The 72,089-nt window shown below is 38.4% G+C and overlaps 2 long non-coding RNA genes across 2 annotated transcripts; both read right to left on the reverse strand.

The window, feature by feature from the left end:
• Nucleotides 1-15,091: 15,091 nt before the first annotated feature.
• LOC120756720 (uncharacterized) lies at nt 15,092-19,903 on the reverse strand. The gene is made up of 3 exons (XR_005702218.2): nt 19,800-19,903; nt 16,422-16,477; nt 15,092-15,251 (listed from the first exon to the last, which is right to left on the reverse strand). It is a non-coding gene; the product is annotated as an uncharacterized LOC120756720 (long non-coding RNA).
• A 23,503-nt stretch (nt 19,904-43,406) lies between these two features.
• On the reverse strand, nt 43,407-51,717 carry LOC120756721 (uncharacterized). The gene is made up of 4 exons (XR_005702219.2): nt 51,597-51,717; nt 51,208-51,341; nt 48,885-49,057; nt 43,407-43,513 (listed from the first exon to the last, which is right to left on the reverse strand). It is a non-coding gene; the product is annotated as an uncharacterized LOC120756721 (long non-coding RNA).
• Between the last annotated feature and the right edge of the window lie 20,372 nt (nt 51,718-72,089).

Here is a 72,089-nt window from a genome sequence, read left to right on the forward strand (position 1 = left end):
TAAACAATTACAAAAGATCCTTGATGAAATTGCATTATATTGTGTTATCCTTTGTGCTATATACATGACACAAGACATTTATCTCCAAAAAGTCAAATCAATTAAAATATGAGATGCTTGGAGGATAATAAGGCCTAGTCATACAATTATTTGAATTGCAAACTGCTGGACCTGATTTTCAAGGTAATATGAAATGTAGTAGAATGTTTCTTTTATTTTTATTTTTTAGTTCACAACCTTAGAAAATCAATTACAAAAAAATATGGCAGTAAAGTTAATTACATTCACCTAAAGCCAGTTTAAAGCCAGCCAACTCACACATCAGCTGTACAAGAATTTTCTCTGGTTTCCTTGAAGTTACTTCCGAAATACATTCAATACATATTTATATATATTTATATGTATAAAAATATATTGCTATATAAATATATATATATATATATATTCAAAAGGTTTTTTCATTGTTATATTAACCATTGCTGCTAGCATGATGTACCATGCTGAATTTTGAACTTGACAGTGTAAAACCAAAGCAGGGAGAAAGGAGGTCAAAAATGATTCACATAAGTAAGTAACAACATTACTGGGATTAACATGCCATGCCACCAAGGATACCAGCATTTTCCTCAAAAATGTACATAACTTTCCACATTAGCCCAGTCATTTGAAAACTACAAATTCTACAGAGTCTACAGTTCTAGAATTAAAGTAAGATAAGCATCAAATAACTCTAAGGAATATTTGACTATTTTGGAGATATTTTCACAAGTCTGCTGGGACTGATGCATTTCTGCATTTCTGTGATACCTTCCTGCCTTAGCAAGAGAGAAATCAGACACTGGCCCATTTGCTCCTTTTTTTTTTTTTTTTTTTTTTTTTTGGTAGATGACTCCCTGCGACTTCCCCTCCCCCAATGGCTGTTTTCCAGAAATTTCATAGGCTTTTACACAACAAAATACATAAAATACCTTTGCAATAGGCAAGAAACCCCTGAATATTTATTCACAAGTATTTAAGGTTCTGCTCATTTATTCCCATAAGGCTCTCAAATATTACTCATAGCATTCTCCCAAAGCAAACCCTTTCCTCACTGTCATTCTGTTGAGAGCCCTATCTTGTAAATTATGTCTCAAGAGTCTCAACAGTCGTTTGCCTTCTAAAATTTTTTGTGCAATTCTCTTTTTCATTCTTAAAACTGCAAGATGTTCCTTCATTAGCTCCTCATGTAGGCAGAGTAACTTCAGAATTCAAACGCCTGTAGTGAACTTTCACTGCTTCAGAGGACTGGAAAGCAATGACTACTTTGTTCTAGTTTTTAAAAACTGTGCAAATAATCAAAAAAAATATGGAATTAAACATGACATATAACACATGTCAATAATGACATATGAGAGGGAGTTTCATGTGTGAGCGTAGTGAACACTTACAAGGCTGATTAGGAGAAATAAAGTGTCATGGCATCTCATTATCACTTAAGTAAGACACAACCAGTAAAATAGTTTCTGTAACTTTATATTTCTCAGGGCATGAAACACAGCATGAAACAAAACCTCGTGATCTTCCTGACTGAAGCTTCCAAGAAACCTGTGAAAGGATCATTTGTTTCATGAGAAAGGTAGTTTTCATTAACCAAGAAAAAAGAAACTTCCTTACAAAACTACCAAGAGCATCACAAGAAGTAATTTAAACTTCCTGAAAATAGTTTTGGACTTCAGACCCAATGACAACAGCCAATGACAAGATGTCCATTTGGCACATCCTCCCACCAGCAGAAGATGTGTATAGCAGTGATGCTGATGACCTGCTTTTCTCAAAGGACCAATTGTTTATCACTTTGAGGTGGCTGATTTCTTTTACTTCAAGGTAGCTTTTAGAAACCTGTGAGCAATTTATTGTGGAGATGGCTGAGAAAGGACGAATGAGTTCCCGGTGTTGGAGTATTGCTTGCTGGACATGCTGTAAGGTGAAGTGTCCATGGGCACGGTGTCAGCTGCTCTCCTGTATGGCAGCGTAAGGTGCAGGTCCCTGAGGGAGCTGTCAGCTCACCCTGCAGCTGGGACAAACTGGGCAGCCTGGGGGTGTGCAGCTTGCAACACTGAATCTCACAAAGGAAAGGTTCATAGGATCAAAACAGCCTGAAAATCTGGAAAGAGCTGCGTAGAAACTCATTAACCTGGCAATCTTGCTGCTGAAAAGGCTGGCTCTGCAATCTGGCCAGCTCTTCTGCCGGACCTGATTTCTACTAAATGTTTTAATGGAATCTCTGTAATCTTGAGAAATGTTTTGATATCATAGAACCTTCATTTTCCAGGAAAAGACCACACAATGGAAATGGAAATAAAAGCTGCAAGTCCAGAAATGAAGATGGGGAGAAAAATTTAAACCTATGTTACACCAATTAGAATTCTCTTATTATAAAAGCACCACAAGAAAGGGATGGAACTATCACTGTGGACAGTTCAGAAAGTTTCTCTTGACAAGTAAAGAAATCATAGAAGAAATGTTATGTTGTCCCAAGAGTAGGACAGAATGTATCTGACATGAGTATCTTTTCATACATCACTGATTTTGTTTCTTCAAACACCATTCCAGTAATTTCATCTAAGAAAGGTTATCAAAAGACTGGAAGAGCTCCAAAAATAATTAAAGGTATGAAAAGACATTCACATAGAAAGACATTAAGTATTTGAAATTATTTCCTATAAAAGGCAAAGGAGGCAGAGGGAGCAGTAGTGCACGAGTTTCTTAAAGAAACTTAGATAATTTCTGTCTTCCAGGCCTCACCAAAACCACTCATTAAATAAAATTGAACAGTGCAAATTCTGGTAAAAGCTGGTAAGTGGCAGATGACAGAAAAGCAGCCTAAGCAGATACCACTAGAAGTTTGTTCTTATTATACTTCACCCTCTTCAGACTGAATGTTTTGGGGCTGCTATGGGAGGAATCATTTGGATCTGGGCCTCAAATCTAAAATTAAATCTAATCTTAAATAAACAAATGAACCAGCAAGCAAATATCACCACCAACAACCACCAGATTTAGGAGTTAAAATTGTTTTGTAAAATCTCCCATGCTGCTATTTATTTGAATTATGCCATCCTTTTGTCATTACATGAGCTGTTATTTCCTAAAGTCTAATTCAATGAACAATCCCTAAAAACTGGACAAGTAACAAAAATTGCATGGCTTCTTGAATGCAAGGTAAAATGGAAAAATTCACATGTAATCTTAGATATACATCCAAATCCAATAAGTTATAAAAATAGAAAAGCTGATAAGAAACTAAACAATTATTGGCCAGCTGGAGGAAGCCAAGATTGAATACTGACAGTTACTACTGCTGAAAATGATAGTAAAAGCAGTCTTTTCAAACTTTCAGTCTAGAAGTTTCCTATTTCACCACCTATAGATTATAGAGCCTGTTCCAAAGACTATTTAAACTGTAGTTTCAGAAGCATTTAGCATGTATGAAAGCAGTGAAATAAGTAGCAAAATATGTAAAATGTCTCTGTTGCAGGGGACAAAGAACATCTTGAAATCTCACCTTCCATTTATTTACTGGAATTATGGGACATTGCTTCTGAATTTTTTTTACTGTTTACTTGGTTGAACATTTAAATCTTTGAATTGGAGACAGTTTGTCCTTTCTCAGATTTTTACTTATGTTAACATCAGTGCCAGATCTTCTAACATGACTGCAGTCTGTACATCCAATGTTCTCTTTCGTTAAAAATATTAATGTTTACTGTGACCTCTCTTCCTGTTGTGCTTACACACCATAAAACTGACAGTAGTTCAAAGGGGCATAGAGACAGAACCGTGACCCCTGGCAGGCTGGGTAGGGACAGTCTGCTCCCTGGCTGGCATTCACAGGGGGTTGTGGGCTGCTGCCCATGCCCTGCTCCCTGTATTCCAGCCTGCTGTTGGGACCTTACCTCACAGCCAAACCTGCTTCTGTGACAAAGAGGATCAGATTTTTCCCTTGTGGGTACGGGCATACATCTGAGATGAAGGGGCTGAGCACCCAGGTATCGAGTGTGGCAGCAGCCATTCCAGACCTGACAGGATGTTCTTCACCTTACCAGGCACTTCCAGAATGTCCAGCTCATTGAAATTTCCTGTAGAAGACCAACTGTTTTCACCAGAGATGAAATACCTGTAAAGTGAGAAATATTGAATTATATCTAAAATGCACTAATTTGTGGTATGTGTGAGAGGGTGGAATTTACTTTTGAACCTTGTAGTATGTGTGTTTCTTACTTTTCTTAGACAACTCTCCTCTAAGAAGCACTAACTATGGAAAATAGTCCTCAGCTAGCATACTCAATCTACGAGAGAAAACAGAGATATAAATCCCAAACTGTCCGATTGAACAAGGCAGTGACACTTCTCAACACTTTTTCTTTCTTTTTTCTAGTGGTTGGTGTGGGGGACAGGGTGGCAAAGAGTAGGTTTTTTAACCCCATAGCCAACACTGGAAATAAATCCCATCTATAAGACAACCACTGAAGAAGGCCGAATTTTCAAGCAATAAAGCAGCTGCCTGTTCTATTTGTTACCTCTTTATGGTGACACACAGATCCTGGTGAAGATTTGATAAAATGGAACATTGAATACCACCACTGGTAGGATTGAGGCAGCTACAATACGTAGGATGGTCTGTTGGCCTTCTCTAGCTGCCACATGGCCACCCAGTCTCTCTATCACTCCCCCTTCTCAGTAGGACAGGGAGAAAAAGAGACAAAAAATCTTGTGGGTCAGGATAAAGACAGGGAGATCCCTTGTCAATTACTGTCATGGGAAAAACAGACTTACTTCAGGAAAAATATTTTAATTAAACAATTAAAATAGATTTGGCAGGTGAGAATCAAAGACTAGAGTTAAAACAGTAGGACTGGCCTGTCTGCTGTAATGCCACAGACAGTTCAGGAATGCTGCCACAGGGTTAAGTGAAGCTCTTTACACGTAAAAGCTCCTTACCTCATCCACCCACACACATTAAACTGTTTGCTCTTGAACTGCTTGGCAGCTCCTGCCTTTAAAACGAAGAATCTCTGATTTGGTTTCTAAGTAATGAAGTAGTGACTGCTGCCATCATCCTGTCAGTCTCTTTCCAGGGCCAGGACTGCCCTTGCTGACACCGTTCAATTAACTCATCATCAGAGGGTGCCATCAGAGCTGCCACGCAGCCACACACTTTATAAATGGCTCTCATGGATGCTCACTGCACTCTGCAGAGGTAAGAGGCAGCCCTCACGTACAGAGGACTCACTAAGTTTTGTTCTTTTCTCTGTGCTTGTAACGTTCCCTGTAATAGCATTCATTTTGTCCTCTCAGCTCTAGCAATTCCTCTTCAATCAAAACAAGTGACCATAAGAAAGCATATTAGAGCTTTGCACAATGGGCAGCAGGCACACTCATTGCTACTGCTTTGAGGAAAACCCTGAAAATGGTCCTGATAATACATGAATACAAATTATCTGTGCCTCTCTTTTACCATAAAAGAATGATTGCTAGCCACTTTGTTTATATAACATGATACAGCTTACACATAGATTTCTGAATTATGCCTTGGGAAGACTGACTTGAAACAGAGAGTAGATACAGTTAAGAGAATAAAGTAGGTATTTATTATAGGCTTTAAAGGATATACTTTGGGCAGTATAAGAGCCTGGCCAGGGCTGCACCCAAGATGGACCCAAAATGGTTACGAAAATATACAATTGGTTACAAGGACTCACACTTTTATAAGTTTTTGTCTACCCACTCAGTGAAGAGAGCTTACTAACACTTAATATGAGGCTCAGAACTATATACCTAGGCAGCACAGAATCTGAAAACATGAAAGCCAAAACTTTAGGTATCATTTATAGTGATGAAATTTGAATTACCCCACTGTGAGGGTACAATTTAAGGTAATAAAACATTTGATCTTACTAATGCATTCACTATTTTTCTTACTTGCAACTGTGGAAGGTAAAACTCAGTTCAGATTAGATTTTAGGACTATCAACCCTACCAAAGTTATTATTAGCAGCAGCAATCAAAATTATCTACCAGCTAAAGATGGTTCAAATACCATAAGGCCACAGTCATGGCTGGCTCCAGAGACGTTTGTGGGTCTATCTTCCTTGCTCCACCAAAGTGATATGAGAGATGATACCACTCAAGCACAATGCCCTGTGGAGATCCGTAGCTAAAAAAAATCATTCACTAAGAGAGCATTTTAAATCTAATTGCAGAAAGCATTTACATCCTGAATTTGGATAAACATGAATCTGCTTATCCTGTTGAAAAGACAAGAGCTTTTCTTTCTCCCAAGGACAATACTCATCCCCGTGTGACAGGAAATATGCTAATATTTAGAAAGCTCCACCGATATCTAAGCAACATAGAAAACAAGGAATTAAATTATTGAGATTTCTTGAATACATTATGAATATTTTCTCACATAATTGGCTAAGAAAACAATCCCTACCATGGGCCTCCTCTTTTTTTTTTTTTTTTTTTTTATGGTACACACTCAAAAACACTAAAGTTCACCATCCCTTCCCTTTAGAAATATTCAGGCAGAACAATAGAGAGGACCACAAAAATTGATCATGAATTCCAAGTGCACTAATCTTAAATGCCATCACAGTTTCCTAATTTGATGATGCTGATCCTTGACTCTGTTCACTGGTTTCCTCTAATGATACCTTTACATTTACTTAAATACCAGCACGTAACAGCTGCTTGTCCTTTATTAGAGCATTACAAATCTTAATTTAAGGAGCGAGATTTATCTTTCCTTACTCATCTTATATGAAACAACTGTCTGTTCCTATTGGGATTTTATAGGAAAGGAAGTAAGGCAGAGAAGAAGAGAAAGGAGGCTCATGCAGTAGGATTGCACAGCTCATGGGAACCAGACCTAGCAACTCATCTCTCAAACGATAAAGCATATTTACACAATTGCCCTTGAAGCTGATACTCTGTGATTGGGGTCCAAATATTCCTGAAATGTTCACAGAAGGTTTGATGGTCACAGAAGAAAGATCTGAAGTCACTGTCTCTCCTTAAGTTTGTCCTCTTTGTTTCTCAAGACGAGACATAAACAATGCTGAAAACTACATTCCCAAAAGGCATCATCAGTTTTGTAAAAGCCTGTAGCTTGCTGAAATGATTTGGCCATAAAACTCCCACAAAAATATTCCCTAAGCCTTTTCCCAAAGGAATCATGCCCTACAAGAAAGTTAAAATCTACAGTCTCCTATGCACTCAACTGAGACTAACTAACCAGTGCCAGTCTTCTGGAGACCTGGAGGAGCCATGGCAAATGGGTGGGAATGTAGAGAAGGGTTTCAGTAACTCACCCCAGAAATGTCTCCCTTTGTATCCCTTTTTCACACTGAAATGCAAAGTTATCATAGACAGAAATTCGAAAGTTACCCAGCACCCCCCACCTTTGAGTAGCTTGGGAAATTAAATTGTTATAGTGAAACAATAAATCAAGATCCCTTCCCCTCTTTATTTTTATGTGGATTGCATCACTTAATCAGTGATAACTTCTGATACAATCACTGTGCATACACATAGGGCCCAAAAAAGTGGTATAATATTGATATATTTTACACCTACCTATTATATTAAAAAAAGGTTGCATTATTAAAACAGTACATCGTGACTTTTTAATTTAAAATGCTAGACTTTTAACTTTTTAAAAAAGTTAAAAATCCAGGATTCTAAAAACTATCATTTCTAGTTCTTCATAATTTATGGCTACATGGAGCCCACTGTGATTTCAACCAGTAGCATCTATAGACTACAAATGGTGATGCAGTCCTGTTTCTTCTCTCTGAGAGTCAACAGATAATAATAATTAATTGTTCCTTGCTCCTAAAGGTAGACATAAGTGTAAGAAATACTCCACCACAGTACTTTGTTTTCTGTTCTGAGTTTGGGCAATGTGGATTTCCTCTGTCACATATGAACATAAAACATTCAGAGATAGAAGCAGAAAGAATATAGTAGGCTAATACTCAAGCATTTTCAAGGATATAAAGCACCTAAATTGAGCAAGAGAGTTCATTTGTTAATGAATGGGAAAAAAACTCCTCTCCCTCGATTTGTTTTTTTTTCCTCCATTCACCGTATGAAAAGAGTCACCGGCAATAAAAGCAAAGTTACTCAAGAGCGAAGAGAATTTTTGGACTAAAGAGCCTCACAACTCTATATCTATAAGATGTCTGTGATTACCAAGAAAGTTGTGAGCTTTAGCTTTGTCTAGGGCTACCAAGAGACATGTTTTTATTATTAATAATCCCCTGCAATGATCAGAACTAACTTAATACTCTGATATTTTTATTTTCCTTTTAAATAGGAAAATAAAAACATCAGAGTATTAAACAGGTGAAATTCTATCTAACCTGTAGCACACTTAAAAAAATTATCATTTTCCTTGAAATATTTCAATTCTGTCTACACAACACTTTCTGGCAGAGAATATTTCCATCTAAATAGAATAATTATTCACATAAGAATTATTCTGTTATTCTTTTCCAGTATTTTACAGGAGAAAGAAGAAAACAAACCATGACAAGACAAAAGGCTTGTATTCCATGAAACAAAACCAGCAAGAATGCCCAAACTAATTTGAGACCTTTAATCTACTACTTGAGGATGACTGAAAACAGTAAGTCTTAGGTAAGTGATAGATTTCAGGTGAAACTAACTCTGCATTTGATCCACAACTTTCCTGAATGGAATTTGTCCCATAAAAAAAGACTCAATAAAATGTGTAACAGAAATACAAAATTACACTTCAGATGCAGAACAATGCAAACTTGTCCTCTCTACCTTGAAATCCATGAAAACTCCACTTGTTCCTTGCAGAAAATGACTAACATGAAGGAACAAGGCAGAGAAATTAATGCCAATTAACACTGTCTAAAGTACAGAAGGATTATTATATTCAGATGGCACCAACAGAAATTCACATGTTCAGTGAAAGGGGTAAAAGTCTCCAGGCATAACAGGGAACCCACAGGCATTGCTCGGTTTTTAACATCAAGCATTTTAATTAGAAAGCAGTGTCTTTACCATAAATATATCTAAGCATTGAACCAGTAACAATTTCCTCCTTAAAAATAAGCACATTTTAGTTATTAACACACATCCTTTAAATTTAACTGCCTTAATTTGAATTTCATTTCTCTAATCCAAGCATTTTTACTTTGCATCCAAATTATCAAATATAGATATAAAAGATAGCGTTACAGATTAAATTATAATTTTAAGTCCAGTTCCATGCTGTTCCTTGTAAAATCTTCCACCATCTTGCATTTAAGAATTGCATTTGGCTCTTCAGCTTCATATACTAAAATACATTAAAAGCAGCACAGATCTTTTTTGTCTTTTCTATAGCCCAAATGGATGTAGATATATTAAAATATTAACAAATCATTTTAAGAAGAGAGAAAGTTGTTTTTAACAGCTTCAAAGTAAAAAATGCGCTTATAGCCCATTACACACAAAAGATTAAAAAAAGAAATCTATATATACATAACAACCAATATCACAAGTTCAAATTCAGTCTATAAATCACATTTTTACCTTCGCATGGTATTTGATTTTCTATTCTTTAAATATTTTCTCAGCAACTGCAGATCATTGGAAAAATGAACATCAATTCACAGCCTCCAGGCTCCAAATGAAAGATCTCCTGCTATTTGCCTAGATGGTTAATAAATTGTCCTATAGGTCTGCCAAGGTGTAGGGAGATACATTAACGTGTATTGTTACAAATCCATAGCTATGTAAAACTTATCCAACACAACTGAGATGCAGAATTGGTCTGCTCTGAAATTTAAGATGGAGATTCTTCTTCTATGAAAATTACTGAAGGATAATGGTTGTCAGAAAGTTTTAAACCACTAAACCTGAGACATCAGAAAAAAATTAAGGTAAGACCTTAGTACAGCAAACAGCAACTTGTAGAAAGACTGAACTGACAGGCACTGCTAAACATTCTTTGAAGGATCAGCAGCAATAGTGTGGCCACAAGAACACTTCTGGAAAACCACAACCTTGGATCTCCTCTGTGCTGCACTTTTAATGCCCAGCATCAGCAGGGATTGTGACCCACTTATGGCATAATCCTCTTCCCCATATACACACACTAAATACCTGGCAAGGGTATCTAATCCTCCAATGAATAAAAAAGAAAAGCCTCTGAGATCACAATTGATTTTATATCAGACCAACAATTTGATGAAAATATGGATGCGTGTCACTCTCTGAAATCTGTTCTAAAGTAACAACCCTGCAAATGGAACACAATACTGTAGGTGATATGAAGGTGAGCAGACGTGAACATGCCATTCCTTTGGGTTTTCTAGGCTCCAAAATTTTAGATCTACAGAGGTAGAATTGTCCTATCTTAACTTTTGTGTTGTACAACCTCTCTTTAAAATCTTTAGTATTCCCAGGAAAGACTTTATCGAAGCATATTGTCTAACACCATCTTCAGATCAATTCTAAAATTTTAAGATTTGGAATACCCTCATATCTGTCCTTTGAAATGGGTTCACTGCTCTGGCAGATTTTATTTCAAAACAACAAGTTCTAAAAATGCCTAAAAATATTTAGTAAGATGCCGTTTAAGACTGAGTTAAAACTGAATCCACATGGAAACTGCCAAGTTCTAATGGTTGAAATATGCCTGTACGTTAAACAGTTTGCAGGGAAAACGTACTATATTTTCATTAAATATATACTTCTATTAAATATATATTTCTATTTTGTTAGAAAAGCAGCCTAATAAAAAAATTCAAAAGTTTTTCTAAAGGATGTATTCTATAAACTATATAAGAAATACAACATTTGTAATAGGGCAGAGACTGTAATATATATGTAAATAACCCACCCCAATACAGTCTTAATTTGAAATAAAGAAAAGGAAAAAGATATGGCAGTGCTCCCTCTACTAACAACGCATTAGGTCCCAAGAAATTATTTCTCCTGCTAGTGGCTGGGAAACCAAGCCTGCCTGAGGGCAGCAGGCTGTACTCTCTCCTTTCCTTGCTCCATGGCCCAAGCGCTTGTGCACACATCCCATGGCCTCCAGAAACGTGCTCCATTCTGATGTAACCCATGGCAGCACCGCTTTCTGCTCCACATCACCACAGGGACTGGGAGCACCATGTAGGGATCTCCCTGTCCTGAGGAGAGCTAAGAGGATCATTGCTGCCACGTCAAAGCACATTATAAAAGAGGACATGGAAAGAGGCTGCAATAACAGCCCTGGCTGCTATCAGGACTCCAAGGAGTGTTGTGACAACAGCATTTTGATTGAGGCTCTAGGCACGTTCCTGCAGGGGTACAACAGACTCTGCAGCAGCAGCCTGGCAACTGCAACAGGCAATTTCCTGTGTACAACTTCACCATGGGGATTATTAGCCAGCTAATGCAGCTTTGTAATTAAAAAATACCTGTTTTCTGGGGAACAGATATAATTATTTTTGGCCATTTCCCTGAGTTTTGCTGCAGTTTATGGGTTAGTAGAAGGGAAGCTCTTTGTATTTTTTCTTTTGTTGTTGTCATTCTTTTTTTTTTTCCCAACATTTTAAAAGTCATATCTCTGAATGCCATTTGCTATCTAAGGACATTTTGCAGTGCTACCTGCACATATCCTTCTGTCTCATATATAATATAGTCATGCATTCACTACATTGAGCTACATTTCTTTTTGGGACTCACAGACTAATGTTGGGGTACATCAGTGGGACCTGCAAGAGCACCTGAGGATAAAAAACTGTAGTGAAAGTATAATGACCATTATGTACATTAAAATAATTGTTCACAGTCCAAATCTTGGCCTTTTGTGCTGCATAGTTTTATGATTTACAGATTAAATCTGTAAAGTTACATATTTACAAGTTACTGAGTTTTCCTACACCCCCTATATAAAAATTCCTTGTGCTATAGCACAACTTATTGCAACTGTGTTTGGGGTGAAGAGGGGACCGTGCCCTTCTCCCCCATTCAACAGGACTGACACATGTTGGCATGACTGACACATTTCCTCTACAGGGAAATGTAGAGGTCACGGGGATGCTTTACTGCCGCACAGCTGATATATCCGTGTTAGGTCAGCTGAACTATGGGCGCAAATCAGAAACTCCAGCAAGGCTGGAGACTGACTGGAGAATCAGGGAAACAAAACCAGCTCCCTAACTGGCCCCCTCCTGCATCAGAGAAGAGTACATATCTGTTAAAAAAAGATAATTGGTAATCAAGTTACCAAAGTGGCATATAAAGTTTTCAGCCCAGAGTGCCATGATGCAGAAGGAATCCAACTCAGTAGGAGAAGCATACGGTGATACAGTGTATTACTTTAAAATCTCTACTACACTCCTGCTAATCATACCAGACCACTGCTTATAATTTAAATTATTCATTGGGGAAGAATAAAAGTTTAATCAATAAAACCAGGGTCAAGTCACCCATACTAGAGGTTCAGGAAAAGAAGATGCCTTGAAACTCAGCTGTAAAATACTGTATATTTTGAAGAAAACCTTAATATCTCCCCTTGCTCCTATATTCATTAATACTAATAAACCACCACCTCACCTGACCTTTGCCTTCCCAGGTTTGAAAGACAGTTTATGAAAATCTTAAGCATTACTGCATTTCTTTACCACTACTTCAGTACTTACAGTACCTTCAAGAATCCTTAATGTTGCAAAGACAGCTCTTGATCTTCCTCCAGAACTATGTGTAAAACATCAGTTATAAGGAAAAAAGCTTCCAAGAAGAAAGATATTCATCAAGACGGTCACCACTGTTTACTTTTTGTCTTCTGTTTGATGCTTAAGTGGTACAGCACCAGATTGCAATGTGCATTGATACTCCATCTTTTCATAATTGACAGGGCCATAGGCAAGTGTTAAAATATTCTGTGTAGCTGTGATTGTAGTGCTGATCGATCACTCTCCAAGGCTGCAGGAAAAGCTGGCAGTTAAAGTCACTGCATAGAGCAATCATAGCAGCACTGACAGGCTGCTGTCAAGCAGGCAGGGGCATTCTGGAGACAGATAGCAGAAATGCCAAATCTGAGACAAATGCTCTTGGAATATGTAATAAATCATATTAGCTGTCTGATGCTTCTCCCTGGTGTATTGATCGTGATTAAAATAAACTAATTAGAATCGTAATCATGGTACAGTGATACAGGAAACAAAGAGGTGAGCTAGGCAATGTAATCATGAAGTGTTTTGTAGCCGTCAAGCCAGACCACTTTCTATCTTCTCCACTTATCAGCCAATTACAGCAACCAGTGCATTTTGCATCAGGCTATAGAAATGTCAAACAGAGGCCTGGATATGTGGCCCTCCCCTCTTAACAACTGCACATAGGTGCTATATTAAGATCTCAATTTATGCTGCACTTCCAGGGAAGCTACAAGAGCCATTTGAAGGTGAAGTGTAGAAAGTGGATTCCATGTGTAGCCTTCCTGCAGGGCTACAGGAGACACAAACACAGCCACAGCCTCCCTGTAACCCTCAGGCCAGGAGCCAGAGGTGAGGACAATCTCTAGCCAGGCACAGGTGCATAGGAGGTACAGGGGACTCCTCTGCAGCAGGAGGGGCCTGCAGGAAGGGAGGGCCTTGCAATGGGGGTTTTACTTCTGTGACTTGACCAGATAGATATCTACAGCCAGCATCAAACAGCACTGAAGATAAAGCTGGATATGCAGGAGTCTGTGCTTTCTTGCATTAAAATTCTAATAATTCATGTTATACTATATTGAAATGCATTTGCCAATTTTGTGACTTTCTATATCCATCCAGCACAACCTGAAATATTTAACGCTTTTCCAAGCCATGTCACGCAGAAGACAATAGAGCATAGTCATATTAAGTTACCAAGCATAGTTGACTAAGGAAATATCCTTATCCATACTAGGAACACCATGATAAGTTTAAACAATCATTAGAACTTCTGGGATAACTCCCAAAACCAGCTCTTTTGAATTTCTAGCACTTAAATATTTTCAGTTCCCTGACATGGATATTCAAGATACACAAAATACAAGCATGTGCCAATAGTTGGTTTAAAAAGGATCAGAGGAACAACTTGCATCTGGAAGAAGATGCCATGCATCAGTCGTGAAAATTTTTACATTTAATGGGGTCTGCATTTTGTTCTGAACCAATGACTCAGTATTATATCTTCATCCTCTTTTCATGCCAATTTTACACTGACTTAACTCTATTAACATATCCCTTACCTTTAAATGGCTGATTTCAGATTCACATTAAAGCAGATGAGACAGAAGTCAGTGCTTCCTGGGGTTGGCTTCTAATACATTGTTGATGCTGTCATCAACAGCTCCGAATCAATATTTTATTGCTTTATTTAACATATTCTTCATTTTATCTACTAAAGGTATAATATTAAAAAATTCAGATTAACATGTAGATTTATAAAAACATTTCAGAAGATCTACAGTAAATTTAATCTGTGCTAAATGTATGTGCAGGGCAACGGTAGTATCGATGTTAAATCATTCATACAACTTCAGTTATGCAATTCTACACAGATTTCATGTATGCTAATTTCTCAGCAACTGCAATTGCCTGTTTTTAAAAGGTCACAGAATTTCATCTCCCATCTCACTTAACATAGCAACCAATGAAGACAGTGTAACACTAGGATTTTTTCTGCTTGGCCAAAAAATTCTAATTCATCTGCCTTCAAGAAGATTCTATCTCCCATCCGTACTCAGCCATTCTGAAAAGGCACTGATTATTTAAGTGATAAATGTTAATAGTCACTTCTCTAGGTAGCTAAATTGGATCTAAGTGACTAAGTGAAGGCACTGCTATTTGAACTGATTGGGCCCAAATCTAACTACAAAGTAATTGACAACAGAGTGGAAGGTAGCTGCAACTAAAAGACTGGTCTGCAGCAAAATTAAAATAGTGCTAGCAATTCAGGTAAGTTGTCTTCACAATATACATGCAGATAAACTTGAACCTTAAGGGTTCAATTATGAGTCCTGAGACCACACAGCAGTAAGCAGGAGTGGGAGTAATCCTACCTGATCTGAAGCACAGAAAGAGCCTGCCAGCCCTAAAGGAAGGATGCCCCTCCTTTCTCTCCACAACTGATCACAGCCTCCCTGGAATAAAGCCAGTCAGGCTCACAGCTCCTCCTCATCCTCGTCTCTCTCCTCAGGCCCTTGCGATGCAGCAAGGCTGCATGTCCTCGTGTGTGGGAAAAGAAAGGGAAAACAAAGGAGTTTCCTATGTAAATATAATTTAACCCCAAGAAAAGTGGCACTGTTTCCAATCTTCCCATTTGTGGTGGTTTGTGATCAACTGATACATGTAACTATGTGACAAGGCTAATGAGATTGATTAAGTCAGGCAAAAATGAGGCTTTATGAGATACACATGCCTTTATTTATATTGCATTTTTCCATTTAGTTACTAATCAAAAAATGAGCTGTTTTTCACATCATAGCAGCAGCACCACAGAAATACTCTCCATGATTTTTATCATGGCATAACTAGACTTATATCACAAAAATCAGATTAACGTAGATAAACTATTAAGATCAATTAATTTAATTGAGGTAAAAACCCACACTTTGGCTTTCATCAGTTGCGCCACAAGGAAAGAAAAGTTAAAAAAATTTAGAAAATTAAATTGAATGTATATCTGCATATTTGGAATGTAAAAGGCATAGCTTTTACTGGCATGCTTTCCTGCTGCAATTCCAAATTTTATAGTTTGTAACAGATTCATAGATGGCAAAGTTGAGGTCAGTGAAGCTCTACTGGTGTTTATCTACCAAACTGGTCAGGGTGACAACAAATGCAGAACCACAAAAATTATTAAAATGGAAGTTAAACCTAGAACCTTCAAGGTCTGGGGTTTTGGTTCGTTTGTTGTGTCCTGCTCTCCCAAACCTACAAAAGGCCATCATCCATCTACTTGACTTCAATGAACAGATCAATCTTCCAAAATACAATAATAAACTCCCTCACAAGACCAAAAATCTTCCAATCTGTTTTGGAACTAGACAAACCAAAATTCAAAAGGGATTTCCATTTATATAATGAATATTAGTTTTGTTTTTCTTCAAGTCACATTATTACATAGAAATGGAAAGCCGGGGAACTTGTTAATCTTCTTTCCTTCCTTCTCTTTGCTTCATATCAGCATAACCTTTCCTGGCAGTAGTGGGAATGCCAAAGTTATGTGTTTCTAATAAAAGAAAGAACCTTTTTCAGATCATACACCAGCTGCTAAGCATTTCTACAAAGTTTCATTTGAGAATTAATGTGCTTTCTTAAACATTTTCTGCAGCATTTTTTTTTTCTGCGTAAGAGTTCTTTTAGCACAACAAAATGACAGTTTCAAAGAGTTACCTGGAAGATCTCTACACACTCTGCTAAGGCTTCTCCAATTTCACGTTGGACTAGAGCTGCTCTTGTGGTGAGGAGGAAAAACATTCCTGTCAGCAAAGCTCAGCAATTTTGTATGCAGACTGAAACATTGGTCACTACAAGAAGCAGAATTATTATGCAAAAACAACAACAACAACCACCACCAAAAAAACACCTCTCAAAATGTGTCCCTATCAATAGCTTAAAAACACAAGTCCCATACAAGTTAAACAGCTTTAAAAACAGGTCTTGGCAGATGGCTTCTTTGGAAATGCACAGGCCAACATCAGGTGTCAGAAGTCAGCTGGAAAGAGATACCTATGTACAGCCAATATATTGTTTTAATTTCTGACTTCTTTATGGCCTTTATTTCCATTTCTGCAACTGTAAACCCAGTTTTTCATTTTCTGTTTTGTCTTTTTGGAGTGTGTGACGCGCTGATATTATAAGGCAGTGAGTGATTAAATTTTCTTTCAAGTAGTTATTTTACTTGTTCCTTTTTTTTTTTTCACTTTTAATCCCTCCCTTAGCCTTCCCTTCCCTAACATTTAATATTCCAATAATATGACATTTCAAAGAAAGCAGTGATGTTTACCCTTACCAGCTCTTTCTTCTTGCTCTTATAATTTAGAAAAGAGCGGTGTTAAAAATAAGTAACACCCATCAGCACATGAGAAAACCGCACCAGTTGGTAACAGCCAGCTCTCAAACAACAGCTCTAAAACGGCTGTTAAGAGTCTTCATTGCCAGCTACATATTCCAAATAAATGCAGATACTCCCAACCTGAAAATCACTATGAACTCTATCAGCCGGCTACAGAGACACAATTCTTCAAAGGCTGGAGTGTGAGGAGGAAGAGAAAGCATTAAAAAAAGTAATGATAAACAGCAGAGGGGCAATACAAAATTTTCACTTCAAGGATCCTAGTTGAGTATGTTTCAAAATACTCAGACTAAAAGCCATGACATGTGCATGAGCTCTCAGATGACCATTCCAATAGTATAAACAGCATCCAAACTGGATTTATTTAAACATCTGCATTTTTGATTGAAAAAATATGTTGCCATTTTGAGGAAACTGTACTTACAACCTAAAAATATTTTACAACTGAATTATTACATAGTGACAATTTAACAAAAGAATCGTGGGTTACACATGAGGAAGTTTTTCCCCTCCCTCTCAGCATTTATCAGTGTTTGTAGCAGAGCAGCTGCATCAATAATCAAACAGTGAATGGGCAAAAATACCTCCCTACCTCGGAGTGAACTTGCAGTCTTCCTACAAAAAAATAACCATAGCAAGAAAATCTCAGATGTGTACAACCACAATCACTGAATTTGGATGGTTTAGAACTAGAGTGGTTATTGCTAGTGACTATTGCTTTGTTTTCCAATGCAAACTAGGAATTACAAGAATATTTATCAACAGGATGTACTAGAATCCATATAAATGGTGGTGGAAAAAAAAAAACTATGTGGGGAAAACCCTTATTTTTTTGCTCATTAGTGGGATAATTGCATGGCCAGAGTAATAATGGTACAGGCCTGTTCTCAATAAAGTATTAATACCTTTTCAGAAAGTCCATTCACAGTTGAAATAAAGTGCAGCACAGAGAGGACCTGAAAAATGCTTTTTACACAGAATATTTCTCTTTCATCCAAGTCAATTTTAAACTAATTTTTATTTTAAAACATTTTAATAACTTCTTAAGCAGAAAAAATATTATGGACCAGGACGTAATTTGCGTGTAGAGGATAACTTAATTACGTTATGTTCTTCAGCCAGTCTCCAACAAGGCCTCATAACAATGACAGTTTGTGAGTATAGATAATTACAGATGTAAATTTGTGCCAGCAATGATGCATATGCATGATTTGTGGCACTCAGGTGTCACACACTTCACGTGTAAGTGACACAAATTGTGTTCAAAATAGTTACAGGTGCCAAATGATGAAAATGACAAGCAGAGAAGGGAATATCAACTGATAGCTAAGCTCCTGTCTGGGAAGGAGTGGCACTTGCTGGCAGGAGCACTTATTTTGAAAAATTTGCTCTGTGTAACATGGAAATTAAATAGCATGTAAAAATACTTGATATTAAGTAAACTTAATCAACTCAAGTGTCTAAATATTTATATCCAAATATTCAATATGCACATAAGAGATCAGCTTCAAAGACAAAGCATTTCGGAGTGACCTGGATGTGCAGATTCCCACGCTGTTCCCTTTAATTCAATGGCATTCTTTTGCAGGCAGTTATGGCAACATCTAGCTTAATTTATTTTAAACAGTATTTGTGTGAAAACGAAGAGAGCAGGGAGAGACAGAGCAACTACTCTGGCCCCTGGCTGCAAATGGCAAAGCCAGGTGAACAAGTTTCATTGCTATTCCTTAGCAGTAGAGTATCCAGCTGCTCTTTGTGCCTCAAAATGTATGCAGAAGGAACAAAACATTACTTTTACTAAGAGCATAGGGATTTATTTTAGTAAATACCTGCCTGAAGACAATTCTTGAACAATAAAATTAGTTTGAAATTTCATCAAGAGCTTAAGAAATTAGTCTGCCTTTTACAGACTAACTTGCGTTCACATCATAAGAAACACTATTAAAAAGCATTCATGACAAACCACGGTAGAGCCAGTCATGTTTGCTTTCTTTTCAGCAGTTTCAGTGGAGTTTTTAATGAAGTATCAGCAGATACTTCCATCAGCAGATCGCGAATGTACTACTTGTTGTGGCTGCAGTGTTACTCTCCCCCGCCCTTCAGCCCATAAAACATGGCAGCGACAAAAATAATTAGCAGCACCGGTTTGCACTGATTATCTAAATACAGTTTAAAAAAAACTATGATTTTTTTTCTAGTGGTCTCAAAAATACATCATTCTGCACTTTTTGATAGTACAGAGAAATTTTAGCTTGCTACAAGTGAAAAGACCTGGCATTTTCACTCAGCTGTGCAAATGTTACGTGAACAACCAGAAGCATAAGGTCTGAAAAAAGTAACATATTATGAATATTATGTTGCAATATGTCCATAAATAATATGCCATAACGTGAGTTACTATGGTAACTATTTGGATTTGAGATCATTCGGTTTGGTTTTTTTTCTACTACATAAGAAAAAAAAAATTCACGTATTCATGGCATTATCAGGTAGGTTTGATTCCAAGCAGCTTACTATTTTAGTAAGTATTTTAGTATTGTTCCCTTCTCAGAAATTACTCTGGGAGAAAGCATTTTTAACTCAAGAAGCTTTTCTTAGGTCACTCACTCCACAGTGTTTAAGCAAACAAGTAACGTTTACAAAAAAAAAAAAAAAAAAAAAAAAAAAAAAAAAAAAAAAAAAGGCAGATCCTTTACCTGGGAAATGCTCAAGTTGGGCAAGTTGGGCAAGTTTTGTTGAATAAAACATTTCTTCAGGAACACGTCTTGTTTCCATCCATGGTACATTCTTTCAAATTCTGTAAAATTATTACATATGTGCAAGAATGAAATGTAAGGTGGTTCCTAGTGCAGTGGTGTGAGAGGTGGTGCACCAGTGTTCAAACAATAATCTACAAGTGGGAAAAATACAAACAAAGAATTTGCTATTTTGTTTTAGCTTAATAAAAGAAAAGGCAGCAGTAAATGTTAAAAAAAATGTATAACCTAAATTTTCTCATTATGTAATTATGGCTTTGTAATGCCCCATATAATTGAAATTTATTTTTAAAGATCAGACATAGGAAGGAAGAGAATCCACAATGAAGACTTTTAAGAATCATTACTATTCAAAAATTGCATTTTCAAGGTAATATCCAACTGTGTTTGAAAACTCCCCTTGGACAGAACTGTAATTCAGTGAGGTTTTAGTTACACAATGCCACAAAAACACTTCTAAAGCTATTTGGAGAAGGTAGAAATAACAGAATATTCTAAGGAAAGCAATGAAGAAATCGGTCAAAGTTAACAAACAGTACCTGCTCTATACTTGAATGCATTTGCATAGAGCAGGTACACACATATATATGTAAGTGTGTACACATAAAATAAAATGGGATTGAAGACAGAAAAACAACCCATATCACTCAGCAAATATTTTCTCACATTACTTTTAGGCCATTTTATAAAAATCACTGTTTTCATACATAAAACCCCCTAACATTAAAATTAACTCTCTTGTGAATACCTTTAAGTTTCACCTGCATGCTTTTAAGCTGACAAAAATATAAGTGACTGAACAAAAAATTTTATTATTGAAGTAGTATGGTGGGTTTAGAGCTCCTGTGTGGATTTAGTCCTTGTGATTTACCTTTCTGTAAAATAAAGCTAACAGTTAAGCAGGGCTGGCTTTGTAAAAAGCCCACTGGTGAGTTTTGCAGGGGTATTTTTGGAAGGGTTTTTTGGTAGCACATTTTTTTACAGCTGTGTTTCTCACTCTTCCCTAACAGTGCAGGAACACACAAGGTGAAGAGCCACAATCATTTACTACATTACAGACATATTTTTCAAAACAAAATTGACCAGGGCTCTTGTACGTGAAGACAATAATTCACAACTCCACATTCCAGCCTTGCTGGTTTTGGGCGTGAGTGGGTCCACAACCACCCTCAGCACAAGGCAGACATTTGTCCACACAAGATTTAACATATTTCTGACTGGATATTGATCAGTGAAACAGTCTGTATTCTGCTTTGTGCAGAATATAAAATGCTTTTTTTCACATTTTAATTGATCATTGATATCCACAATAGAAGGTAGTTATCCCTAAGATTTTTTTTTTAAGGAAAATTATCAGAGAGTGCAATGCCTCATTTGCTGGATAATAAATGTTCCATCATGGTAATAACTGCAGGGAAGGGTATGTTTCTGAAACAGCTTTTCTAGCTGGAGAAATGGATTAGAGAGATTACCATTTCATCAAAGTGGCAGAACAGTTGAGAGGAAATATGGAAGGAAATTTTTGTATAATTTCTATAGAGTTGCTATTTGTCAAACCCCACTGGCATCAATCATGCTATATCTTTTCTCCTGATGCAATCACATCAAAAAAAAGCTTGTCTTTAATATGCATGTGTTGGAGTAAAAGAAGAGACATACCATTCAAATTTCTTTGAATTGCACTATCATCTATATAAGAAATGCACAGATTATACTATAATTTTAATTTTAGTTCACAAGTCTTTCCCAACATTAAAGAAATTTCTTTATCTTGATCACATTTTGTATAGCAGATTTTTAAACTAACATCACACCATGATTTCCAGCAAGGTACTGTGTCCTGTGTATAAATAAGGAACGCATCGATCCTCAGACATGAAATTCACATATAGAAAATTTGAGAGGTCTGACATTCTTGAAGAATAATGGTGATTAACATGCCTGGACTGCATTCAGTCAAGAACCATGTTAATGGATTTTGGAGAAGGCATTCCTATCGACCCCTGCAACCCTGTAGTGAAGTCATTAAAGAACAAGAAATAACCAATAAAAGGATTTGCTGCATGTAAGAAGAGTAGTTGCTGAATTAGGAGAGCTTCTAAGGAGAGCTTGGAAGCCCGATCATATGGGGTTTTTTTTCCAGAAGTGTCTTTTTTATTATATTCTGTTTCACTTATCTCCCTTCACCCCAAGTTTCAAACAGAACACATTTTCTTTACAAAATCATATCCAAAAAAATATAACTAGTTGTAGTATGATTTCCATATGTTGTTCAAGTGAGATTTGAGAGGCATCCATAAGCTTAAACTGGTAGAAAAGCTGCCTAGTGCCAGAGGAGCTGTGTCTGCTAGAACATAAAATGTCTGTGGTTGGGATATAACATAAGTGTAGTGAAGATTAGTGTATCAGAGGAGAATACTGAAAAGAAAAAGGAAAATACAGAAAAATCAAATAGCTTATCACTCAAAGTTTTGAAAGTCAGCATATGTAACATCTTATCTGAATAATCACAGCTCTCATGCATTTTGGATTGGCCATGCAGAAAGCTACATACAGGCTCCTGAAAAGTAGACATCAGGGAACAAAGACTGCAGTTCCTTTGAAAACTTCTTAATAATACAAAGGATCTTAAAAATTATAGCATAGAGGCATAATCACTTTAAAATGGTGTTTGTCAAAATTTTTTATGAGGTGTCCTAGGCCTTTAGCTCCTCGTTAAAAGGCTACAGCATGTTTGTATTTTGTTTAGTTATTTGCATAATGTAAAAATATTACCTAGCAATTAATGTATGTAGATTATATCACAGTGACACTTCCTCGCAGTGAATTCTGTGTTTCCCTGCAGATGTGTTTGTTATTGTGTCCATAATTAAGCAGTTTTTCTTACACAAAACCTAGTATCTAGGTGTCTCTGTAGACAGTGTTTAGATCTCTGCTTACACAGCATGCTCCATATTGTGCAGCTGTAGTTTTCCAATTATCTCCACGACTTGAAACACAAACCTGGAAGAATATAACCCAGCGTTATTCCTGGGTATTACTGCAGGAAACTCACTTTGCCACATCCTCAGCATGATTCCAATGAAAGGGTCACATACCATGCAATATTATCCTTCTGTACACATTTAAGGTTGAGAACTAAGCCTGATAGATGAACAGAACTCAATCCCATCCTCAATTTATGCATCACCTTCAATGCCAGACCTGCAGCAGGTACAAAACAGGGCTAGCCTGGAATGGGATTTGGTTTTGCCTGCTGATGAAGTCAATCATATGCTTAATCTGGTTAAATTAATATTTACACAAGCTTAGGGGGTTAACAACAAAATTCATACCACCGTACCTGATCTCCCCTCAGCATTACCTGAGGATGACAGAGATCAAATCCCACAAACTTTCAGGTCTCGTCATATGAACATGGCTTCTCACAAAGCACTCAGATTGAGTAAACCCAAAGGACATTAATTATTCCTTCCCCAAAAGTGGGAAATTTCATTGGGTACATTTTTGGATAGTTTCACAATACTACAACTCAACAACTCAAAGAACGTGCACAGAGATGCACTCAATTGCTCCCTTTGATCTATGAGACAGGAATGGAAAAATAAAGGAGCTTTTACTCATTTGTGAAAAATTCAGCCACAGTTCTTTGATCTGATGGTTTGTTTTGTGCCCAGGGATCTCAATATGGATAAGGCAATTAAAATAATTCCAATTTTTGGACAGTCAGTACAGATTTTGGTGTGAAATCATTTGTAATGTATCAGCGGTTTAGACTCTATTCCCTTTCAGGACTAAGGCACCTAGACGCTTCCAGATTTTGAGGGGGCTTTTTGGTCAAATTGTCATAAGTTTTTAAACTAAAAATCTCATTAGGCATTATATAAAATAGTTTTTTAAAAATTATTAGTTGAAGATAATGTACCATTTGAGATTATCGTGTTCTAAGGAGGAATATATTTACATAGCTATAGCAACATTTACCAGGTTTTCTGTTCTTCATTAAAGGGAGACCACCCCCCCAAAAAAATTGAGATATATTAGAAAAAAGTAGGTTAAAAAAATCAAGCAATTTAGACAGTTTTGAAATTACAATCCTTCACAGCTTTTGAAAAGTATGTTTCATTGTCTAATTTTCGTAATTTGCCTGATTCACACATTTACTATCTTCTCTTCTCGATTCTTCTGATGCCATAGACTGACAAAAATTATCTAGAAAAGGTATCCATTTTGTTTTTAATAAACAAGCTCTGGTTTTAATTGACATTAAAGTTCAGTTGGAAAAACACATGTCTCCATTAACCAGCTGTTCGTTCTAGTACGAGAAGTTTTACAGCCAGGAAATGCACTGTGCCAGACGTGTACAAAGTGTTTCTGCACGTGTACAGCTTTTGGCAGGATAGATTTTCCTGGCTTTTCTGGGGCTTTTCCTCCTACAGTGCAATCTAGAAAACTCAAACTGGTTGCAGGGGGTATACAGCTGAAGGATGTCTGGTTTCTGTGCTGATTGAGCATCTGCAGACGATCAGTAGTTCAAAAGTGTGCGACTGGTACAGCACTATTGCTACACCATTTCATCAGATCATCTGAAGATGAGCTGTCCATAATTTGGGGCGCACACAGGCACTCAAAGCCAATGCAATCCATAATCACAGTTACGACTCAAGATGCTTCTCTAGGCAAAAGTAAAACTCCGTTGGGAAAATGGTGATGCTAAAGCTGCCAGGCTGTTCCTGTTCTCTCCACTGTACTCATGAGCCACCTCCCTTGAGAGCAGGATATCCACAACTGAACTACCAGAGTGGACTGATCCCATTTTTCAGCATTAATTGATCCCATTGATCCCATTTTCCAGCACGGCACCTATGAAACATGATTGCAATGCAGAAAAAACAAACATTTACTGTTGCTACATATCATTAGTCTATCACTGGTCCACTGAGGCATGCAAACATTTTCAAATTCTTTGCCAAGACAACAAAATTGCAATAAATATAACACTGCCAACAGCCTGCATGCTAGAAACAGGAAAAAGAGCAAAGCTTGAAATTCACAATGCATTCCCTGGAAAAGAAATATTGCATTTCATGTCCTGGTGGTCAGCAGTTCTCTGTCAGGAGAGCTCCTGTCACCTCCACTTCATCCCTCTTGGCAGAAAATGACACTGGCTCAGGGCCTCCTGCTTGCCTGGCAGGAAGGCAAAACTTTAGATTCTTAATTCAGCTGCTCTTAGAGAACATATTATATTTTCTAAGAAGCTGGGAACTTTTACTTAATTTGGATCTGCTGCCAGCAAAGTAGCAATGTGATATGTAAACATGGCCTCTTCTAAAATCCTCTAATATTTTGCTTTCTGCCTGCAAAGAGATTTCCAAGCCCTCATGAGAAGCTGTATGGTACCCTCCTTTAACTGGAGATGTAAGCATGCAGTTATGGGATCGAGCACAACAAAGCCATGCAGCACAATTTCTTGAGCTCATACTTACTACCAGAAAGTAAAACTCAAAGTCAAAAGGCATATTCTCCAATATTGCCTCTGTATTTAGCTTAAAAATTGCTATATATTTATGGCTAGTAACCACTCCTGAATGAACACCAGCCAAGACAATAAAAGAAAAACAACTTTGCCCAAAAGGATTATGAGGACCTCACCCTCTAACAGAAGCTATGAATAGGATTAAAGGATTAGTTAAGCAAAAAAATAGCACCAGCAAAAATTGTTGAACCAGCTTTTAAACAGCACCACAAGAAAAGGCAAGATAAACTGGCCAGAAATATTGCAGGTCTAAGCCAAGAGCCAAAAGCCACACTGCTTCTGTTTCCCAGAAGAGAGAGACCTGAAGAGGATGTCTAGGAAAGGATAACTACAAGTGTTCCAGTCTTACTTTTATGTACAAATAAAAGGCTTGAATGATCAGCTGAGACTGCTTTAATAATGTGTGACTGCTTGTAATCTCTTGCTGCATGTATATAGAGAGCTAATAAATAGTTAACTACCTCTTTTCTCTCTTCTAGGACATAGCAGGTCATGGGCATCACGCTATAAAAGCATTGTGAAGAACACCTCGACCTCATTACATGATCAAATGCATGGGCTTAACAAAAGAAATCACAATGCACGCTTCTTTCCACGGTACAGCCAGAGAGGCACATGCTTGATGTGGAACAGAGTATTCCCTAGAGCACCTATGGAATGAGGAAAATGCAAAAGAGCTTGGTATTAGGGCAGCCGAAAAAGACCACAAAATAATTACAAGAATCTCTGAAAGAGCATCAGGAAACAAATCATCTTCTTCACAAAAATGTTCAAGTAAAAAGACTACAATAATTTTTAACATATGACTTCCTTCTTTCCTTCAATATTTAATTGTTGAGACTTCATAAATTCAGTTATTGTCTGGTAGTTTTTTTCTTTATGCATTAAAAGCCAAATACCTCTGCCTGTAGTCCCACCCATCTGGAGAGTTACACAACAGAATGTGACTCTAAAATACAGTAATAAAAAGAGCAAACCAAATATACAATGCTAAAACCAGCTTTCTAGCAAAGATATAAAAAAAATTTTAAAATATCATCATTAATACCAATGTCAATTCTTCACAAATTAATGCACTACACTAGTAGCATGACTAGTTATCTAAGGTGCCCTTATTGTGCCAGCTAACCATACTGTGACCACACTGCCCTTTGATCATGTCACTGGTCACTCAAAGCCTGTCAGCATATTTTCCATCTGGGGGACGATGACAGAATGAAATCATGCCCAACATATTAAAACAGTCATTTGCTTGATTTCAGCTTCTGGCAGACCAAACAGTATCTTGCTCATCTTCTCCACAGAAATCTTTAAATTACAGTCACCCTTTAAGTTCCTTTCCTGTTCCTCTCTTTCTGCCCCAGTTTAAGGACAAGGACGCTTAAAGATTGAAATGTCACAGGGCTTTCGCAGAAGTGAAATGTAGGCTCTTGAAAGTTAACAATGCATTCAGTCAGATTTCCTGACTTTCATTTCACAACAAAGTTGGACAGCCACAAATGTTATGGAAATATCATCAAACAATATAGCTACAAAGCTCCCGTTCAGTTTTGCAGTTACCAAAGTGAGAAGATTCAAGAAAGAGATGAAATATCCTTTGTTCCCACATATACTATCCACATCTTGCATAGTATCTCTAGATGTTAAAATAGTGATGAAAGTCCCTTGAAGGAAGTAATGTTACTCTTTTTTTTAAAACAGATCTCATGCTGATTTAATTTTCATTTCCCAAATATTAATAAAGGAGCTATTACAATGCAAATATATATAGTATATACAGAAAATACCAGAGCAGGTCACTGCCAGAAGATTTATACTGCCCATCTCTGCAATAACTTAAACCTTCCTGTCTAAATATGACAAGCACGTGAAATCTAAACGAGGCTGCATGAATGATCTTCCTGCAACAAAAATCTATGATAGCTAATTGCAAAACAAAGAGTGGAAGAAGAAAAGTTTTTTCTAGGTTGTGGTATGGATTTTCCTTATTCAGTTGAACATCTCCCTAAGTCAAACAAAGCAGACTTAAAATCCATGGCTCCAAGACATACAGGCCAACATGCAGCAAAAACTATGCATTCCTGTTTCACGCTGATGACTGATGGTTCAATTTTCCTTCACAATTATTTAAAGTTTCTAAAAGATGTCAAGGACACTTGACAGACTGAAGCCAAGCATGGGGAACTGTAATCAGATCTGACTTACATGAGCTTTACTGTCCTGATGTCTGCATACAAGCACCTTCTGGAATGAAGAATGATAGGAGCAAATGAACATTAGGAGAGCAAGTGGCTTTAATTCAATCTCTTTACTCTGCCTACAAGATCCCTTATTTCTTGTCTTTATTATTTCCTCCTTATTACTTTTGCTCCAAAAAACCTAGAAGTGGTTATACTGTAGGTCCAACACATTAAATTAATAATCCAAAAGTTTTAAGAAATAAAACAAAATAAAAGTATATTTAATACATGTTCAACTCCAGAAATGAACTTAATTCTTCCCATTTTTCAATGTTCTTTTTCAGTCTCTCTCCCTGTAGATCCCCAAAGGACAATTAACACCCTTGCAGATATTTTCAGCTCTCCTTGTTCACTGTTAGAGATGGAAGCAATTTGGTTCTATCATCAGAATCAGAGATCACACTCTTCCAAGGAAATTTCAAGTTTTCAAGATTTTCTCTAAGAGTCAAAAATGAACGTATACAGAAAGCTGTCTATTGAACTTAGCAATAAAAGTTCAAAGGACAAGTTGGACAATGGATTCAGTTTGTTCTATATCTGTGGTGATGTAAACCTAGAAAACCCCCAAATTAAACTCTCGGGTTTCATTCATGTGTAACTAATAACAGTGTTCAATCAGCAAAACTTCTAGAAAAATTGAGCCATGTTCTATCAATCGACAAAGAATCTTCTCTTCAGCCTGCACTATTCCAGAAGAAATTTCAGGGAAACCTCTGTATCCATCAGTTTCCTATATATCTTCTTACAGTTAAAGACTAAAATTAGAGGAAAGTGCTTCAGCCACAGGCTACTGATGGTTTAAGGCTTTATTTTCCTCTCTGGGATTCAGACTGCTGATAGTTACAGTGCATTTGACCTGAACCAACTTGCTCTAAGCCCATTTAGCTGACACTACAGTTCCTTTATCAGTGAAATCAAAAATTCTGCTACTGACATATAGCAAACATCACCTCAGCTCCATCTCTCCTCCACTAATACTTGATGCACATCGTAAAAGTCATATGCTTCCTAGTGAAAATATCATGAAAAAGGTCATATTTTCTTTTTCTGAAGGACCACATAAAAGAACAAGAATATATATTTTGTATATATTTCTAATGAGAATGATAGAGCGTAAAAAAATTTTTTCCTAGTGCAAACCAGGAATTAGTAGTCACCTCAAGGATAAAGAAATCTCTAACTTGTGTCTGTATGTGATAGCTCTGCTTCTCCAAGGTTGTGATATTAAGCTTATAATTTTTAACATATTTTAATAGCCATTTGAGATGAGGCGAGATTTGGGAAGTTCCACTGCTAGTGGGACATGACAGTACTCCCATCACAACATGTCACATGAAAACATTTCAAGAAATAGTGATTTGCCTTGCTTGTGGTTTTGGATGTCTCAGACTGGAAGACAACAAAACATGAATTGGGAAGGCAGAATATTCTCAATATTTTTCAATTTTTTTGTTGTTGTTTTGATAAAGCTATATTTTTTACGCTTTAAGGGAAAGATTCTTGAACACTTAGCACATAAAATCCTGGCCAGATTTTCCTTAGAGATCAGTATCCAATTGTTCCTATTTACAGAACTTACAAACACATTTTCAGGTTTTAAAATAGCTCACATATTTGTTCATCAGTGAAAGCTCTCCAAATTTCTGATCCTAAAAATTACCAAAATTCTGAATGAAAAATTTATTTGTACTGTTTGAAAAACAATGGGGGAGGAAAGTTGCAAGTTAGACTCATTTTTTGTTCCCTGGTTATTTACTGAAATTTAATTTTAGCCAGAAATTTCAAAACAGGTCTCATTATTTTTAGTGAGGAAAAATGTAACACTATTCTACTGAATTTCAAGCATATTTGTTGGCGGTACATTCTAATAGGACTGCTGATTCTAAATTATTTTCCCATTTGTTTCACTTTACACTGAAAGGACATCTACCTTTAAGAATTAAATATGTTGCCACAATGTATTTGAATCTGTGGACATTTCACTTTTCTCCATGGATAGGATGACCTGGGGGTTGAGATGCTGAACACGACCCAGCAATGTGAGCTTGGAGCCAGGAAAGCCAGCTACACCCTGGGCTGCATCCAAAGCAGCGTGGGCAGCAGGGCAGGACTCTGTCCCCTGCTCTGATGAGACCCAACCTGTGTCCAGCAATGGGGTCCCCTGTGTAGAGAAGAACATGGACCCGTTAAAGCAAGTCCAGAGGAGGCCACAGAGATGATCAGAGGGCTGGAGCATCTCCTACAAAAACAGGCTGAGAGAGCTGGGGCTGTTCAGCCTGGAGAAGAGAAGGCTCTGGAGAGACCTTAGAGACCCTTTGAGCACCTAAAGGGGGGGGGCTATAAGAGGGATTTTTTACAGGGGTGTGCAGTGCTAGAGCAGCGGGGAATGGCTTTAAACTGAAAGAGAGGAGGTTTTCATTAGATATTGGGAAGAAATTCTTTGCTCTGAGGATTGTGAGACACTGGAAGAAGTTGTCCAGAGAAGCTGGGGATGCCCCATCCCTGGAAGCATTCAAGGCCAGGCTGGATGTAGGTCTAACAACCTTGTCTAGTGGAAGGTGTCCACTGCCCATGGCAGAGGGACTGGAACCAGATGATCTTTACGGTCCCTTCCAATCTAAACCATTTTATGAGATCATAAACATGATAAATGCATGGCATCATAGACAATAAAGTAATATTACAAGGTAGAGGAACACTCAATATATTCAATTTCTAAGAGCTTCATGAAAAAAATTAGGTAACATTGGCTGGAAAAATGAAAAGGCAAGAAAAAGAACCCTTTATGGTCAGTGATATTTACAGAGAATGTTCTTAAATACACAGAATACAATCCTAAATCAAAAATGTTAATTTCACCGCATTACAGTAGAAATGAACTTAGCGTCTCTAATTTTTGATCAGTTTAATACCTGAGTCTCATCAGTCAAAGACCCTCTAATTACCCGTCATTACTTTGTTAATAAATATGAAAATCATCCTCTGACATATGGTGAGATTGTGGATTCTACTGCCTGTAAAGCAAGGCCTTAGGCCCAGGAAATAGCTATACTAACTATTGAACTTGAAGTGTTCCAGCTGAAGTTGAAAAGGTTCATTCTTTCCTCTGCTAAAGCCAGTGCCAGATTTTTAAATAGCCTGCAATGAAAGTAAGACCTGAATGTGAATAAGAAAAAGGCTTTTGCTTGTTTGTTTTCAAATCAAAGGTAACAAGTATTTCTGTGTACCATGCCTCTGAGAGAAGTGAAAGTGAAGTGCCTCTGACAGAAAATTTTGAAGCTATACAGAAGAGCATTTATTTGCCAAATGGGTTGGCTGGAAACATTATTGAAGACTTCTACAGTGCATGCCTTTTTCAATGTTCATCTATGCCTACTAAGCTTTAATTGTATGGTATTTTCCTCAATTGAAAAAGCATTTGTTAGAAAAGAGGAAGAAGTGCTAGACACTTCATATTGTTCTGGTTTGTTCACTAGTCATTGCATTTGTTTCAATATTTTACTTCTACAGCACAAGCTTTCCAGTGTGAAAAAATCTTTTAAGCCTGTCATTGGATCTAGATAACGTTGGCTATATCTTCCTCCTCTCTTGAGTACCCTGCCATAACCTCTGACTCCAGATAGCAAAGTTCATCTTTACTACAAACCACCTTCCTTCATCTGGTGAAAGGTCTCAACAGAACCCCTATCCTAATAACCTTTCCTATGTTTCAGATGCTCACCAAACCCTCTCAGGTGCTGTGCCTGTAAATGGATACCATAAAATACAATCTGCTTGCCCGAGGGAAATTTCTGTTTGCCACCCAAACCCTTGGTATTCCAATAAAATTTATAAACCAGGATGCAAGCATGAGGGAAAGTCATGCATGTTTCTGCAGGACTTTTTTGCACACTGGTGAATTTCACCTGCCTTTCGTGCTTTTTTCTTAACTCATCCTTGATCTTAGCTATAGCCCCTGTAGCCTACTTATATCTCAGCTTGTACCCAACCACCCTATTCAAAGCTGCTGCTAAAATTATCCTTTTCATGATGCTAAGACCCTGCCAGACATTCATATTCAAATCAAACTCTTCATCCTCTGCTCCAAGTTCACAGTTCTTGTCTTAAATACAAGGCCCAAAAAACCCCAACACATACTTAAAACTTTGCTTTCAATTTGCTCTGATTATTTTAAAACTTCCCTTCTCCTCATCATGCTCTTCAGACTTTCACGTTTTTTATTTTCTGTACTATTTTAGTGGTCCATCTTGCTGACTGGATATAAAATCTTGAGTTCACAAATTTACATTCTTCCATAGAACACATGTGCTTGAAGAGGGGGAGGCCATGTCGGGTGAAGGGGAGTTTAATCACCACCTCTGTGAGGCCACAACAAAATCTGGGGAATGAATCACAGTTGTGTTGACACAGTTCATCACCCTTCTGAACATTTTAACTTGAAAAGAAAGACTTTTAACAGCCACTTAGACACCCAAATTTTAGGTCATCTTGCTTAAAAAATGGAGAAAATCCAAGCAACTTCAGTCTAAGATGGTGTCAAAGTATAGTCTTTCTAAAAAAAAATCAAATTTCCTGTAAAACTCTTCTGTTGTAAGAACAAAACAGATAAATAATTTGGGTTTTTTTCAGAGTGTGTTCTTGTTTTGTTTTCACTTCTGACTCAAAAAGCTTCTGACTCTGGCAAGCCAAAAAGAGAGCTGACAAAAAATAAAATATTAATGCCCATCTTAAGCCTAATTTTATACTCCTCTAATTCCTTCTCCTGTATCAGTGAATTCAATTATCTTACATTTATTTTAATTTAATCTGTTTAATCTCTCAGTACCCATCTGTGACTGACACAAGGCACTGTTGCCATTACCCTGCAACCATCGTCTGCTCTCCCGCACTTTTTATCACTAAGGGAGCTCATCCTTTCCATTTCCTACCCATCAACAGCCCAGACACCAAGGCAGAGATGGAAAAAAAAGATCAATTAAAAAATCAGTTTTATGAAATTCCCCACCTGGTAATGCATATTCTCTCTCAGACAGTCTTGTGTGTCGCTGAGTCTCTCCCTGCAGCAGCTTCCCAGGGTTATCAAAACAGCACTGAGAGTCCAGAGATGTTACCCATCATCATTTCCATGCTGAAAGCTGGGAGGATATCTGTTCCTTGACTATGCTTCACTTTAATTATCAGGTTGCAATTAACACCCTGCCACTCTTTTCTGTTTGCTCTGCTTTGCTCCATTTCCTGCAAACTGATTAAAAAAAAAAAAAAAAAAAAGAGAGAGAGAGAATGAGAATAAGGCTATAAGGCTTCCAGAACCTTAGTTTATCCAATAACATTATTTTATATCTGAAAGTACAATTTTATCTTTTAATTCTTTTTCTAATTATTTTCTGTGCCCTGCATTCAATATTTTCCAAAATTTGCCTATCAATGACATAAAAAGATTATCTTTTTCATGTTGCTAGAAGAGAGTCAGAGAGTTAAATCAATCTGAAATTATTCTAAACCTTCAGCTCATTTACCTCAGATTTACCCCAGCCTTATTTCATCCTCTTACTTCCTGATTCAGGATTCCTGTGTTACATAGTTGTTATTGAATGCCTAGGGTGAATAGTTCCAGATATTGAAGGAAGTTTAACACTTAAGTAAAATTTTGACATATTATTAGGTTTTTACTGTAGAAAAAGAGAAAATCTTTAAAGATGTTATGTTGAAATCTTGAAAGTGTTAACAAATGTTTTATCTAAGGATCAAACACCTTTTGAAGAATTATAGGTAAAGCACAGCAGCTCTGCTGGGTTCAGCTTGTGCAATTTCTCCTTACCTAATGTCTTCTCTTTTTTTTTCCCCTATGTAGAAGGCTTAAAAACTCTCAAAATCACAGGCATTGGGGCAATTTAACTCACTCAGTTTCTACAGTAGGATTCAGTTTTCAGAAGCCTACAGATCCCTGGGAATTTTTCCATCATTCTTAGCTTTACAGATCATAGGCAAGATGCAACAGAGTTGGAACAGCTTATCCTCAAGACAACTGTCCTCAGGGGTTGGTAGGTGGTGCCAGGGATCAGAATGGTCCTCTTGTTATCCAAGAGGAGGCAGTCAGAGAACTGCTGGGACACTTGGATATTTATAAATCAATGGGACCAGATGGGATCCACCCTAGGGTGATGAGGGAGCTGGCAGATGAGCTTGCGAAGCCGCTCTCCATCATTTATCAGGAGTTGTGGCTCACTGGCGAGGTTCCAGGCAATTGGAAACTGGCCAATGTGACACCGGTTTACAAAAAAGGTAGGAAGGAGGATCCTGGTAATTACAGGCCAGTTAGCCTGACCTCAGTACCAGGTAAGTTAATGGAGCAGTTCATACTGAGTGCTATCACACAGCACTTACAAGATGACTGGGTCTGATACCCTGGCCAACACGGGTTTACAAAGGGTAGGTCATGTCTGACCAGCCTGGTCTCCTTCTATGACCAGGTAACTCATCTGGTAGATGCAGGAAAGGCTGTGGATGTTGTCTATTTAGACTTCAGCAAGGCCTTTGATACTGTCTCCCACAGCACACTCCTGGAAAAGCTGGCAGCCCACAGCTTGGACAGGAGCACTCTTCGCTGGGTTAGGAACTGGCTGGATGGCCGGGCCCAGAGAGTGATGGTGAATGGTGCAGCATCCAGCTGGCGACCAGTCACCAGTGGTGTCCCTCAGGGGTCTGTACTGGGACCAGTTCTATTTAATATTTTTATAGACGACATGGATGAGGGCATTGAGTCCTTCATTAGTAAATTTGCAGACGACACTAAGCTGGGAGCTTGTGTTGATCCATTGGAAGGGAGGAGGGCTCTGCAGAGAGACCTAGATCGGTTGGATGAATGGGCAGAGTCCAACAGCATGAAGTTTAATAAGTCTAAGTGTCGAGTTCTACATTTTGGCCACAGAAATCCCCTACAGCGTTACAGGCTGGGGACAGTGTGGCTGGACAGTGTTCAGGCGGAAAGGGACCTGGGGGTGCTGGTCGACAGCCAGTTGGATATGAGCCAGCAATGTGCCTTGGTGGCCAAGAAGGCCAATGGCATCCTGGCCTGCATTAGGAATTGTGTGACCAGCAGGAGTAGGGAGGTCATTCTTCCCCCGTACTCGGCACTGGTGAGACCACATCTTGAGTACTGTGTCCAGTTCTGGGCCCCTCAGTTTAGGAAGGATATTGAGATGCTTGAGCGTGTCCAGAGGAGGGCAGCGAGGCTGGTGAGGGGCTTGGAACACAAACCCTATGAGGAACGTTTGAAGGAGCTGGGGTTGTTTAGCCTGGAGAAGAGGAGGCTTAGAAGTGACCTTATTACTCTCTACAACTCCCTGAAGGGAGGTTGTAGACAGGTGGGGGTCGGTCTCTTCCACTGGGCAGCAACTGACAGAACAAGGGGACACAGTCTCAAGCTACATCAGGGAAGGTACACGTTAGATATTAGGAAAAAATTTTTCACTGAAAGAATAATAAAGTACTGGAATTGTCTTCCCAGGGAGGTGGTGGAGTCACCATCTCTGGATGTATTTAAAAAAAGACTGGACATGGCACTTAGTGCTATAGTCTAGTTGAGGTGTTAAGGCATAGGTTGGACTTGATGATCTTAGAGGTCTCTTCCAACCTCATTATTCTGTGATTCTGTGGAAGAAGACTGTTACACAGCAAAAAAGGCCATACAAAAATCACAAAAGAAACCCAAAGATGTAACTCTGTGTGTGAGTACAGTGAATTAAATAAACATTCTTTATATACAAAAAAATGCGTATTTAATATTCTGCCTACGTAGAAGAACAGAGTAGACCTCATAAACCAGCACGATATACCTGCTGACTCCCAGTATAGCAAGTCCTATTCCCCAACAAGGAAATGTTTCAACAGATGAAAAAGCCTGTCTGGTTCTGAACTCCCAGAGACTTGCTACACGGGTGAGAGGTGCTATCAGGGCACCAGTGCCAGGAACCAGGATTCAGCAGTCGTCCTGTAAACAAGTGCCTTTCCAACTCGAGTCTTGAAGCACAAAAAAGCAAGAGTGGCCCCAATCTCCACAAGTCATTGTACTGTAAATTGGGAAACCCCTTCTTCACTTGACCACTGAACATTCCCTTCTTCAGAACAATCCTCTAAAGGAGATCATCTCTTATGCTGCAATATTCAAGGTACATGTTGAACAGGGAAAAAAGCAAGAGTCATTGTGCAGTGGTTGATCTGCAGAGTCAATTCTCTCCCATTACATGAAATGTAACTAATGTGTAATTTAATTTTTGTAGAAGCCCTTCTTCAGTAGTTTATGACTGTTCCACTGTGCATAGTTATAGTAAAATTCAGATACTATACTTCATTATGAGTAAGGCTTAAGAAAAAATAAACTTGTTTTGTTTATCCTCAATCGAACTTTGAGTAGCACCAGCCTCCTCCTTTTGGAGTAGTAAATGGTACACGGGGTGGGGAGGTAATAGGCCCTCCCTTCTGCCTTGAATCCCCTCTTGCCATCTACGTAAATGCATATCCAACTGCAGTCACACTACAAGCTTCCAAAAGCAATTCCCTTTGCAGAGCACTCCAGCCAAAGCAAGGTTCTCCTATCCTTTCTCCTCTCCATGCAGGAATGGCCACCTGTGGCAGTACCCTCTGCTCCTCCAGCCATGTTACTATTTCACAGCAAGCTAATAGGAGCAAGAGGAAGCTAACTGCCTGGAATAAGAGGATAAAGGTAACGGAGCAGAAACAGAATAGGAAATATGAGACATTTTAATGCTGTTGTAACTGCCTGCTTCTAGCAATTTTTGGCCCCGTGATTGTCTGATCTAAGATTCAGACTCTTCTAAGTTAACTGAGCTGCATAACCCTGCACAGGGTGTTCAGGTTCCCTCTCCTCTGGGGAGCACTGTTCTCTTTCTAAGATAAAGATAACCTTATGTCAGTGTGACAGAAACTTGGGGACTCAGCTGCATTTTAGTCAAAACCCAGGTGAGATTAGGTTGAGTTTGAACCTCAAAGCAAGGGTAAATCTGAATTTGTATCCTCAGCTTATGGTGAAGCTCAATGCGGGCATCCAAAAATCAATGCACTAAATCTAAAAGCTTAGTATGGAGTCCCCCAACCTGCTTGCCCCTGATTTTTTTTCACTTCTTTTCTTTGACTCTGAGCAGTACTTTTCAATCAGTAACACACTGGTGTCACAGAAGGCTGTATATTCTCACAAACAACCCTGAGGACACTCGTTAACCTGAGGAATTCATTTTACATCTTGTCCATTATGCAAATAAGAGGTACAATTTGTTCTCGTTTTCTGTGTAGCATTATTGATTTACGTAACTCCAGGTTAGTCTCAACAACATACTTTTTAATCAGGAAAAAAAAAAGAAAATGAGGCTTCTGAGTTCAAATAAAAAGGAAAATGGAACCATAGTTTTTAATAAATTTAAAAAGTAGGTGAAACTGCAGCTAAATGCGCAGTATGAAAATTATATTGACCATACAATGTTTATGTGATGCTAATCACTGAAGTAAATTGCCCAGAATGGATGATAAAGTATTTATCATCTTAGGATTGATTACATAAGCAAAATGTACCTATTTTGATATACCAAAAATGGATTGTTCCCTGGGGATTTGATTAAATGACAGACTCCTAAATACTTCAAACTCTATGCTTTCTAAAACCTGCAGCAACTGATCCTTCCTAACAGAGCAGTTCTTAGCAGCCTTCTCATGGATCTCAGAGTCAGGTGTTCTCCAGTGCCACAGGGCAGAGGGAGTGAGGTCTCCAGCCACCCCCATCGTGCAATCCTTTGGGACAGCTCCAGGTCCTGTGCACACCCTGGTATTCACCACTCTACTTCTCAGTTCTTGTCCCGTTTCCTTCAGATAACATGAGTAAAAAGCTGAGTAACTTGCTAAAAACCACATATACAAAATCAGTTTTCCTTGCAGCTTGTGGAAAAGCTCGCAGCAAGCCAAGAGCAAATATAAATCATTTAAATTGAGGAACCAATCGATGCAGTGATCGTAAACCTGTGGCACAAATGCCAGCATTTGAACATGGTGCTTCATCAGGGGTACACATACACAAGTTGGGACCTCTTGCTGCTGCCCAAATGACATGGGCAGGCAGGGACAGAAGGCAGACCAGACAATATGGACAGGGGAAGAAGGAAGAACCCTTGAGCATAAAAGAGTTGGGGAGCAGCATCTATGAGAGGACAGGATTGAATACCTGCAAGACGTGGATTTTTCTTCCTCTGAACACAAAAAGCACATTCAAGCTTCTCTTTGAATTTTGTGTCCTCACAGGAATGCAGTTCACAAAAGTGTCCTTTGTATGAGTGATTACACAGGTTTTACTCTATATTCTCATCAGGATTTTACACTAGCTATTAAGTACAGAATGCCCAGGATCACAGTTACTGTAAGCTTTCCTTAGGGACTAGATAGGAAAATGGAAAAATAAATTAAGACCACCAGCCAAAACAGAAAAAAGTCACCCACAAGCAAGAGCCTTGAAGGATTTTGCATATTTTTTTCCTAAGGTGTAGAACCCCCAAAAAATACTCTCTTTTTTCTCTTCCAGTGAAGAGTGGATTTTGATGTTTTCATGGAATATTTAGGAATCTTGATGCAGCTATTAGAGAGTCACTTTCAGAGGTTTAAACAGGAAAATTCAAAAGCCTGTTAGGGAACTATATGAAATAAGAAATAATCTGTACTGATATAAGCTCTAATATCCTCCTGAGTCTGGGTTACAGTCACATTTTAAGGCTCTTTTACTACCTATTAACTTTCCTGCTTTGCCTGACAGAGAAAGGCACTAGAATGGATAAATATGGGAATGTTGCATTTTGTGGTTATGCAGCAGTGGTTTAAATAAAATTTTCACAATAAGGTAAGCAATGGAAAAGACCTGAGGCATTGTGAATATCTATCTTTGGAGATATTCAAAATCTGACTAGAAAATGAATCAGGTCACCTCCAGAGACCCTTCCATCATAAATTATTCTGTGGTTCTATGAACTCTGGGGTTTTGCAATCTAATAAAACAGTTGATTGAAGGGTTCGTATTTGACTGTAGCTTTGAACAATTACACTTTAAACCAAGCAAACCTGACTGTGACCAACTGCAGTGAACCAGGAGCACCTCTGGGACAGCTCAAGGCAGCAGCCCCTTCACCTGCCAGCAAAAGAGCTCCCACTACCCAAGGGAGCTGTGCCCAGGCACCCAAAGCTGCCACCTGCTCACCTCCTGCCTTTTTCAGGTTGAAACATCTCTTTAAGCATAAGTTATCACTGGAAGAATATAAAAATATTGTATTTCCTTTCAATGCAGCTTTCGAAATGCATAAATTGCTTTTTAACTCATTGGGACTCTGATACGTTTTTTAAAGCATTTTCTGTGTAATGTCAGTGGGAATTCACTCAACCTATCAGTTTAACAGTTCCTTTTAGGAGGATTCATACGTTAAGTGGTTGCTGGATCAGTTGGATAATGAGCATGGCAGCCCAGAAGGACGATGAGCAAAATGCTGCTAACTCACCCATCTGCCCTCCATGTGCGCCTCCATCCCCGGCTGGCACAGATCCGTGTGTATCACTTGGGCTGATCTCCAGTAGCGATCCCAGAACGCGCCATCCAGAGAGGAGGAAAAGGGCCAAGCGCACGGAGCCGTTCCCTTTGGCAGCGTCCCCAGAAATGTTTTCCTGACGTTTCATGCACGAAGATGCTGGCAAGTTTGCAAGTGACAGATACTGAAGGACTCACCATTGTGACACAGCGCAATAGCAAAGAGCTGGACTAATGGGCTGCTAAGCACCATCAGATTGCTTTGGCTACCACAGTTAGCTCCGTTGACCACAAGTTCTAAGAATTCAAATTTCAGCTTCTCAAAATGTGCGTGACTAACTACTTTAAATAAATTTAAAAAACAAACCCCCTGAAACCAAGCTTTTCCTAGAATGATGAAGGGATGAAGGCAGTCTTTGCTGAAGAAGACTGCCTAGCTCTTGAGCACTTTGGCTGTCAGTGGTGTCAGAAATATTGCTTACCTATGTTGAAGGTACTCTGTTCTCTAACATGTAAATCTCCTATCACAAGATTCTTAATGGAGAAAGCTATTCAATCACAGCAACAATCTTCTCATGTTTAAAAAAGGGAGCTGAAAGTTCAAAAATAGTTATAAGGTACGTCAAACACAGCTGATTCATTAACCAGCCACTTGCCTTACTCTCCTGAGGGCTGTGAAATATTCAGTTTTACTGCAGGAAAAAGGGAGACTAGCAGTACAATTTTTTCATCTCACTGTGCTTTCTGTCTGGGATTTAATCCTGCATATAGATACATAATATTATTCCCAACCAAGCTATCTGTTTTGCATCACAAAATGAACCGTTCCCCATTTGAAGGGCCTGTCAGTTATCCGTGTTTTGTTAAGCATAAAGCAATACTTGCTATTTCAAATCCCACACTGCTGACAGTTACTTCTTAGGAATCTGAATAAAGTCACTTGAATTATTTAGAATAGTGAATAGAATGCATTATTCCATTGTTCCATTTCTACAATTAAATCAAGATAACAAATGAACTTTCAGTTAAGTACTTGCCGATGTTTGACCCTGATTGAGATTGAGATAGAGGTAGATTCAACCCATGCTTCTTTGAGGAATAAATCATGATACTCAAAAAAAAACAGAGGTGAAAACCAGGGTATTCTGAAAACCATTTTAGGAACAAGGGCTGAGACACTCCAAGCAGATAGGAAATGTACAAGCAAAATGTAAAACCTAGTTAAGGCAGAGTTTTATTAGTATGGACCTGCTGGAGGACACATCTCTTGGATAAAACTGACTATGAACACTAATAACTGCTGCTCACATAGCCTAGAATTAATGTGTTTCCAGAAAGCAATTCAGTTGGCTGATAGATATACTGGGTTTTTTAATAAGATGTTTACCTTTTTCATTCAGAATTTAAGGAGGCACAAGATATTCCTGTATTTTTCTTCTGCATATTTTCTTGCTAAATTTTTTCATTTCCCCAAAAGTGTGGCCAACTCACAGCATTATGACTGCTCTAAGTGTGCTGCGAGTAATCATTTATGAGGTGTTTTGTTCTTCAGGCTTTTGAATCTTTTTCTTTAGAAACACAATATATTGTATTTTTTCAGAGAAGAATAATTCCTAGAGACATCTTCCCCATCATAAACATTTGATAGAATTAGCAGTTCAGTATAAAGAGATTAAACAAGCTAGAATAATGTCTATTCCAGACCAGAGATACACAGTAACAAAGGCTTAAGAGAAAAAATCATGGTACTAGAAAATGAAGTTTTAAAGCAGTTCTAAAATTCTCCATCATAAATCAAGATTATGTTTAAAAGTAATGATACTGGGAACAAGAAAGCTGCCTACAACCTGTAGCTTATGAAACTGTCAATACTTGAGTCACATTTAGCTCTAAAACACCACTTTTTTTGTAAAAGTGAGAAACAGTTTTGTTTTATGCATTACCATCAAAGATGAGGAAAATTTGTAATATAACTGTCTCAAAAAGATTTTAAAACCAAACATGGCACCTGAATTCAAATTTAATATGGAATTTCTCACTAATGGTTTTGACATATTCAAAGGATTACACTGATCTATGTGGAGTTTGCTGAAGCCACTTCTATGAAGTAACTTACTATTGTCCCCATGCTATTGTGGATGGTGTTACAGCAGAGATCTACAGAAACACCAAACTATCCAAAAGTTGTCAAATTGTCAGATTTTACCTTAAAAACACCCATTGGACCATCATCTTAAAACACATTTTGAAAGTACCTCTAAAAGAACAAACTGTATTCAATCATGTCAGTAACTATGCTCAGTAACAAAGATTACTGGGGTAGCAACGGGGCTCCTCAGAGGCTAACAGTCCTGAAATGAAATGAAATTCCAGAAAAACAGGAAGCAAACAAGCTCTCTTTTCCAAGCCACATTTGCTAACATGCTCATAAATAACAGACCTTCGCAAACATAAGCAACGTCTTGTTAAAGAGAAGCACTGCAATGGTTATACAATTTGTCCACAGAGAAAACATGACAGAACAAACTATATGTAACAGATTACAAAATGTTCATTAGTCACATTAGTAAATGTTCTGGGGCAGAACACTCTAAACCACTGGTAGAACTAGAAGGTTCCAGGTTCAACACTTATCTAACAAAATAGAGTCTCATGATTTTTACAACACAATTTTCATGAATTAAAATATATATATATAGAGAGAGAGAGAGAGAGAGAGAATCTATAGAGAATGTAAGTAAATATAGCACAGTGACAACCAAGAGAAGCAGATCTTTACCACCAGGGTGTTGACGAGGAAGCTAAGTGGCAATGAATACCAAATTTCCCTACCTTACCTCAGTTAGAGTTAAAAATAAACTCTGCCAGTCCAGAAGACTGCAGTGTGTCCTGTGTTATTAGTTTTTGTACAAAAGTGTGACAGTTTGGAGACTATGCCGGTGTCAACTCCTCAATTCCACAATTCCACTTGACTTGGAAAATAACCTTTACTATGGACTGAAGCATTCATTCTCCAATTGTAGCTTGACACTTAGGGAGAGACCACATCTAGGAAACCCTGGCAAAGAGATCAGTGCCCACAGTTACTGAATGGCTTAACCCCAGGAAAAGAATGGATTTACTACCAGGAGAGCCATTAGTTTTTCAGTTAGTTTCTTCATAAAAACTTGTTGAAGTAAGAGTCTGGGACTCCTGCTGTATATGCAGTAATGTAAAAATTGCAGTTTCTCTCCCTGCCATTCCAAACCAAATGTCAAGGTTCAGTTTTAAAAGTTTTAAAATTCCTTTTGAGCCAAAGAGTTCTGTTTGCCTCTAAAAGCAAAAGCCCAGCAAGAAGAAATATGGAGAGAAAAGACCCCCCCAAAAAATAGCTTTTGGGCAACCTGCAGCTCTCTTGAGAGGGCAGAGAGAAAAGCCAGTGCTCAGCACAGGTCAGGACACCACAACCAAGCAAGCAGGTGTGACCTCTGAGGGATCTATCACTGCTGCAAGGAAACCCAGAATGCCAGCAGCCATGTGCCAAAGCCAAGAAAGGGACAGCAGACACAAAAAGCTGGTCTGACCTTCCGCAGCACTTTCCAGGTTGGAAACAGTTACTGGGAGTATGTGCTCCAGTTGTTGTCCCAACAAAAGCATGATTGCTCTTGTAAAAGACATTCTTACAGTTATATTTTGGAAGAAATGCCTCAATGAGGCACATGCAGAAGGAAGATGTTGTCTGAAACTCATTTTGACTTGAGCTTTCAACGTTGCTTTATGAGTATCTAGTTTCAAGCAAAATTAACATTCCCCTTAATTTTCTCCATTCGCCTCAATGCAAATTGTGTCCCTCTTAGCGTCTCCCAAGGAGATGGGGGTTGCAAACAATTTGGTTTTGTTGAATTGGTTAGCCAAAACAGGAGGCACTGTTTAGAATTTTAGTATGATCTTGCTTTTTTCTTCTTTTCAGAGGAGGTTTAAAATGATGCGTTTATGCTTTTATCCTCTTGGTGTATTTCACTCCCATTTGAAAAGATATGCAAATCAAGCTTCAGTGTCTGGAGCAGCCAGTCCAAGCGTTCTATTTTATCAATTTCAAAAGTCGATGCCCTGTGCCTTACCACATATTAAGTAAATCTTTCTATATATCCTTTATAAAAATTTAAGCTCATGGTCTTGAAAAGTACAAGTGTTAAGAAAAGAGAGGACACCTACCGGATAAGAAATTATTAGAGCTATAAGAGTTCAGGCAATACTTATTCTCTCTTGGCTTTTTCAATTATGCCAGGTTTGGGAGGAAGGGAGTCAACCATTTCTCCAGCAGTCCATTCTGCATATAAGGCAGACACAGTAAGTCATCAATAACATGAGAAAGAGATTTTATATCTACAACACATACGCTGATAGCTTTGGAAAATAACTATTTTTCACTTAATATTTAACCTCCTATGCAACCATGCACTGCTTACAAAAAAATGTCCCAACCTTATTATCAGTGCTGTACAAACATGAAAAGGCTGATCAAGTCCATTGCATAGCCCTGGCTTGGATGTTATTGTAAAAATTACAGCAATAATTATAAAAAATACATATCTAATAACCATGTTTTCCCCTTACCCTAATTTACCAAGTGCAGTTTCCCAGGCAACAGACTAGTCCAGACAGTCTGTAGACCTCTGAAATTTTTTCATTCAAAATATGAACCATTGTTAACTGAATTTACGTCAGCTTACACAGGTTTGCTTTTCTTAGCCACCTGGTGTGCACTGCTCACAAGTAATCTCTATACGTGCTGCAATGGACACTTTATGTGTTCAAACCCAGTACAATAATTTAATTTTCCAAGTAGAAATTTTTTCTGGTTAAAAAAGTTATAAAAATGGGTGCACACATGTTTGTGACCCCCCATCGCTCCCTCTTTCCCCACTGCTTTCCTAAGCACACACAGAAAAGAACTTTCACAAACCCCAGATCTGACATCAGTTTTTGGACCAAATTGTGTAATATCTTCTCTCCCATAATGTTGAAACCAACCCATTACACTAGTAAAAGAAAAACAGTCAACAAAATGGGTATTTCTGCATTCAGAACCTCTAGAAGTCTTGCTTATCCCTAAACATTGCAAATATGCTGAAGAAGCAATTTAGTTACTCTAAAAGTACCATGCCTAATTAAGAACATAAAATGTCCAAAAGGAAAACAATTCCGTTAATTGTGCCATCATTCCTGCAAAACATACCTGAGGAGAAAGCAGTCTGTGACCTGTAAATATATGCACAAATGTGTCTCTACTTCCAAGTTATCCTTTGTGAAGAGACTGAGATGATAAACTAGGTCTACAGTGAGAAGTATCACTGCTATATGCCTGTTCCTCAGCTGAACTAAATGTGCATCATAAAATAAGAAGCTATGTGAGAGCTAGTTATGTCTTCCTATTTTGGGATTTTTTTTTAGACTAACTCAGAACCTAATGCAAACTATGTCACTTAAAGCCTAACGCATGTCATAATCTGTTTTTTCATACATTGGTCATGTATCTTCTTCACAGTCTTGCCAAGGAGGCAGCGTAAGAATCAGCATGTCAGGGACTCCTCACAGGAGTGAAATTCCCATTTGGCTCTGTAGGCTGCTGTCTGTCTCCATGCACTACACAGATGGAAGACAAGTTCACAAATTGAAGAAAACTTACCAAGATCTAAGAGTTCAACCAAACACTAAACATGGATTTCTCTTACAGATCACTCACACATGCAGCCACTGACATCTCTATGGAAAACTGTCAGATATATTGCCTATTTGAAAATAGTGATTTGCAATAAAACAGAATTCCAGGAAAGGACAATATGAAATAGGTGAGGGTTTTTTCTCATTTGTTCTGTTTGCTATCATAAAAATAAGGGAATTTATTTTTACTGTTATTTTTTTCCCTCCAGATTATTATAAATATAGGATAAAGTCTGATATCTGGGGCCATATTTGCATTCACTGCCACCATCCCACTGTAAAACCTTTAAATCTGGCCTGAAAATATATTAAGATTCCTGGACCTAAAATAATCTGCGGAAAAACTTTGTGCATCTCAAGACAAGACAATATGATTTCACTGGGTATATGTTAGAGAACTACTAATTTTTACTTAACATCTCTGACTAACATATAGCTCTTGTTCTGTTTCTTTCTAGCTATACAAGAATAAGAGAATTAAAATTTTCCCATCTTACCAGCTTCCCCTCAAAGTCAATAACCTGATATTTATATTGCAGAGGCCTTGTTCAGAAAGCTGGTATCATAGGGACATTGTCACTTTTTAGAAGTTCCTGCTCAACCTAACTGAAAAGTCCCTGTGAGAGAGATTTTCAAGCAAAGTAACTCATAACCTTTTTTATGTATAGAAATAGACCACTAATAAAAGGCAATAAAGTATTTCCCTCACTCCTTTTATACTAAGCAATGGATTTTCCCCATTGTAATAGACTCCTAAAAGCAATGGTTGCCAAAGAGTTAAAGGTACAAGAGCAATTAACTGTTAAAATCAGAAGTGCTAGCACACCAAAATGGAAAGAGTTCAAATTTCTGCTGTGCATCCTTTGTTTCTACTGCTGTAGAGTTCCAGCTTTCCCACTTCCACTTTTTTCTCACTTTCAGATTTTCACTGCTAAGAATTATAGGAAGAGAAAATGTTTTCCAACAGCCATTTTAATTTTAGAAACGTTTATTTGGTAACTCAATGTTAAACTCAAATTATTATATGAATTTAACTTTATTGTCAAAAGGCATTTCAAAAAAGAAAAAACACAAAAGGATTTGTGGATGAGCTCTTAGTTCTGGTAATGACTTCTTTTGGATTGCCAGGTAGCCCAGGAGCATAAAGCAATGTTGAAGTGAAAGGGGAGGTAATGCTACCTACAAGAGTGCAAATGCATATGACACTTAATAACCCTCTACAAAAGTAGGAATGGCTGACAAATACTAACCTTGGAGAAAACAGCAGAAAATATGTACAAAAGCAAGGCTTTGGGGAACTAATACAGGAATGGCAAGAGGCACTCTTGGAAGGCCACTGAGGTTTAAAGAGCTAATTTTCAAAAAAAATTGTAAACCAAAAAACAGTATGTAGTCAGAAGATCTCAGTAGCCATAGTCTACTGATCTAGGAATTGGGGGAAATGAATCAAGTGGAGCAAATCCATGATATGAGCTGATTAACTGCTAAGTATGTAAAACCTCTTAATAGCCACAAAATTCAAAATTTAGCAATTAGTTCTCTTTCCTTCCTACTAGCTGTGGTCACCTCATGAGAAGGAGTCTGTGGCCTTCAGCCACCCTCCAAGGAGGAGGATTAACAGCCTCATTAATTATGACAGGCACTCCTTTAAGTGCTATTGAGATCAGTGTTAGTTTCTGCAGGGTGTGAGATCATGCTAACAGTGGCCACCTCACTGTGACACTGAGCTGTTAATGCCCTACTCCTGTTTCAGCATGTTCACGCCCCATGAAAAAATACTAAGGTAGCAAATGCCATCATGATTGCTCAGTGCACTCAGAGCAACTTCACAGGCACCGTGTCCTGGGAATTTGGCAAGGCAGGGAGGAAATCTGGTGTTTATACTACATGGCACATGTATGAAACACTTCTCCACGAGTGATGAAGCTAGCAAAGAAGGTCCCAGCTGTTAAGCAAACAAGTATCAGCTGTCATTTTCATCAGCCCGCTGAATGTGCCTGCATCTCCTCGGATGGACATCCTTGTGCACCTTTCCCAGGTGCCCACAAACCCCAGCAGCCTCTCCGAGACATGACTTTGTAACTGCACACTTTGTCCCCTCATTCTGTTTAGCTGCTGGCCACTCTTCTTCAGGGAAATAATGCTGGTGGAACAAGGCAGAGGAACCAGAGAAAATGGTTTTGTGATTTCAAGACGCATACAGATACAATAGCCAGTGCAGCAGGTATGATCCTGACCTCGCCACCATGGCTCTGCGATCTGTCACCCCAAAACTGCTCCTGCTTCCATCCACTCAGCACAGACCACGTGGTGTCTGCTTTCATTGTCTCACGTACTTCAGCAGTATAATGATGTAAATTGTAAGTCATATCTAACTGTGAGAAATAAAGGTTCTAGCCATAAATAACAAAGAGTTTTTTTCTTACTGATTCATGTTTCTGTTTAATTATTCTGATTTAAGAAAGAAAACAAATGTTACAAATTCCTTTGAAAGTTCTCAGAATTGTATGTTAGTAGTTGCAATTTCAATTTAGGGTCCTAAAAAAATACTTATTGAGCTATTTGGGATCTAAATGTTTCTCTGAAAATTATCAAAATCACAATATATATTGGACAAGTATACAGATTTCTGATTAAAACCAGAATATTTCTCATAACACTACGAATTACTTGCCATGTTGGTCAGTAGCTTTGGGGCCTTCTGCAGTTACACAAGACATGAAAAATTTAGTTGCTGTCTTCAACTGTCAGTCAAATTTCTATTTTGTTGACCAACATCAAGAAAAATATTACAACAGGATTACTGAGACAGAGCCCAATGTTGGGCAAGGTGTATAAGGCCATAGGAGAGACAGAAGAATAACAGCAGAGAACTGAACTTGGCTCCTCCATGTCCTAAGATTTAGACTTAGTCACTCAGCAGAGGTCTATGAAGAAAGCACTGTAGCTCCAAGCTGGTAAATGAGACACCTCCACTAATGTGAATCAAACTCCCACATCTTTCCAAATAAGTGCACTGCTGGGACATAATCCAGGATCATTTCCTCCATTTTTTAGCAAAGCAGATAAGAAAGGTTAAAATTCAATTTCACAGCACGGCAGAGAGAAAGCATTTTTTACCTTGAAGGGTTTTAATAAGAAAACAGTTTAATCCATTTTCAATAATCAGCATTGCTTCAGCTCATTCATAAAAAGGAACTAAAAGTTTCTAACTTTTCCAAGGCCACCTGGCTTTCTTCACACAAGCGAGTATCCTGAAATACAGGGTAATCTGAATTTTGAATTTACAGTTCACTTACTCTCCATTGGTTATGCTGTTCATACAACTACTTCTCTACGTTTCACTGAGGATGCATTGTGCTGCTTTAAGCTGGCATATTACCAGATAACTTGAAGGGTACTTTCACTCTTCTTCACAGACTCCTTTTGCCCCTGCAAACACTGTATCTGATCCTCTGGCTCCCTAGTCTCTGTCTTACCCTTCCAAAACGTTCACTCTTTTTGGGGCATTTGCAAAGTAAAAATAACAAGCTACATCCTGCTAAGAGTCTTGGTGTCCCAGCCCTGACAGCCACTCCTGGCTCTGCTCACACCCGCTCTCCCTGCTGCTCCTGAGATCCAGTGAGTCATTGCTGGGAAACACAGCCTCTTCCTCTAACACCAGCTGCTCTCAAAATCAACAACAAACTGGAAATAATATTATCTCTCTTTCATAGGATAGAACAGTATTTTCTGGCCAGCCCCACCAGTTTGAGGTGGTTTTTTTCCATCTCTCTTACGGCTTCAACTGTGTCATTCCCTCTCCTTTGAAAACTGAAAACACAATTAAACCTCATTGTCAACTACCAGCAAGAAAAAGATCACTTTTATAATTTCAACATGCAAATTTTACAGTTGGGGAAAACTAAAACAAAGAATCCCAATAAACCTTTCTCCTAAATCCATATATTTTCATGAATTTCATATTTTTCACATACCTTAGAAATGTACATTATGTTCTCCATGTTTTGGTAGAAATAATTGCCTCTCCACTGACAACTTGTCAGGTTTCAGGATGATGCAATATGAGAAGACAGAGATATAATCTTCCAGATTTATAGCAGAAATATTCCTCACAGACCCTTAACTGGTGCAGTGGTACAGAGTGCCCCTGCAATATACAATCATAGTAAAAGTTATGTTATCTGAGGTAAAAGGCTCCCTGCACACACCTGAATACTCTCCTAATAACTTTTTAAGTTATCCATAGCATTAAAAAATTATAAAAAATAGTTACTTTTCACAGTGGTCCTTCCTATTTTACATATGAGTCTTCAGCTTCTTCAATCAGTTTTTTTACTATTTTGGTTTAGATTTTTTTTTTTTTTTTTTTTTACCACTATCTGTCTCTGCCCTTGGTCTTCATCAAGATTTCTCTACGAACCTTTCACCATGATGATATCAAGTGCAAAAGTAGGCTGCTGAAAAGGGAGGGATTAAAAAAGAATAAGTACATGTGTTTATATGTATGTACAAATGCACCTACACATCTGATAGCTCCTAAGGTATGTTTCTAATTGTGTATGTGTGAGCAGAGTACCCACCAAGTTCCCAGATGCCTTTTGTAAAGAACTGATTAAGCTCTGAATATTTAGAATTAGAACTAAATATACACAACTGATGTTTCCTACATGAAATATTCTGTTCATCTCAGAGGGACCCAGTTTATTTTCAAGGGATAAGGAGCCAGTAAGAAAATGCACAGATAAAAGCAAATGAAAAGAAACCTTCATAATTAGAGGCATGATGTGTTCTTTTCAAATTTGATACACATAGAGAAACACTTAAGACACTCTTCATATACATCTACATAAGAGGAATAGCCAGAGGTCGGAGAATGAGCAGCCAGCAAGCAAAGAAAAGCATAAGCGGGGCCCACTCCCCCAGAGTCTTGGGCAGGATGCTCCAGGAGGTGGCCTAGCAGCCGCCCCCACATGAAATCAGTCACGGGCAGACCCAGCAGAGGTGGCTGCTGTGCCCTGCCCAGCCAGGCCCTCCAGCTGTGCTGAGGGGGGATGTGCAGCTGCCCAGGCACTGACTTGGCAAGGTGCAACCAGCTGAGTGCACCCAAGGGACTGCAGTGCTTGTCACAGAGCCCCTCCCTGCTGCTGCACGGGACACGGAAATCCCTGCTGGAGACAACGACACCAAGCTGGGCATGGCACAGATTGGGGTCTGCCACAGGAAGGCAAACATCACAGAACTCAAAGCCTGTTACCAGCAGCAGAAATTATTCAGCTTCTATGGCTAGCTAGATCAAAAATGCCACAGAAGGTTAATCCCTCTTTCCAGAAGGCCAAGAAATGAGTGCAAAGTGATTAGGCAACAATCACAGCAGATTTCTAAAATAATGTAATGAAACAGACTCTGATATTGAGACATGCTGGAGACCAACCTAGAACCAGCGCCAAGTTTAAAAAGCCCATGGTACAGGACAGGAGACACAAATGATCCAGGGCTGGCAACAGTGCTCAGGGACCCTGCTACAAACCTTAAAACCCCAGCTAAGCCTCAGAAGAGGCTGAATCAGAGCTGTTCATTTTTAATGCTAGAAATTATATAACACCAACCTGGTTTTATTTCAGTTACTGAGGCACAGACTGTATAGCTGATCTAAAAAGTGAAGATTGTTTTTCCTGAGCCAGACAATTTAAGGGATTGATCACACAGGTCCAAGAGACAATGTAGAAGAATTCAAGTGATTGACTGATAAACAGGAATTTGAACATCCTTTCCTGTCTACCCACAAAGTAGCCATAACTAGCAAGGTGTACTTGCTCAGATCACCTCCCTAATTTTCTTCATGCTTAGCCCAAGCCAGACTCCTGTTGCTGGATCAGCATAAGCATAAGGGTAGAGACTATATGCTGCCTGTATTAAAAATACGGTACACTCATTTTCTGCAAACTCACAGCCTGCAGGAAATCCACCACTTGTCTCTGGCAGGAGGCAGATGCTTACAGAATCCTGCCCTTTGGCTTCTGTGTCAGGAGGAGTCAATACAGCCCAGACTGAGCTCCGGGGGCTGTGTGGTTACAGTTCTGAACTGCAGCCCAGCATGCACACAGAGCACGGTGGTGACAAAGAGGGAAACACAACCTTACCTTTCCAATAAAGCTGCACCTGCTAAGACTTATCCTCAACAGTAAAATGAATCTTCCATAACTCTATAGCTGTAGCAGGATGTAAAAACTGTTTCTGTCATATAACACACTTAGTGTTGGGTTTATGTGCACATAAGCCAAGAATGGGGTTACTCACAGGCTCAGAGTTGAACATGGTATGAATGCAAGCACTTGCTGGGCCAGCTCCCAAGTGCCTCCTTCATTATCTCCATATCTCAAAATTATGATTTCCAATTCAGACTGCTCAGTTTCTCCATGCTATTGTACTTTCTGCTATGCCAAATAAAAAGTTTTCATATTAATTTTAGCAGATGCTTTAATTTATCCTTTATATTATATTTTATTAATGCCTATTTCACTGGCATCTAGGCAGATGGCCAACTTCAAAACCAAAGTTTTATGGAGGAATTACAAGAATAGTCAGGCAAATGGGTTCTTCACAGCTGGGAAGCTGTTACAGTATGGTATATTTATAGTATATAAAAGATACTTGTGAACAGAACAGATGGTAACTTAAGAAATTACCTGAATTTGGATTTTGTCCTGAATTTCAGTAAGTCCTTGTGAGTTTGACATTCAGCAGTTTTATTCTTTCAATCTCTTTACTTCTTCTTCTAACATCACATGCGCAGGTTTTCTGAAAAAAGATACTTTCATAAATTTAAAAAAAAAAAAAAAAAACCTTTCAGAAAGGTTAAGCAATAACTTGAAACTGTTAAAGTCAGCAGATTTCTTAGAGTCAAAGTTACGAACAGCTGCAGTGTCTCCCACAGATGTGACACAAGACTTTGTAAACACATGGCTACCTAAGTGTACAAGTGTGACAAACACATCAGTTCATCACCGACATGTTTGTTTTATAAGCCATTTGAAGGTAAACTCGTATTTTACAGCCACTTAAGTTTTGAAGTTGAAGCCTAGCTGGGAAACTTTGGAAAATGAGAGAAACTTTTAGAACAGTTTCTGTGCCAACTGTACCTAAAGTACCATTTACCCTTCCTTTCAGAGGTGATTAAGAGGTTTCTACAGGAACTGAAAGCCTTTTGGGATGTGCATTGTGATTTTTAGACACACATAGTATTTACAAGTTTTTTACAGCAAATTATGTACTTTACACTTGCAACATCTAAGTTTATCAGCTGAATTCAAAGGACAGTTTTCCAATACCCAAATGTTCATAAGACCCTCACTTCCACTTGACTAATAAGCAGAAGAATATAGGTATTTAAACATGAAATTCTGCTTCACAACAATTAGTCTATGGTCTGATGGCCATTAAATGGAATGCTCTGTGCTGCAAGGTCTCTTTTCTTGGCACAGTCTCCCTTGCAGATTGTTACATTACCTGTAGCAGCATTTTCTGTATTACAGAATACAACAGGTATAGTCCTAAGTTTAAAATTAACTTTAAACAAAAAAAGTTAAATGATTTAATAAAAATTATCTTGGTTACACAGAAAATTACTAGTCTATCATTTTTGGTAGATCCAGTAGTTAAACTTTACTGCTCAATATCCTAAGTGAACCTTGGGCTTTTACACAAGCAAAAATGGAGATCAGCATATCAGACATTGCGTAGCATTTGTTTGTTCTATTTTGTGTATAGTCACAATCCTTTGTATTAATAAACTAAAATGTTCATTATAAATTCTCTCCAGAGGGACCCGTGACCTTTTTCTGTGGAGCCACAGAATCTGATTAAATGTAAGAAAATAGACTGTATTTATGTCTTGATTCTCAGATGGTTACGAACCAGCAGGCTTCCCTAACAGGACAGCTCTGAACTCCTCTAATTCAGCTGTTGTTTGTTTGGATCAGTAACAGATATGTTCAGCTTGTTGCATACCTCAATCAACTAACCCACACAAGGAAGCTACCACACAGATAATTTATATAAAATTCACTTTCACTAGGCCTCTTTTGGGGGTTGCTTGGTCATAAAATCCAGTCAGGTATTAGGATTTTAGGAAAAAACTATTCGTTGTTGATGTGGCTCTCTCTCTTTCCCAGAGCCCTGGCTCCATTTTTGCCTTTGCTAGCTTGAGAGAGAATCCACACCTGGAAGGATTTTTTCCCTCAGGGTCTTAAAGATCCGAGAGGCTGCAAACCTTTTCCTTTAGAGAGAGCAGGTCCCCATCGATGGCAAAAGGAAAGAGTCTGTTCTTGGTCCAGGGGGGAATCACGGCTTTACTCTGGGGTCCTGCCCCCACAGGGTCGGGAGCCCAGTCCAGCCCCCATCCCAAGATCTTAGCCAGAGATCCACGTGCTCTCCTGGCTTTTATCCAGGGGGAAGGGCCTAGAGCCAGGGACAAGCCCCTACCCAATCAAGGATAAGGTGGGAGTGGAACAGAGTTGGGTTACATTCCAGTGTGGGAGGATGGGAGGGGAGAAGGCGCAGGGAGAAACCTCCTGATACATGTTAGTACAGAATAAACCATTACAAAACCCAATATAAAAATGAAATACAATATAAACCCAAATAATGCACTACAACACGTTGTTTTCTCATATAATTACTTGAATGTACTTTTCCACAGTGACAAATCACATTTTTTTTTGTACTGGGGAGCCGAGTCCGGGTTGTCACATGCAGCAAGTTCTCCTTGAGACATCTACCTCTTCCCAAAAACCTTACAAGGAGCCTATGGAGCATTGTCTTCATAGTCTCTCAAAGTAACACACTTGCCTTCCAATTAAATATCTGTTCTACAAGACTTGACTATACTGCACTCAACTGAAAATATATTAAAGCAGATGCACACTTTTTAGTTCCCAGAGTTTTCTTGACATTTATATATATTAGACTTATGGATCATTCTGGAAACATCTTGTTTGCTGCTAAGGTAGCTAGTAAGTGCTAGCAGTCAAATTTGGTTTAAATATACAGCAGTTGAAATAAAGGGTTTATTATGAAACATTTCATATTTGTGAGCATGAGCAAGAATGCAAAGCAAACAAAGACATATGGTTAAGTTGAGCATTATTTAAACTCTAAACTCATTTCAGTTTTTTCCTTTATCTCAAAGATTAGCCTTCTAAACACAGACGTTTTTAGAATTAACCTATTCTACTTTATAAAACACGAAATTGCTATCGAGAAAAAACTGTGAAACCATCTCAATCCTGCTTCCCTGGCTCGCTTATTGAGGCTGGCATTGGTTCTCTTTGGGTTTTCAGCATCCATGAAGAACAAATTCTACTTAGCACTAATGAAAATTTAAAAAAAAAAAAAAAAATAAAAAAATCCACCCAACAAAAAAAACCAAACCAACCTGAGAGGGAAAAAAACCAAAAAAAAAACCAACAAAACAACAAAACAAACAGGTACCCAAAACAAAAGAAACCAAGAACAAACTTTACATCTCTTATTTCCACTGAAATCACTTTGGGCCAAATTCAACAAAGGACTGAAGGACTTGAAAGGCAATTGCTTCAGGGCTTGTCTTTTCAATGCCTGGAAATGATGTCAAGACAACAGGTCCCAGGATGGGCTGTGTGTGCAGAGCAGGAGCGGAGCAGGAGCGAGTCTCACACGAGGTTTACAGCAGCCAGGCTGTGGGGTGGTAGCTGTCAGAAACCAACCACTCATTTCTGGGAAACAACAGGGTGAGCCCTTTCAACCCTTCAGCTGATCTACCCATGACCAGAACAATGAGCTTCTCTTCCAGACTTTGGAGCAGTGGAAGAGCTGGGGTTTTGCCTGTGACAGCATCTCTGCCTGTGTTCCTCGCCTCAGCCAGCAGCCTGCATCCCAGCCGCGGCACAGCGCGGTCAGAGCTGAGCAGGGATGCAGACAGGCTGAGGCACCAGCCTGGTGGGGCTGTGGCTCAGCCACCAGTGTCCAAAGACACTCCTCTGGCCCTCCAGCCCTCTGGAGCTCAGGTGCAAGCTGCAGCTCAGCCCCCGCAGGGCCAGGGCTGCTCTGGGTATACACAGACACGATGAACAGCCCTGGCCATGCCACGGCTCAGCCAGGACAGCTCAGAGAAATGCAGGGAACGCAGAACAGGGAGCAGCTAGGACCTAAGCTCAAAGCAAGAACCCTGAAAACCCCTCTGTAGCTACTTCCTTATCTCCACGTTCAGGCCAAAGATTGGTGGCTCAGCTCTTTCCTAATATGGGTCTCAAAGTCCAAAGTCTGATTGCCTTTATTCACCTTGGCAATATTTTTTACAAGGGGAGTACACTAATATTAAGGCTCTCTGCAGTAGAACGTATTGCTCAAACTGAGCAATGGTGGCAAAACCTATTCCAGGGGAAGGAAAAGAAAAAAAAAGAGCAATTGCAAACACTGTGGGAAACTTAACGTGGACATTTTTTAGCATCAGAAAATTCTGGAGGCTTCCAAATAAACTCATAATTCAGAAGCATTTGAGAGACAGCAGTGCATCAATAATAGATTTTTTGTAGGTTATATCCTTGAAAGAAGGTAGATGGTAGAGCAGACAAAATAAAGTTGTTGGTAGCCTAATACATTGCAAGTGGTTTGTCACCTACAAGACTGCATTCTTTAAAGATATCTAACACACACATACAAAAAAAAAAAAATCTCAAGTGAATTTATTGACCAAAACCAGTTCCACAGAACCAATTAGTATCTTACACAGGCTGCCCTGCAAGGCTTATGAGGCCATCCATCACTTGTCCATTTAACTATTTAGCATTTGTTCCAGCAATTTGTCACACTGTCAGAATGGTAGCATTTCAGAATAGCAGTTTTGGTTGAGAGAAATCTAACTCAGATAGTGCAGATATTTCTTTTCTAATAAGACTTACACAAGATTTATGTTTCTATTATTTTTAACCTTAAGCATCTTGTCTGGAAGGTGAGGTTAATTCTTTGTATTTCAAAGTTTCCACATTTAAATCAATTGTGTTAGATGAGAATTTAAAAATATTATGCAAAATGGAATTACTTCAAACTTCATCAATTCACAGTTCTAACATCACAGAGTACATTATCTTACAGCTGTAGTGCTTACATTTTTACCACTTTTGCCATCTAGTCATTTGCTTTTACGCTTATTTTTGGTTACTTTCTGAATTTCACCAAAAGAATCACAAAAAAGTTACCTTTCCGTTGAATGAGATGCAAAGTTTCAACATAACATTGGCACATCTACTCACAAGGTATTTTAAATTTTTCAGGCTCTATATATCAAAAGGAAAAGAAAAAAGGATTGCTGATGAGTTTCAATTACTCACCTCCAGATATTTATAAATATAAATTCAAATGAATGCATAAAAACTAAAATGCAAAAGAAATATTTCAAGGTCTGCTATCTCTAAAAGAGTATTTGAAGTGTGTAACGCAGGTAACTGGGAACTGTTCAAAAGACTGGCACTTACTTTTAAACACATCCAAAACATTTTACCTGAACAACATGTAGGAATTAGACTAACACAATTCCCACATTAAATGAAAGCAGCTACAATGAATATGTCATGCCTTGTCAGAGAACTCTTGCGGTTCTACCACGCATGGTGGTGTGTCCACACACCTGCAATACTGCCACTTCAGACTCTACCAAAACAGGAGCTACTGCAGAATAACCTTTAGATTTGTTTATTGTTTCAGAAGCAGGACTCTGTTTTTTTAATGGTGCGAGCACACAGATCAGATGTCTGCTTTCCTGATACCCCGTAGAGATTCCTGATTTAGATTTCATATAAAGAGGCTGCAGCAAAGAAACCTGGGAATCAAATGCCATCTCTGCATCTGAATGCTGTTAAGTAGCTCCCATGGCATTTCTCCCTGACTCTCAGTGTGTGTCTGTCACTAAGCTCACTCCCAGAGATAAAACAGCAAATGTGAACTCCTGCGGGAAAGCACGTCAAGTAAAAACCTTTCTTGAAGCCTTGAGAATACTCCAGCTCAGTCAATCTTCAGGCCTTCAATCAGCACACCCATCTCACCTTGTATACAGAAGGTTTTACAGGGTACCAGTGTTAGGTAGGGATAACCAAATGTTTAATAAATCAAGAGAAAAGTGAATATCTCTGTGTAAAAGGCTTGGCAAATAGATAAAATAGCAACTAGATAATACAGATTAGCACTGCTCAAACACCCCAAAACAATTCCCACTCTGCTTTGATGAGTGGTCTTAGTGTTAAACATGCTTGACAGATTTGAAGCTTATATTTTATTTGTCTCTACCTATTTCTGTTTAATTTCTGATTATTAATTATTTCTGATTAATTGCATTAGTCAATTATCTTGATATCTGTTAAATATCACTGCTGTATTAGTCTGCCTGTAAAGGATGCATGTACCTTAGACATAGGTTACTCTGCCCTCAAAATAAGTAGCATTAGCAGTTACACTCAGAATAGCACAGCAATTCTTGCAATACTGGAGAGGCAAAGTGGTAGAAGGAAGAACCTGCAGGACAGACCATCAGTTCACAAGAGCCAAGGAGTTGGTTCCAGGAAGACACGGCCAGAACGCCCAGTTAGAAGAGAAGAAGGTGCTCACACCCATAGGCATGCTTAGCCCAGCTGCAGGTCTTGAGGTTGAGAAACACCTATTTACTTATCTTTGGAGGAGGATTTGCTTGTTTGCTCTCTTAAATGTATGCCCAACATTAAAAAATGAAATACACATGGAAAATTATTCCAGCTACGGAGAGTGATGTAGAAGAAAACCCCAACCAAACAAAAACACCCACCCTGAAAACAAAAGTTTGCTGTGTTAAACACAAGCATGAGAGGAAGACTACCCACAGCCAACAAACTGTTGGTTCATCTAACCAGTCTTTAGGGAGAATTTGAAAACCTACCAGTAATATCACTACCAGTAATAGGATGGACAAAGAAAGCCAGCAAAAAATACCATGGACTGACTTTGGCATAGAGACAGTAGTGAGTCCTTCTGCCAGAAACCTTAGGAAATAAAAAATAAACCAGAAGAAAGGATATGCTGATATTTACATACTGCACTCCCCTCTACTCACCCACCATCTGCAAAAAAAAATTTAAAATCCAAAAACTTCTCTGCAGCTTCTGATTTTCTTTTCATTCCCTTTTGTAAAGGAAGTTTCAGGTCAGCTCCCAGAAGCTACAGAAAAGCTTTTGGGGGTTTAATAATCCAGAGTTAATAGCCATTCATTTGTCAGGTTTGGTACAGAAGGCGGGCCAGAATTAATTTCTTGCTTAACCAAGGCTGAAATTCACATTTAAAGCATAAAAAGACATAGCTGTTACTGAAGTCTCATTCAGCAAGAGACATTCAGAGTGAGATGATCGCAGCAAGAACTTGTACTGAATATAAAAAGCATCTGGGAACAGGTAGAGTCTCAAACAAAAAGACAAATGTTGAAAGAGAAAAATAAGAAATAACCCAAATTCATCACAAAGGGCCAAACCAGCCTCTGCCTGCCTGTGTGTAGCTGCTGTCAATGACATGAGAATTGACCTCTAAACCATGGCTACTCCATCAGCTGGCACTCTGGGCAGTTCAGTGCAGAACTGATTGGAATCACATAATCAGTTCAAAAAGGTTTCACAACGGCCCTAAATGTGGTCGCTAGCAAAAATGGGGCTCACAGGTATAAAGATCAATTACTATTTAAGTAACATTCAGTGAGGTACACTTGTACTTCCATCAAGATGGGAAGAGGAAAGTGAGTCTGAAGAAGCAGGATTTCAAAAGAAGTACAGCAGCACTTTCCCTTATAAACCTCTCCAGAGAAAGAAAACGTGTGAAATGAAATAAAGATCGTCTGTAAATAATCACATTAAGCATTAAAATTTCCTGAAAACAGAATCTGGAACTAGAAAAGTTTATGTAAACAAAGCAAAACAAAACTATTGGACACAATATGCCTTGTCCTAGGATGCCCTTCCACATTTTTTTCGTACTCTTCCATCTACCTCTTTCCACCTGGTTTTCTTGTCTCGCTGGTAAATTTTTAAGGCCTCTAGGAAGAAGAGGACAAGTTTTCACTGTGTGTATCTTGCCAAATGTAAAAAAAAGGACAAGTATCCAAAGTAGACATGATGATTAGGCACTTCCATTTAGAAAAAGCAATTTTAGAAAGCATCCAGTATATAACATAGACATGCTGCTTTGAGTTTCAAATTCTCTAGTAATTTTCTTTATCTAAACCTTGATGGGATTAAATATTTTACCCCACTTATTCTTGGAGCGCACTTGCTACAAAGTGAGGCACACATAAATAGCTCTTTTGTGGATTTGTATCTTCACCTCTATCAGGTACGGAAAAGCAAGTAGAAAATCTGATTCTGAAGACAACAGTGGTGTATTTACACTCATCTTTCTCATAAATAGGTCCACAAGCCTGGGTTCAGAGGAATGTCTAGAAAGGATCAAATGCAAGAGCAATGCTCCTTGTTGCAAGCATCAACAAGTTAAGAATGTTCTGCTACACCATGGAGATGGGGAGAGAAGCTCTGATAAAGGAAATGCAAGGGGCCATGTCACCAGACCTCTGTTTTATTACCCTGTTCTTCCTTGCACACTTGATCTCTTTTTTCAGAATACCTATAGGTGATTGACTTCTTGAGGTAAGATGAAAGGCAAAATGCTGGGTGCAACTATAAAAGCCACAAAACTGAAGTTTGAGGTAGCAATAGAAGCTGATACTGGAATTTACACTGTTTCTAAGGCTTGCTAAGGAGCTCTGCATAGTTTGAAGTGGATAGACTATATTATAATGTGGCTATAAGTCATGTTCATTTAGAAAGCAAAACATACTGCTAAAGGCGTTTTTAGACCGGTTTAATTGCATCCCAACTCAGAACAAAGATCATGTGCTGGCATCACTTCAGAACAAACCCACCCTCTGTAAATGTATAGGCTATCTGGCAGCTCATTGATGGAAAAAGATTGTCCTATGCTGAAAGATTACTGGATGCCAGCAGAGATCTCCAAGCTGTGTTACCATTTCTCAGCACACTGTTGTTCTCCTGCTCTCAGGGCACCAGGTGCATGGTTCCGATCAGTTTGATCATTCTGATTCTACCTACTGCTGAATATTCTGAACTTTAATACTTGTCTTTACACCACATGAGTGGGCAGTTTGCAAAATAAAGCTAGAATTCATAATACATTCTACCATTAATAAAAATGTCACATGCACATATCCAGTAAGCAAAAAAAGAGACCATCAGATGAGTTCCCAACATACATATACAAGAATCAAGTGATATACATACAAAAATCAAGATTGCTAATCATTTGAAGTAAAATTCCAATGAAATAAGTGGCATCATTCCAAATTCATCATCGCTTATCAGAGAAGCAGATGGTTGCACAATACAACATTGGATGAGGAATTTACTGAAGATGTATATTGTTCTCAAAAACTTGAAGAAAGTACGAACATTATAAAATGCATTTTCTTTTAGAGTAGTGTTCACTTTTACAGCTAATCTGGCAGACAAAAGTGGATGAAGCCCTTTGATAGGGCAGTTATATCTTTTATCCTACCTGAAAAATTATTCTTGTCTCATGCTTTTCCTAGAAAACTCAAGAGAGGCAATCCAATTATAACAGCCAGCATAATGTGAAATTAGTTAAAATTTCAAAATAGTGTTGAAATTGTTGAAAGTGTTTAAACTTTTATTCGACAGTTCTTTAACTGAAAACCAAAAATGTTATTCAAAGAGCGAGACTTTTTTTTTTTTTTTTAAGAGATTAATCATCCTTGTTTCTCATTTAAAGTCTGGGGACATAGCCAATCTTTTCTTTGTGTTCTCAGAGGAAGATATTTCATTTTGAAAAGAAAAAAAACAAAATTGTTCTTATCTCCTTTATATGTTGTCATGGTAGACAAGCCATCACAAAAAAAAAAAAAAAAAAAAAAAAAAAAAAAAAAAAATCCTGTTTCACATTTCTTTGGGTCACTTTCCAGCAATAAGACTAATGCTAAAATTTTTCTGGAGTTAATACACAATCTGATCTCTTGATGCTGTATCCATGGAAAATGTTACCTGAAAAAATGTTTTTCTTATGCTATTTGGGGAGGGAGAAGAAACAGAAAAGAAATTGTAATCAAAAGAAACTGTAATCAAATAAGAAAAAATAAAAACTATTTTATTACTCCTGCATTTTATGATTTCTTTTACAATGTAACATCTCTATTTAAACTCACTGAAAATTTGGAAGCCTAGTAAATCCAGGAACTTGGCAGTAAAGTGTCATACCAAAGCTCCAATGTTCCATGACTCCAAAATTAATAATTTCCTTTAATAGCCTACATTGTTAGAAGTATTTTTGCCAATCTGACTGATTTAGTGCTAGCCTGAGAACCTCCCTTAAGGCTTCACTTAGAGCTCATGATTAGTTGATGCTGGTAGCAATAAATGTTCTCCATGGATTCATGAAATAAAACATTTTACACATTTCAACTTTACATTTGATTGGTATTGTATCTTCTCTTACATAAACCACTTGAATTTATAAGACTATTTTCCCAGTTAAGGGATTTGAAAAAATTCTCATTAGACACAAGGAATTTTGTGCATTGGGCATGGATTTACTGCTTATTACAAGGGCTACCTGACACATTTCCTTTGTCTGTAGACACAATGTAGGAATTTAGGTTTAGAAAACATGTATATTATATGCGTTATCATTATGTATTTGTAAAAGCTGTGGAGAGATTATTCTTGCCGGACATTTGTACTCTGCCCTGTGCAAAGCAGTGCTGATCAATGGTCTGGATGGCCCCAGTTCACAGGTATTTGTATTGTTCTCTTCCCTTGTCTGCAGAAGAAACTCTGATCAAGAAGACGGCAGCAGGATTTGCTTGGTAGCCAAGTTCTTTTTTCTAACGTTGAGAACAGTTAGATGGCTAGGATGAAGAGGAGTGGAAAAATTTTCCTCAGGGAACCTAACTAAATCAAATGTTACCTACAACTTAAGATACTCTTCTACCATGGTAAGAACTTCTGTCTTAAATGTAGTTTTCAACAACTGCATTCACATGTACCGTGTACATATGCTGTAAAGTGCACCACCAAAACATTCTATTTAATAGCCTCTACACTCAGGCTATAAGAAGAATTTTGTAGGCTCCTTGACAGGAAAGAGACAATAATCCAATAGCTTCATCTCTTTGAACTATGTAACTAGGGATTTGGGGAAAGTCCTTACTAGAGCTGAAAAATAAAGGACTAAGACTGCAAGTTAAAAATACATTTACTGACAGTACTTCTCTCCAGCTAATGTCTTTTCCCAGAATATTATAAATTAACAGTACCTTTGTGCAAGTTCTGCTCAGAAAAGGTTCTCAAAATAATGAGTCTTTGGTCTTATGTCACAAATCTGCTTATTCTTTTTTTTGTCTTGCAAATGTGCCTTGAAACCAGAGTTTGCAATAAGGAACAGATAGCTGTGAGGAGGGAGAGGAAACTAAGCTCCAGCCCTGTGTGCACTTACAGCTCATTCACACAGAGGAGCAAAGGCTTGGTCAAAGCAGCTCCCATTTTTCACCACATTCTACTGCTTGTGCCAGCACCCAATGACATGTCAGGCCACTTCCTCAGCCTGCTTTGCGTACAGGAACTGGGCACAGCTGCGTGTCACAGAACAATTGCACCGGCCGTCCTATCAAATAACTCCTGACACTTCATGAACTGAGCTGGGCTGTGTCTCTCCTCCTGTCTCTGGCCTGGAAAATTATCCTGAGCAGTCAGACATCGTGGCGAGCATACTGTCCTCCTCCAACATCTGCCAGATGAGAGAAGAGCAACAGAATGAGATTTCCTTTCAGTCTATTCTTGTGGCATTTCCACTTTCCTAAAAGAAAAGATTTCCATAGCCAGTCCACAATTTGATATAAGGCTCATAATAAAAAGACCCAGCAAAGATATTTTTTTCCTATAATTTTTCTCCTTGTTTTAAAAAAAGTCATACACAATAAACAAGCAGCATAGTAAAAAACAGGAAGCTACGTGTATACACAGGTACATTTTTCTAATATTACACATGTATTCTGTCTGCAGCGGGCTTTAATAATTTTAGCAAGTATTCCATTATACTTTAATTAGCAGTTTTGAAACTCAGCGACAGTTATTGAATTGCCAGTTCACTTTGGCATCTAGAAGCATGGATAGGAAATTATTCAGGAACACAAGATCAACTTCAGCTGACCAAGACAGCCATAATCTCTCATAAAACATACCTGGCTTTGCCAAGCTTGTCCTCTACCTACAAAACATCAGAGAAACCCCTGAAGAAAGGAGAGCTACCAGCACCCTGTGGAGACTGCAGTTAGTTTTCTCCCACTCCTGATAAGCACAAAACCAACTAATTAACATTTGAGGTCAATTCCCGCGAGTGCAGGAAGACGCTATGCAAGTGAATCAGTAGCTATTTCATTTCTGCAGAAAACAGATGAAGTACCACATCAATATTATTTTATTTCCAAAAGTTTCTTCTTAAATGCTGAAACACCTTTCATCATGAAATACTTAAAACAAAGTCTAATCCTTATGAAATGCTACTAAGGCTGCTGGGAGACCTAAACTCTCTCATCAGGCAGGCTTCTGTTTATCTGCTTCTCCTTCCTCTTCACTATTTTCTTTTATCTTCTTTTCCATTTCCCCCTCACATCATCCTTTGTTAAAATCTATCTTTCCTAACCAACTCCATAGATGAAACTCAAAGATTGTTAATAGAAAGTACTGCAACAAACTAAGTTTGACTATGAGTGCAAAACATTGTTTCTACAAATATTCACTTTCTGTGTGTATTTACATGAGCATGCATGGACCACACAAAAATGCAATTAGTAATTTGCCAAAATATTTTTCTTTTCTGCATTATCATCAGTACATTTCAAAAACTAAAAGAAACTTGAGCAGAATTTATAGGATCATAAAATAGAAAAAAAATCCATCATAAACTTAGGCATCAGTGGACAAAATATTCCCTTTAAGCAGTACAAATATCAATGTCAATATTGTCAGCAATAGTTCCTCTGAGGCAAAAGGAACTTCAATTTGACATTACTAAAATGGAGGTTTTTAAATGCACAGACCTCCAAAAGCTGTTGTCTAATAGCAAATGTTAGACACTTTAATACTTTCAAGTTTCCTAGGTGTGGAAGCAGCAATGACACTGTGCATCTCAGTCTCATTCCTCTCCCCACATCCTGGCAGGATCTAACATAATGTTTTTCCAAGAAGCCTATGTCAGCTATCATAGTTTCCCCCTCTGCTAAAAGCAACGTTCCAGTCAAAGAAAGACAACCAAATAAATTGTCCCCTTAAACAGAATCTCTCTTCCCCCTTTGGCCATATAAAGGATGTAATCCATCTCTGTCTGCCAGAAAACTAAAAAGCAAATCTGCTTTCCTATGTAGACCCCAGAGTTTTGGAACAAGCTGGCTGATAAAATGCACATGGTTCACTGCCAGCTTCTTCTTCAAGATCCTAAAAGTTTAAAAGTGCTTGACACTACTCTGTTTTCTAGGATTTGCTTAAGTACAGACAGGAAAAAGTATTCCTTAAAAACAAAAAGAAAGCAAAACAAAACAAAATTATACTAACGGCTTCCTATGCTGCTTAAAAAGGCTTTACCTAGCATTATCTAATCCAAACTTCTTTGATGCACCTCCTCCTTGCCAGCATCCCTTTCTTTCCATTAATTTCCTCTGACTGTGTGTGAGAATCTATGCCAAGCACACAAACCAAGTCATGCGTGAAAATTTTAAAACAGCTTTCCATTGATTTTTAGCCATTCCTCCTTATTACAGAAGTCATCACACACAGCCAGGAGTCAAAGAAATAGTAAATTCATATTGAGAACTACACAAGTAAGACATCAAGTTTTCTATTAAGCAGCAGTTTAGTATCTTGGAGCAAGCAGGTGTTCTGCACCATATAATTCTAACTTGTCCCTACCTCAACACTCAAAGGAAGGCTCACAGCCAGAAGGGAGATCCAGACATAAGCACAAACAAAAAATTTATTTTTTGGCTATGGGCAAAAAGAACTAGTTTATTGATAAGTTTTTCTAGGAAACACATCTCCAAAGAAAATTAAACCATGAAAATAAAAACCTGATACTCTCCTAGCTGGCTGATTCCTGTGCTGACTTTATCTGTCTCTTATTTCTGACAGAATTCTACAGTAATTTTAAAAGTCAGTTCGCTGAATAATTAGAATTATTTGCTCAGCACCCTCCCATGAGACTTTATTTCCCTTTTAGCACTGCCCCTTCCATATTATTTCTCTAGACAGCCTTTCACCAGTAACTCCAGGTTCAATGCTAAAATACCTGGGACATCTGAGCTTGCACCTCAGCTTGAGCGACATTGACTAACAAAATGCATGTTCAATTAAATAAATTTCTTTCAATAAACTTCTAACTCCTTGTGGAAAATCTGCTTAGTTTTCCAATGGATCATAGAGCAAAACCTGAATTTCTGGTTATTCAGGGGCTATGACATGCTACTACGTTGTCAAGTAATCATCATTCACACCTCTCTTCCCCAGATACTTCTGTCCTTGCTTTCTGTCCCCACTGCTGGGCTCTCAAACATCAGAGTCCAAGACCCAGCTTGTTTAAAATTTGCAAAGGGAAAATATTTTCAAAGATAATAGTATGAGGTCTCCATATCAAAATCACCACTTTTCCCTCAACAGAATAGTTGGGGTTTTTTCATAGCCAAAATCTTCAACTTTTTAGCAGCTTTAGGCTGAGTTCAGTGGGACTGGTACCTCAGGGCAATGGTTTTCACAATGTAGTCCACCAAGCACTCAAGGTCTGGGGATATCTGTAAGAATAACTTGAAAAGAAAACATTAAAAATTCAAGCTGATTGTCAGTGGGGTTTTAATTCACTATACAGAGATCTGTATCTTCAGTGGAAGAGGTTGAGAGGTTCACACATCAAAAAAAGGTTGAAAATGACAAGCCTATAGAGTAAAATACAAGGAGGTTGAAGTGACTTGATAATTTTAGAGCAAAGTCTAAATATATCACTCTGCAAATGCAATGAACTTCTTTCTCCTATTCCCTCAGCAAGCTACACAAACATCTGCCCTACAGCAAAGGGATGCCTGCAGTCCATATTGCACTAACAATGCCCATAAGGACTTGGGCTGGGGAGCAGTGCCATGGAAACACCTTGATCTGACGGGGTTACCCCATCCCTCAGCATACCTTTGGGTCTGCACTCTCTTGCTGCTTTTGTCTAGAAAGACAAATAACACCAGAGAAGCTGAAATCACTGTTTTCTGTCTTTCAGGACTGTTGATGCCACCAGCAAGGTCTCTGCAGGCCATTCTCTATAATTGTAATTGTTATGTTAATTAATGCATCAAGGGGGGAAGCTCAGTCCACCATTTCATGCCCCTCAAGCCTCAAACCCTTGATAAACCTCTGTCTTCTCTGTTCCTGGAAACAAAGTACTTTTAGCCCAGGTGTGCACTACTTCACCCCAGGTAACTTAATCCCAAGTGTGTATTTCTGTGTAACAAACTATACACAGAGGTAAAGGAAAAAAGTGAAACTGGGGGGGAAATTCTATTGCACCATTAAAGTGAAAAATGCCTTCCTCTCATTAGCAACTCTCATTAAGGCACCCTCTGCCCACTTCACTGCTGTGTTTATCTCCTTCCCCTGATGGCAGGAATGCTGAATCATGACAAGCCATGAGGGCTGAAGCCCAGTCCCAGGCTGTCATCCTGATTTAAGTGGCAGGATTGTAGTATCTGGCCCCACAAATCACACAAAAATGGCACTGATAGTCATGTAGCATTTGGGGACCAGGGTATAGTTTATAAGGACAGCAGCATCAGGTATGGATTTTAAAAAATCCATTAGAGATAGGGAAAGATACTTTGCCTACAAATAAAAATGGAATATTTGGAATAAGTTAAAGGAAAACCAAGAATCCTACAAAGAATCAGAATCTACAAATTACATATACAGTTGAAATAAATATCACACAAGATGATAGAGTGCAATTCGCAAGTATCCCCCTGATAACATTATTGTTCTCTATAATCCAAATAGGGCTCTTTTTTTGATATTGCAGGACTGGTAGCCCAGAGTCTGTTGAGCAAACATTCTGCTGGAATGTTGTTTGCATCACTATACTCAATAATAGAACTTTAAATTGCAATAAATAGTGAATTTTCAGCATATAGGGAAGGCAGCCTGCAGCAAGAACTGTAAGGCATTTCTCTGACATGCAGATATAACAGAGGCTTAAAAAATGTATCTCTTTCTCCCTTCACACACCTGCCTGGAAATAGTGAAGTATTTTGGTGTTTATGACTTTTTTAAGGTTGCTTTTAATACTAATTATGTATATATATGTATGCATACATAAATACATACACATGTGTGTGAGTATATATATTTTTATATATATGTATATGCCTGATTTCTAAAGCGATTTGCAACCACTCACTCCCAGTCTCCTTTTTAATACACCAAGAAAACAGTAACAACAGCCACTAGAGAACTGGGCCATCTGGGACTAAGGCACACAGTGATTTGGCACTGTCACCTCCCCGGGTCATCACCTTCCTTCCAGTGACTGGCACACGTGCTCCAACACAGCTCTGCTCATCTCCTAGATGGCCCCTTCCCTCGCTCAGCCCTCCCAAAGGCAGAGCCCAGGACTCTGCGCTTTGTCCGACACTCGCGTTCCTCGGCAGCGGCAAAGCATTTTCATGGGGAGAGGACAAAGAGGTGAGAGAATATGTCAGTCATCACCAGAAATAATGCAGTCTCAGCTGCACTGATGATGAAGGAAGAACATTATTTATGTGACCTCTGCATAAATACTTTCATTTTCAGCTTGGAATTTTGTAGGGGAAATAAAAGAAATGCAGAAGGTTTTGGACATCTCTGGCCATTATATGCACAAAGTTTATCCACAGCTCCAGTGATCCAATTTTCCAGTATTTAACAGATTGAAAAAAACCCAAACACAATTTCTCAAAAACAATACAGCACGCAGAAAACAAATATATGTAATGTATTATCAAGTCAGAAATATACTTCTCACTCTTCATATTAGCATCTCATCTTTATATTTTTCAGTGTTCAAGAAAAACAGCAGGAAATTCTCTTGACATAAAAATCTTTTTTCTTCTGAACCCAAGGTATATATTATGCACTGTATTCCCTGCTAGTCAAATCAGACAAAGGAGCATTCCCAAGACCACAGGAAGCAACAGCAGAGCTTTTCTGAGGGGAATATTTCACTCAAAAAGAGAGAAAAGGAGAGCTGTAGAGAAGAGATCCCTTCCCACATCCTATACTTTTGCATACCAGTAGACACAAGAGACAAAAAATGCTCTGAGCAACTTGATGCTGCCAACAAAATGACATCTACAAAATTTCTCTCCCTCTTCTGTGACTATGCAGTTCTGCCAAAAGGACATTCTGTAATGGACGGGAAAGAATTTTCCACTCAAAACCCCTTTAGGCCTTTCAAATTTTAGTGTTATCAAAGAGAAATGACTGAAAAACATCTCTCTGCATACATGAGAAGATTTAATTCTTATGTGGCAGAGCAATCAGCTCTATGAGCACCAACTTGCAGTGACAATGCCACTTGTTCTGCTTCACCATTGTACTCATTGCCTACTGGAAGCTTGCTGCGTTTTGTGAAATGGCTTCATCCCAGGCTAACTCACCGTACTATGAAGTACCTTCATTTTTTAATCAGTTATCAAATTAGGAAGGAGATCAGGGAAGAGAAGGAAACACATTGTTATATTTGCTGCATGTTTCCCCATGTTGTTGCTTGTCTATGTTATTTTCAGCATTACCTATTTAAAGAAGTTATATATATACATAAGACAGCAGGTAGAGTGATTGACTGAGAGTCAGATGTTAAATTGCCACAGAGCTGTGGAAAGGATAAAAATACTTCTCTACCTCAATTCATTCCATAGAAAAAGTCCTCTCAGATCTTGCATCCTTATCATTTCTACACTAAAAGGTTTCAAAGTGAGAAGGAGGAATAAAGGGTAGCGTTTAAAAATAAAAATACACATTTTTCCCGGCTTAGTTTTCTTCTTATTTTTCTAAAGAGTATAATATTGAAGGAGAAAAAGCCTGCTTGCTCTCAGTTAGGTTTACTAAATCAGTCATGAAGGCAGCTGATCTAAAATGCATCAGCTGTCACCTGCTCAGTCTCAGTTTGACAGTTCAATACCTCCTCATCTTCTGAGAATGGCAGTGCTGAGACCTGAGTAAACCATGTCTGTATGCAAACTGTCACTGATTTTGTGGCATATCATCAGGCCTGATCTCCACGGCTGCAGTGACAACAGGGAACACTACAGCCAATCATCATCAGAGTTAAAATTAATATACAGGTCCCCACATTCAGCAGTAAGCAAGGCAAGCCCCACGAGCAGTGGCCAGTTGATGAACTATGTAATTACAGCAAGATAATCTTATCCCTGTAGGGAATGTAAATGTCTCTCATAAATTCAAGGTATATTTCTACACATCTATATTTTCCCCCTCAGCATTTCTTTCGACCAAATAAGATAGATAAATGCCAATATAGCCTGTTAAATTCAGGTAGCAAAATAAAATATATTTCAGGGCCATGAAAGGACATTCTCAAGTGGTGCCAGTCAGGGTCACAGAGTGGTTAAAAAAGTTGCACGTGCTCAGTGCTGCTGCCCGGGCACAGCCCAGCCCAGCAGCCCGTGTCACTTTGGGATGCTGCTCTGTGCCCCCTGGCCCCGGCAGCAGGATCAGCCTGCACACAGCAGCACAACACGACCCAGGGCAGCCAGCAGTGCCCCCACGGCCCCCTGCCATGAACTCTTACGCACCCTCAGAGCTGCTTAACCCCTAAAAAATGCTCTAAATTAATATAAAGGGGGCTAAAACTGATTATTATTCAGACTCCTCATTTTTTTGTGGTATTACTTGCAGCATGAACTCTGTGCAGTCCAGCATAGTTTGTCTGGTTTACAGTACCCAATAAATCTCGCATACCCTCTGAGTGACTTTATTCAAGTTGAAACCTCTTAACCTATTTTAAGTTGCCAAATCTGAAAGAGCTAAAGACCCAATTCTCCACTACTATCAAAGGGCCTATAACCTTTCACTAACCTATCAAGGGGAAGACTCGGTGATCTCACAGGTGTTTGCCAACCAAAACAGGTGTCAGATATGAATAAATTCTCTGAACACACTAATTTTAGAGGGTTTTTAGCTAAAGGAGTCATGAAAAGCAACATGACATCAAGACTTCATCAAGCAGAAAAGCTACTAGACATGTTTCTATTTCGGAAAAACCTGGACCGAGGACCAGCATCTCTATTGGCATATCCCAGGTCCTCAAGAACCACCAATGAAGTATGAGGTATTCAACAGGACCATTACACCTAGCTTTAGGATCTAGCATTAATCACTTTATTTTTCTTTTTGCCATGATCATAAAACCCTTTAGAAAGTGTCAAAACTTATACAGCCTTTGTCATTCTTTTTCCAGCCATCAATGGTTTTGGGAATGTCCAGCCTGAAGGCAGTTTGATCTCTTATCTTTATAAATAATGCTGGTGCTCCTCTAGCTCTCTACGCTGAGTTTTTTTGTGAAAAAAATGTGCATCTCATGAATTTATCCTAGGCAGCAAATAATTTCAAATAAAACATTGCATATTTCTAGACAAAATTAAAAAAAAAAAAACCTTTCATTGTTGTCTTGACCGTGAGGAAAAGCTATATTTGTAAATCAGTTTTCCTTTACACTACATCACTTGGTACGTCTGGAAAAAGTAAAATTTTGCTGTGAAAATACAGCAGTTCTTCCAGTCTGCATGGAGGGATTTGAAATAGTCATGTGAAGGTCCACTACAAGCTTCAAATTAAGTTTTGCTTACTTTATGTTTCCTTTCCATGGTGGAAGTGTTTTGCTAGAAAGTGACATGTTTAAAATTATATTTTAACCTTTTCATTCCTACAACCTTTTGAAAGAGAAATTTTGAGCATCACTCAAACTGACTAGTTAATAAACTAGTGTGTGAGTTAATAAAAACCAGAGGTAACAAAGCCTCCTTATGTCACTATGATGAAGAGAACTGTAATAAAGGTCAGATTTTATGAAATTACTTCTTTTACATAAGAAGTTTCAAGGTGTTGCACTCTTCACAGAGCTCTCTGTAGAAGATAAAACATTGCAGATTATTTGAGAAAAGTTCTCACTAAGATTTTTTATATTTTTGTCCACTAGTCTTGTGACTTGTATATAAATAGCCCTTAAGGTCTCTTGCAGAAGCTAAACCTCAGCTAAGCAATCATTTGCTAAATATCTTACTCATTTCTTGAAAATGATTTGTGCATGACTCTTATTGGTTTAATCAGTCTATGAATATGTAATTTTAAAAAAATCATCAGGAGTAAATATAGATGTACTTAAAACCCCAAGCCTTACCTGCAAGAAATGAACATGTGTTTTAGAGCCCTTTATGATCTAAAGTTACAACAAGGACAAAATGTGCATGGTCTTGAACATTGCCTAAACGTTTGAATGCCATGGTTGTATTCAACCCCATTTGCCAAACATTATTATTACCTCATAGACAAATAAATTAAGCAGGCTATAGCTCTACATCTTTCTCAGCTTTGTCTTTCTGTGGTGAATTGTGACAGGAAAGACATTTCTCTTTAGGTTAAAAATTCTGTTGTGGCCAGAACTTGATCCAAAACAACTCCTACTCATTAGGATGTCCTCACATAATTCATTTGGAGTACCACTTCATACCACCATTTGGGAATTGCGAGGTCACTCCTAACTGAAAAAATATTTCATCTAATGTCATCTCACTGCCATATTTTGCTACTGTAGCCTTCTCCACTGACCAATCAATAATAAAAGCAGACACAGAGTCCAGCACTTGAGCAGATATTTGAGCTTTGCTAAATCTCCATTCCCTTACGGCTGGGTCATTTTCCGTTGAAGGCAACGGGAACCAGAGCACACCAACACGGTGCTCCCAGCAGGGACCACTCTGAGCCCCACAGAGGCTGCTGCTTCTCTGGATTCATGATCCCTCCCACCCC

The sequence above is a fragment of the Hirundo rustica genome, chromosome 9 (assembly GCF_015227805.2).
Source record: "Hirundo rustica isolate bHirRus1 chromosome 9, bHirRus1.pri.v3, whole genome shotgun sequence".
NCBI lineage: Eukaryota > Metazoa > Chordata > Aves > Passeriformes > Hirundinidae > Hirundo > Hirundo rustica.